Source organism: Macaca thibetana, chromosome 1 (assembly GCF_024542745.1).
Source record: "Macaca thibetana thibetana isolate TM-01 chromosome 1, ASM2454274v1, whole genome shotgun sequence".
NCBI lineage: Eukaryota > Metazoa > Chordata > Mammalia > Primates > Cercopithecidae > Macaca > Macaca thibetana.
In genome coordinates this window covers 19,512,081-19,572,353 of record NC_065578.1, presented here as the reverse complement: position 1 = coordinate 19,572,353, position 60,273 = coordinate 19,512,081, and the positions used below count along the sequence as shown (strand labels likewise).

Below are 60,273 nucleotides of genomic sequence, written 5' to 3'. Positions count from 1 at the left end.
AGTGCTCTCATCTGTGAGAAGGGGGCATCTCCACACCCACTTCACAGAACTGTGGAGCACTTTCAACTTAAAATGATACACAGGAAAGTACCTGACACACAGTAGCTACTGAAAGAAACCTTTGTTACATCGTCTAGACAAACCGTGCCTGACCCTTTATACTCTGGAATCTCCCAGTGCTCAGGTCTATAAGGAGACAAAAACACACTCTAGGATAGTTATTGACAGGTCCAGCCCAGGGGAGCTTCCCATTTAGAGAACACGGGGGCAAGTTGCCAAAAACCTCAGCTCTCCACACCACAAGGTCCACGGTTCCAAGGTACCCATTTCCTTTCCCAGCAGAAAGAGTCCAGGTCTTCCTATAAAGACAAACCATGCCGTCCCTCGTAAGAGCTGCAAGCAAGGATAGAGACAGAGCAAGACACACGCTTTGATTCAGGATGTTCTGTGATGTTTATAATTAGAAAAGTTGCTCGGAATAGGACAGAACCTTGGGGAGGCTGATGGGGAAGCAGTCCAGACTAGGCTGGACTTTGAAAGAGGACCCACAGGAAGGAAAGGAAAGGTGGCTGGGGGTGCGGGGTGGGGTTCTAAGTCCCAAGGTAGGTTGCTAGGAGGGGTGCTGGCCTGGGCTGGAGTGTAATTTGGAAACATCATCTTTGCCAGCCTCTGTAGGGCTGGGGCCCACTGGGCAGGTGTCCCCAGGGCTGTGAGACATCTTTATGAAGTTCTCCAGGTGGCTGTCACAGGCGGTAGGCGTTCTCTGGCTGTCACTGGGTCTTCTGCAGGTCCTCAGGCCCAAAGGAGGAGGGCAGCAGCTCCTGGACCGTCATGACAACATAGGTACCATCCGGCTTGGTCATGTACACGGGCCAGTTGGTGCCAAACTGGAAAAGAGGCAAAGCTGGCGTGAGAGATGCAGCGTGGCTGAGACAGACTGGGTTTGAGTCTGACTCTGCCACTCACTGGCTAATGTTCCTCTCTTTGCCTTGATTTTCTCATCTGTAAAATGGGAATGACCATAATTGTTCCTGGATCATGGCGCTGTAGGGAGGAGAAAATGAAAGAATGCTGTGAAACTGAACAGTGCATGGCACATGGTGAACAGGCACCATTCAGGACTCACCCAGGGCTTCATAAGAGCAACAGCCGGCTGGGCGCAGTGGCTCACGCCTGTAATCCCAGCACTTTGGGAGGCTGAGGCTGGCGGGTCACAAAGTCAGGAGATCGAGACCATCCTGGCTAACACAGTGAAACCCCGTCTCTACTAAAAAACACAAAAAAATTAGCCGGGTGTGGTGGCGGGTGCCTGTAGTCCCAGCTACTTGGGAGGCTAAGGCAGGAGAATGGCATGAACCTGGGAGGCGGAGCTTGCAGTGAACTGAGATCACACCACTGCACTCCAGCCTGGGTGACAGAGCAAGACTCTGTCTGAAAAAAAAAAAAAAAAAAAAAAAAAAGGCGACAGCTAACCCCTGGAACCAGACTTCCTTCTGCTATGACAAATGACAACTAACACCTGCATCCCTTACAGTATCCCCTTTACACCTCACACCGGGAGAAGTCGCCTGCCACATACACTCAGTGTATTAGTTTGTTCTCAAGCTGCTAATAAAGACATACCCGAGACTGGGTAATTTATAAAGAAAAGAGGTTTAGGCCAGGCATGGTGGCTCATGCCTGTACTCCCAGCACTTTGGGAGGCCGAGGCAGGAGGATCTCCTGAGGTCAGGAGTTTGAGACCAGCCTGGCCAACATGGTGAACCCCATCTCTACTAAAAATACAAAAATTAGCCAGGCATGGTGGTGGGCACGTGTAATCCCAGCTACTCAGAAGGCTGAGGCAGGAGAATCTCTGGAACATGTGAGGCAGAGGTTGCAGTGTGCCAAGATCACGCCACTGCACTCCAGCCTGGGCCATAGAGCAAGACTCTGTCTCAAAAAAAAAAAAAAAAAAAAAAGCCTGGGCGCAGTGGCTCACGCCTGTACTCCCAGCACTTTGGGAGGCCGAGGTGGGCGGATCACGAGGATAGGAGATCGAGACCATCCTGGGTGAACATGGTGAAACCCCATCTCTACTAAAAATACAAAAAAATTAGCCACGCGCGGTGGCAGGCGCCTGTAGTCCCAGCTACTCAGGAGGCCGAGGCAGGAGAATCGCTTGAACCCAGGAGGCGGAGCTTATAGTGAGCCGAGATGGCGCCACTGCACTCCAGCCTGGGCGACAGAGCAAGACTTCATCTCAAAAAAAAAAAAAAAAAAGACAAGAAAAGAGGTTTAATGGACTCACAGTTCCACATGGCTGGGGAAGCCTCACAACCATGGCAGAAGACGAAGGAAGAGCAAAGGAATGTCTTACCTGGCAGCAGGCAAGAGAGGACTTGTGTGAGGGAACTCCCGTTCCCTCATGAGACTTATTCACTATCACGAGAACAGCATGGGAAAGACCTGCCCCCACGATTCAATTGCCTCCCACCAGGTCCCTCCCATGACACGTGGGAATTATGGGAGCTACAATTCAAGATGAGATTTGGGTGGGGACACAGCCAACACCATACCACATAGATACTGCACATGCATGGTTTCATTATCTACCCTGTGAGGTAGGTGCTATTATGATGCCCATTTTACTGATGGGGAAACGGAGGCTTAGCAGGGTAAAGTCAGCAAAGAAAAATTTGTCTCTTGAGTTTTCTCCTATGCTATGAGGAGCACTGTTTGTTCGCTGTGTGACCTGGGGAAAATGATAACTTTCTGGGGCTCACTCAGTGTCTTGGTCCATAGAATGGTTTTAGGGATGGGCGAATGCAGGGTAGTAGGCAAGAGGTTAATCAGCAGTGGCATCATGACAAGAGCCCTGGAGGTGGGGTCAACAGACCCAAGCTCTTCCTAGCCAGGTATTGTGAGATGCAGAGATGATTCATGTAAAGCGTCTCTACGCACATGGTAGGTGCTCAATTAATAGATGTCATTCTTATGGATTATGTTGGTAACCAGTGACTACTTAGGTCTGCAGCCTTCTGTTCTTCCACACTTCTTTCTGAATCACCAAGTTATTGCCAGGCACACTCAATCTTCTGGCTTTCTTAGAATTAATGTTTTAAGGAAGGAAATTTTTCTGCTTAACTGGCTCTGCCTGAGGGTAGGTATGGACGAAAGTTGAGCGGAGGGCGAGTTTATGTGCCAGGTCCCCGGCCCCAACGCCTCATCTCTTATTATTTGCATTTTGGTTTCAGTTTCGCCCCTGCCTCCTTCAGCTTTTTCATTTGCCTTCTGTCGTTTGCCAACATCCAATCTGTTTGGAGAAAACAGCACCGAGCAATTGGATCACGTCGGGGCCTTGGGAGCCAGGGACTTGGCGCCCTGTCTGTCGTGGTTTCCTTATATGACCTTCGACATTTTCACTGTGCAGGCCAGCTATTTCTGACCCTCTTAAGTGAGATAAATTCCGCAGTGTAAATTCACTGCTTTCCCGGTGGTATGTTTTTGGATTTGGGAAATGTGTCTGATTTGCACTCCTGGCAGGAAACAGGAGGAAGATGGAAACGTCTGCATCCCCGGATGCTTTGAAACCCCACGGCACAAAAACAAAGCTAAAACAACCCCCTTTCTCCCAAAACACAACTCCAAAAGCAGAAACTCCCACGGTACAAGCAGCATTCACATGCCAAAGTAACATTATGTTTCCTCCATGGCTGAAAATAATTTTGTCCAACTTACAGAATCACAAAGACAGAGAGGCAGCCGTGAGGAGCATGGGCTTCAGAGTCAGCCTGATGGGCCATGGATACCCGTGTGTCACCGCCTGGCGGGGGGCCCTTCAGTAAGTCATTTGACTCCTCTGAGCCTCAGAGTAGTCACTGGGCAATGGGAATAATGACATGCACTTCCCTCAGTCTTGGGGAGGGGATTAAACAAGATGCTGTAGGTATGTATTTATTTTTGAGACAGGATCTCGCTCTGTCGCCCAGGCAGGAGTACAGTGGCTTGATCACGGCTCACTGCAGCCTTGACCTCCCAGGCTCTAGTGATACTCCTACCTCAGCCTCTGGAGCAGCTAGGACCACAGGCATGTACCACCATGCCTTGCTAATTTTTAAATTGTTTGAAGGGACCGGGTTTTACTATGTGGCTCAGGCTGGTTTTGAATTCCTGGGCTAAAGTGATCCTCCTGCCTCGGTCTCCCAAAGTGCAGGGCTTACAGGTGTGAGCCACCATGCCCACAAGATGCTGTGTTTCCAGGGGCTGACGGTACTATGCTGGAGCTCAGGGCCTGTGGGATTCTCTAATCTTTTGGGACTCTAGAGGACACACATCTCTTTCATAATCCACAATAGTTACTAACATTCCCCATTCCCCAAATGTACACATAAACATGAAAACCTCCCCTTGAGCCTGGATTAAGAACCCATGATCTAAACTATCCCTTCATTTTCATTTTTTTGTTTTGTTTTATTTTTTTTTTTTTTTTTTTTTTTTTTTTTTTTGTGGAGAACAAGGTCTTGCTATGTTGCCCAGGCAGGTCTCGAACTCCTGGGCTCAAGCAATCCTCCTGCCTCTGCCTCCCTAACTGCTGGGATTACAGGCTGAGCCACCACACCTGGCCTACCCTTTTGGGTTTGTTTGTTTGTTTGTTTGTTTGTTTTGGAGATGGAGTCTTGCTCTGTCGCCCAGGCTGGAGTGCAGTGGCGCGATCTCGACTCATTGCAAGCTCCACCTCCTGGATTCACACCATTCTCCTGCCTCAGCCTCCCGAGTAGCTGGGACTACAGGCACCCGCCACCACACCCAGCTAATTTTTTTGTATTTTTAGTAGAGACGGGATTTCACTGTGTTTGTCAGGATGGTCTCGATCTCCTGACCTCGTGATCCGCCTGTCTCATCCTCCCAAAGTGCTGGCATTATAGGCTGAGCCACCACACCTGGCCTACCCTTTTGTTTTTAGAGTTGAAGAAATTGCAGCCTTCCATCGAGAGGACTTTTATAAAAACTACTTCAGATCCCTCAAGTCTCTTCTTGAAAATACCCACTGGCTTACCTTTATTCTCTTTTTTCCCAATGTATTTAATGTGATAAAATATATATAACATAAGATTTGCCATTTTAACCATGTTTAAGTGTACACTTCGGGCTGGGCGCGGTGGCTCACGCCTGTAATCCCAGCACTTTGGGAGGCCAAGGTGGGCGGATCATAAGGTCAGGGGTTCGAGACCAGCCTGGCCAACATGGTGAAACCCAGTCTCTACTAAAAATATGAAAATTAGCCGGGCATGGTGGCACGTGCCTGTAGTCCCAGTTACTCGGGAGGCTGAGGCAGGAGAATCGCTTGAACCCAGGAGGCGGAGGTTGCAGTGAGCCGAGACTGTGCCACTGCACTCCAGCCTGGGCGACAGAGTCAGACTCTGTCTCAAAAAAAAAAAAAAAAGGCCGGGCGCAGTGGCTCAGGCCTGTAATCCCAGCACTTTGGGAGGCCGAGACGGGCGGATCACGAGGTCAGGAGATTGAGACCATCCTGACAAACACAGTGAAACCCCGTCTCTAATAAAAAATACAAAAAACTAGCTGGGCGAGGTGGCGGGCGCCTGTAGTCCTGGCTACTCAGGAGGCTGAGGCAGGAGAATGGCATAAACCCGGGAGGCGGAGCTTGCAGTGAGCTGAGATCCGGCCACTGCACTCCAGCCTGGGCGACAGAGCGAGACTCCGTCTCAAAAAAAAAAAAAAAAAAAAAGTGTACACTTCAGTTTCCTTTATTCTTGGAATAAAATGTACCCTTTATCCCATGGCCAGGCCCCATGTGATCTGGCCCCTGCCTACCCTTCTGACTTCAATCCCATTGCTTTCCTTCCACTTACCAGACCCTGGCCCTCTTGGTGCCTTCTTGCCTCTTCTCAAATTCACCAAGAGTCTGAGCACAAAACTTGCTGCTTATGCTGTCTCAGAATCTCCTTTTCTAGACCTTTGTTCCTCTCATTTTTTTCTCATTATTTATATTTCTGCTCAAATATCATGCTCAAAAAGAGGCCCTTCCTGGACATCTAAAGCAGGGGTTGGCAAACCTTTTTCTGTCAAGGACCAGACAGTAAATATCTTAGGTTTAGAGGCCATGTGGCCTTTGTCGTAATGGCTCACTTCTGCTGTTGTCAGGGCAAAGTGGCTATGGACAATAGGTGAATGAATGGCCATGGCTGTGTACCAATAAAACTTTATTTACAAATATAAGCAGCAGGCTGGATTTGGCCCATGGGCTGTTGTTCGCTGACCCCAGTCTGCAGTGTCCCCTGCTTGCCCCTTTGTCATTGGACTCCTTTTTTTTCCTGCATTTTTTTTTTCCTCTATAGCCCTCTGACTCTCAGAAACGCCACTGTTTGTTTATTTATTTTGCTCCTTGTTCATCATCTGTCTTCTGCATTAGCCTATGAGCTCTGTGAGGGCAGGGCCTGGCCCGTCTTTTCCCTGCTGCCTCCCCAGAGCTACCTCAGTGCCTGGCACAGAGCAGACACTCACTCAGTAAGTATTTGTTAAATGAAGGAATAATTTCCAGTGACTCATGCAAGTGTAGGGAGGCCTTAGAAGTCAGCCAACCGAGCAAACGGGCCAATAGATGTGTCTCCACGCCTGCCACGCCTGCAGCTTGGCGTGGCTCCCATAGCCTGCGACAGGGAAGAGATTTGCATTCCAGAAAGCAAGAGAAGCTGCTTACCTCTCTCATGACTTGCCTGCAGGCCCCACATGGAGAGATAAAATCGTCTTGCATGTCACTGGGGAAGCAAAGAACCAAACTCAAATTAGTCTCTCCCAAGGCCTGAGGACAATTGCTAAAATTTAGGCCCTGAGTCTCCGCCTCGTTCCTGATTTGGGTCATACCCCATCAGGCAGCTCCTGATTCACAGATCCGCTGTGTCCTGAAGGCTGAGATGGCCACGTGGTGGCTTTCCACACTGCCACAAGGCAGGGCCACGAGCAGGACTTTCGTTAGTGCCGTCCATAAACGTTTAGTGAGCACTTACCGTCACCCACACCCAGGGGATACAAAGGTCAAAGAGAATCTGTCTCTGGTCTTCGGGAGATTGTTCAGCCCAGTGGGTGATGTAAAAAACCAGCTGAGTTATCATTTTAAACAAAATGCAGCTGGGTGCGGTGGCTCACACCTGTAATCCCAGCACACACCCAGGGAATACAAAGGTCAAAGAGAATCTGTCTCTGGTCTTCGGGAGATTGTTCAGCCCAGTGGGTGATGCGAAAAACCAGCTGAGTTATCATTTTAAACAAAATGCAGCTGGGCGCGGTGGCTCACACCTGTAATCCCAGCACTTTGAGAGGCCGACGTGGGTGGATCACCTGAGGTCAGGAGTTTGAGACCAGCCTGGCCAACATGGTGAAACCACATCTCTCCTAAAAATACAAAAAATTAGCCAGGTGTGGTGGTGCAGGCCTGTAGTCCCAGCTACTCGGGAGGCTGTACCGGGAGGATCACTTGAGCCTGGGAGGCGGAGGCTGCAGTGAACTGCCATCTAGCTGACAGAGACCCTGTCTCAATAAACAACAAACAAACAAACAAACAAAAACACGGTATGTACAAAGGCCTTGAGGCATGAAAGAATAAAGTGCGTGTGACTCAGAGAGAAAAATGGGTTGCTTGCACTGGAGAAAGCCTGGAGAAGAGAAGCTCACCAGCCAGGGATTGCCTGTAAGAGTTTAGGCGCCTACAGGCAGACCTCTAGCTCTGAGCAGGACAAAGATTGGTCCCTAACACAGGTGGCTTTGGCCAGGCGCGGTGGCTCATGCCTATAATCCCAGCACTTTTGGAGGCCGAGACGGGTGGCTCATGAGGTCAAGAGACCGAGACCATCCTGGCCAACATGGTGAGACCCCATTGCTACTAAAAATATAAAAATTAGCTGGGCATGGTGGTGCACGCCTGTAGTCCCAGCTACTCGGGAGGCTGAGGCAGGAGAATCGCTTGAACCCGGGAGGTGGAGGTTGCAGGGAGCCGAGATGGCGCCACTGCACTCCAGCCTGGGCGACAGAGCGAGACTCTGCCTCAAAATAAAACAAAACAAAACAAAACAAAACAAACAAGTGCCTTTGATGGTGGAAAATTCCAAGCCTGCTGGAGCACCACAGGTGAAGTCAGCAGCCACCATCCTCCTTATTCTTCTGGACACACAGCTTTGTGATATCTCTGGAAGAACATAGGATTTTTATTTATTTATTTATTTATTTATTTATTTATTTATTTATTTATTTGAGACAGGGTCTTGTTCTGTTGTCTAGGCTACAGTGCGGTGGCACAATCATGGTTCACTGCAGCCTCTGCCTCCTGGCCTCAAAGGATCCTCTTACCTCAGCCTCCTGAGTAGCTGGGACTGCAGGCACACACCACCACACTCAGATCATTTTTTGATTTGTTGTAGAAATAGGGTCTCACTATATTGCCCAGGCTGGTCTTGAACTCCTGGGCTCAAGAGATCTTGCTACCTTGGCCTCCCAAAGTACTGGGATTACAGACATGAGCCACTGTGCCTGGCAGAACACAGGATTTAAATTTTGGTTCTTAGTTGGCTCTTCCTTTTGCTATGGGTGACTTTGACTAAGTCATTTTAGCTCATCCAAGGCTCATTTATTTGCTGTAAAATGTGGATGCTTTGTAAGAGTCTGCTTTGTAAGAATGCTAGAAGATAAAATGAGATAAGGTATATGGAAGACTTTGTAAACTTTAGAATGTTATATACATATTGTTACTGCCTGTTCTAAGTGCTGGATATTTAATTTCCTTACTATGTAAGCTTTGTCATAATTTTAGTACTTTATCATATACAGTTTTATTATACGCTATGTGTTTTATGTACTATTTAATAATTCATCTTATTATATCTTAACAGCAATTGTTATTAAGATAGTGTGTGCCTATGCCTGTAATCCCAGCATTTTGGGAGGCTGAGGTGGGTGGATCACAAAGTCAGGAGTTCAAGACCAGCCTGGCCAACATGGTGAAATCCCGTCTCCACTAAAAATACAAAAATTAGCCAGGCGTGGTGGCAGATGCCTGTAATCCCAGCTACTCGGGAGGCTGAGGCAGAGAATTGCTTGAACCTGGGAGGCAGAGGTTGCGGTGAGCCGAGATCATGCCACTGCACTCCAGTCTGGGCAACAGAGCAAGACTCCGTCTCAAAAAAAAAAAAGAAAAAAAAAAGATAATGTGTGCCTAGAATGTGCCAGGCATTCTGCAAAGCATTTTATATGCATCGTCTCATTTCAACCAACAAATATTTACTGAGCACCTACTATGTGCTGGGCACTGTCGTTGGTGCTAGGAGTGCAGCAGTGAACAAAACAGACAAAATTCACTATGCTCAGGAGTTTACAGACTAGTGAGGGGAGCTAGGTAACTGATTAACCAACCAACCATGTGGAGACAGGGATAGATACTATGATTAAAATAAAGCAGCTGAGGTGCTATTTTCTTTAATTCTCACCATAACTACCTTTTATATGTGGGGGTCCAGTCAATGAAAGGTTCTGTTCCGTGGGAAGATGGGGTTCTCTCTGAGCACGCTTCCAGCTTCAGAAGAAAAACCCATGGGTACATAAGAGGGTGGCGACTCCTGCCCAGGACGCTGAGTGAACTCTTGCAATTACTGGATAACAGCTGTTGCAGCCAGGGCCCCCCTTAAGCTTTTTGGGGGTTATTTTTCACTTCATTCCACACATGTCGACCAAAACCCTTCTCTATGCCAGGCAGGCATGGGAAAGGAGCGACAAAGACCAATTAGACAATCCCTGGAGCTTACCCTCCGGAGGGGTAGATACAATTTCACAGAAATGCGGTAACAAAGGCATGGTTAGGGCCATGGGTTAGGGCCGTGGGAGAGTTGCTCTGAATGAAATTCAGCCTTCCTTCCATGGCCTATAAGGCCCTATGTAATCTGACCCCTGCTGAGCTCACCGCTTCCTTTCCGAATCTTTTTTTTGAGACGGAGTCTCTCTCTGTCGCCCAGGCTGGAGTGCAGTGGCGTAATCTCGGCTCACTGCAACCCGCCTCCCAGGTTCATGCCATTCTCCTGCCTCAGCCTCCCGAGTAGCTGGGACAACAGGCGCCCGCCACCATGCCTCGCTAATTTTTTTTTTTGTATTTTTAGTAGAGACGAGGTTTCACCGTGTTAGGCAGGATGGTCTCGATCTCCTGACCTCATGATCCACCCACCTCGGCCTTCCAAAGTGCTGGGATTACAGGAGTGAGCCACCGCGTCCGGCCTCCTTTCTGAATCTTGTGGCATCTGTGGCCCACTACCCAATGGCTAGCTCCCTGGACAAGGTGATCTGCATCAGGGATTTCAAGGTAAGCACGCATTCCACTGGGAAGGTAGATTTGGTGTAGGCTTCAACAACCAAGTCACAGGATGGTGTTTCCAGGCAGCCTAGCACTGAGGATGTAGAGACAGCCTGTTAACATTAATGGCTTACCCGTACATGGTGGTTCTGTGTGCCCGCCTCTGTGCTAAGGACCTTAAGTGAATTAGTTCAGTTAATCCCCCAACAACCCTGTAAGGGGCGGGGGTATACAGGCCCTCTTATCACCTGCATGCTGTAGATCACGAAAGACGAAACGGCTTGCCCAAGGACACAAAGTTAGTAAAGTGGCAGAATCAGGATTTGAACCCCAAATCTACACACTCTGCCTTTGGTAGTTTTGCGGCTTGCAGAATAAATAACGATAACTTTAAAACAATGTAATAGTTTGAGGCTGAATGTGGTCACTCACACCTATAATCCCAGCACTTTGGGAGGCCAAGGTGGGCGGATCACTTGAGGCCAGAAGTTCGAGACCAGCTTGGTCAACATGGTAAAACCCCATCTCTACTAAAAACTCAAAAATTAGCCAGGTTGGCCGGGCGCGGTGGCTCAAGCCTGTAATCCCAGCACTTTGGGAGGCTGAGACAGGTGGATCACGAGGTCAGGAGATCGAGACCATCCTGGCTAACATGGTGAAACCCTGTCTCTACTAAAAAATACAAAAAAAAACTAGCCGGACGAGGTGGTGGGCGCCTATAGTCCCAGCTACTCGGGAGGCTGAGGCAGGAGAATGGCGTGAACCCGGGAGGCGGAGCTTGCAGTGAGCTGAGATCCGGCCACTGCACTCCAGCCTGGGCGACAGAGCGAGACTCCGTCTCAAAAAAAAAAAAAAAAAAAAAAAAAAAAAAAATTAGCCAGGCATGGTGGCAGGCACCTGTAGTCTCAGCTACTCAGGAGGCTGAAGCATGAGAATCGCTTGAACCTGGGAGGCGGAGGTTGCAGTGAGCCAAAATCTTGCCACAGCACTCCAGCCTGGGCGGCACAGCAAGACTTGTTCTCAAAGAAAAACAAAACGAAACCAAAAACCAAAACCAAAAAAAAAAAAAAAAAGCAACTATATAAGTGTGAATGTATTACATACCCTGTGTCAGGAACTGTATAGAAATTGTTTCATGAGACCCTGTAACAAACCAGTCTCCTCCATTTCACAGATGAGAAGCCAGGCTCAGGGTCTAAGCAGCATGCCTAAGGTCCATAATACGGCTGGATTTGGAAACAGGTTTCATTGGCGCTGAAGCCTGGCTTCTAACTTACTCAATGTTCCTGCCGAGAGAGACTCAAGACTGAGTGAGCACTTGCTGGCTGCCTCAGGATGTTTCTTTACCGCTTCACCGCTTCCCCCTTTCTCCCTCTCCCCTGCCCTTCACTCTGTCCCGCCTTTTGCTGGCTATTTACAGTTTTCTGTGGTTTGTGCTCACCTTGGTCACACACTGAGGCCATGGTTATCAGACTCGATGGGCTGGAAACCTGCTGACTCTGATCATTACAGCTGGGACCCAGTGGGGCAAGCTCATCTGTCAATGAGCAGTAAGACACACGGACCTTTCCTGAGTGCGGTCTCCATCCTTAGAGACCTCAGAGGCGTTCTCTCTGAGGCTGCTCAGACCCATCTGATGTTAATGAGGGAGTTGGTACTTCTCATTCATCCTCTAAATCCACAAACGCTCTCAATTTAACAAATCATGAGTGTGATAATGAGTGTATTTTGGGCTCAGGGACACTGATGCAGGCTGAATACCCAGAGTACGGCAGTTGGGGGCTGGAAAAATGGCAGGTTTTGTGTAAATAACGACATTTGCTAATCACTGCTAGTGACAGTTCGTTGTGTTTGAAAGTAGATAATGACCAAGAGAAAAAGCCTCTCATTTGGAAAATTCTAAACAGAGCAAGGCATCATTATCCTTTGGTTGACTTTGGCCTCTTTTTCCCTAGAATATCATTATTTTCTTGGATCAGCTTTGAAATTGAGTTATTTCCCTCCTTTTTTTTTTTTTTTTTCCATAAAGTGCAATTCACATCCTGATCTCGGCCTATCTGCACAAAATGTTCTCAGCACGACGTCATTTATTCCTTTGGAAGCCTTAAGGAAGCCAGGACACATCTCGGTCGCAGGGAAGGCTCTCGGATACTGGGGCCCTTACCTTAAGTGCACCTTGGGCTTACTTGAATAAGCCAGGTCACCTCGGGGCCAGACTGAGGCAAAGTTGAGGATCTTACAAAAGGCATGTGGGCTTGCTTCTGTACAGTCCCCACTGACCTTGCACTAAACCCCTGCATTTCTGCATTTTAGCCAGAAAGGTGCTGTAGCTCTGCCACAGGAATTAATTCCACTCTGAGTGAAGAGGTAATTCCCTCATAGAATGTGACCTATGCACCCAGATGTTCCTAAAGACCAACAAGCATGCAGCCTCCTTCTGGGTGGGATAAACATTTCCCATGTCATTTTTCTTGCATCAATAACTTGTTAAGAAAACTGTCATACACAATGCAAAGGTGCACACTGGAGAGATTCACCATTAAGTCATTAAATAATGGAGTCCAGTAAAGGGCTAATTTACACGCTTGAATCCTGACACCACTGAGTCTAGGGCCAGAGCCAACAAGAATTCAATATGCTCCCATGGAGAGGAAGCCATGACAACTAGGATATTTATGTTTGGGACATATAGGAGCATTGATTGGGGCTCTTGTGCAGCCAGAACCTGGGCCGGACTCTGATTAGTTGGAACCATAACTAGTGTTTACCTGGCTGATTTTGTATCCTGGTTCTTGAACCTTGAGGCGAGTGTCGCCAAATGAGTTAGCAGTGCTGAGTGGCTCATTCAGGATCCTAGCATCAGTTTGCAGAGAGCAGGGAAAAGTGTTCATCTCCTAGCACAGCATGACACAGTGGAATGAGCCCTGCAGTGACACTCCGGAACCTGGGTTTTATCCCAGCACTGGCACTAACTCCCAGGAAAGTGGCTCAACTTATCTGGGCCTCAGTTTCATCAGCTATAAAATGGGGGTGGTGGCAAGGGAGTCTGTAGCAGGTGATTTTTGGGTCCTCCCCACTTTGTGTTTCAAGGCTGCCTTTCTGTGGTATCTTGTAGGAAAGGAGTCTGTATCACTTTGTGTTGCTGGAACAGGGGCATACCGGCCCTTGTATGAGAGTTGCCTTGCTTATTTACCTGCCTTGCAGGCTCACTGAGGGCAGACTCCATTTCTTATTTGTCTCCTTATCCTCAGCACTCATCCCAGGGCCCTATACAGCGCCTGGCACATAGGAAGTCCACAACAAACATATGACAGATGAATGAATGAATGAATAATACGTGTAAGGAAGATGTTGGCTAAACAGATGAATGAATATTGTTGCAACCTGGGCTTTCTCACTCACCTGGCGATAGCAATTGCCTTGAAATCCTTGTACCCTTCTGAGACGGCCTTCTGGATAGCGGTCCGTTCAGCACAGATGCCCAGAGGGTAGCAGGCATTTTCTATGTTGCACCCTGAGAAGAGAGCAGAGTCCAGTGGTAAGTCTGTCAGAAACACTTCCTGCTGCGTGTGTTGAGTAAGAGGCTTGCCCCATTCCAAAGCAGGAAGGAACTGGTTACTCCAAACAAGATGGGGAGAAGGAAAGGGCAATTCGACTTGGGGCACCAGTAGACTCTTTGGTCCATGGTAGTGGCCCTTCCCAAGAACCTGGCACTGTCTTAATTTACCCAGTGCCTCCATGATGAAGCACAGCTTGGGAGCAGGGCAGCACAACAGGCAGATTAGGCAGCCGCATCACCCCTGCAGAGGTCAAGGCCAGGGGAGATGCTGAGGCTTACAAAAACAAGCAGAGCCCCCATACCTGCATCTGAGAGCCCCACGGTATGAATGTGTTCCCATCAAATTCATATGTTGAAATCCTAGCCCCCAAGCTGACGGTATTAGGAAGTGGGGCCTTTGGAGGAACGATTAGATAATGAGAACAGAATGAAAGGGACTAAGCCTAGGAATGGGAGTCATGCACTTATAAAACCAGAGAACTGCCTTGCCCCTTCTGCAGCATGAGGACATAGCGAGGAGTCACCGTCTATGAGTAAGCAGGCCCTCGCTGAATCTGCCAGTGCCTTGACCTTGGACTTTCTGGTTTCCAGAACTGTGAGCAATACACTTCTGTTGTTTACAAGCTACCCAGTCTATGGTATTCTGTTATAGCAGCCTGAATGGACTAAGACAGATCCTGATTCCAAGTTTGAGCCTGGACAAAATTTTGGGGGTTAGGTACTGGCTGTCAGAGTTCAGCCAGGGTTCTATTTCAGCTGTGTTGCAAAACAAACTGTCAAAACTAACTAATAAGAAATCAACCAACAAACAAACAAAAAAAACCCCGAGCTTTGTGCAAGTTGCCTATGATTGCACAAGCCTTAAAACAATCTTCAGGCCTCCAATGGGATGTGGGCTTCTAAGATGGCCTAACTCTCAGTAAGGGAGTCCTTCCTATTGGCTCTCTCAGGGTAGTTCCTGGGGTACAATAAGCCAGGGCTGCTCCCAGGAGACAAGATGTTTGCATAACCAGATTGGCTAAGAAAGTCCCCATATTCAGGGAAGTGAGTCTACGAACAAATCACCATGGAACCTGGGTTTTCCCTTGACCAGCAAGATGTGGTATTTGGTCTGTACCACTGTTTGTAAATTGCCTTTTTCCCTGAGGCAGAGATAGGAATTGTTCCCCAGTATTCATTTCCTATTTCTTCCTTTAAGTAATACAAGTGCCTCCCATTCCAGCATGGCCACTCAGCTAGGGACTGTAATTCCCAGACTCCCTTGCAGCACAGTGTGGCCACATGATGCAGTTCTGGCCAATGGGATGTGGCCCAAAGTGATGTGGGAAATTTCTGGATCATACTTTTGGTAAGGAGGTTGCTTGCCTATTACTTCCATCCTTTTCTCCTTCCACAGGCTGGAAGGTGGAGGTGATGGAGTGGGACACTTTTGACCTTGTGGCCATGGGAATGGAGGAGCAGCAAGGAGAGAGAAGGAATTTGGAAACCTGGTCAACTCATGGGGCAGAGTTGCCTGTTTGCCTGGGGCTACTCGGAATTGTTGTGTGAGAGAAAAACAGAATTCTATCATGTTTGCGTCACTGCATCTTGGAATCTGTTTGCTATAGTAGTGTAACCTATAGCTAATGCAGACATTTGTGCTGAAGGTGAGATGCAACTTGAACAAAAAAAATCTAAATATGTGACATTGGCTTAGTGGCTGAGCAACGCAAAGGAGAAAACACAGATGAGGGACGATGGCCAGATGGTGACTCCTCCTAGTCTGTTATTTGGTAAAGCTCCACCTGCAATTACCGGGAAGGCAGGCCGTTGTACCTACCACTGAAATTTCTCTTCCTGGCAATGGGAATCAGCTCTGTGGCAAACATGTGATGTGTCATCTGCCCACCCAGCCTGTTGTTTCAGTCACCACAATAGCCAGCATGAAGATGGGGCAGCAGGGATGGGCCAGGCATGGGAGCTACTTAGGAAAATGTGAGAGTTGGCAGGCTTCAGAACCATGTCCAGAAGGGATCTTTGGGTGTGGCATTTCTGTATGGAAATAATTGGAAGCAAATAGATCAGGATGTTTCTAACTTTTTGATAGAATTGGATCGCCAAAGAAGTCACAAGTCTGGCCTATAAAAACCCATGATGAGGCTGGGCGCGGTGGCTCATGCCTGTAATCCCAGCACTTTGGGAGGCCGAGGCAGACGGATCACAAGGTCAGGAGTTTGAGACTAGCCTGGCCAATATGGTGAAACCCTGTCTACTAAAAATACAAAAATTAGCCTGGCATGGTGGCAGGCGCCTGTAGTCCCAGCTACTCAGGAGCCTGAGGCAGAAGAATCTCTTGAACCTGAGAGGCAGAGGTGGCAGTGAGCCGAGATCATGCCACAGCTGCACTCCAGCCTGGGCAACAGAATGAGACTCCATCTCAAAGCACAACAACAAATAAAACCATGATGTGGGTGTGATGATGTGTGTCAGTTTGAACATGCAGATGAGGACACAACTCTAGGGATGGTGGGACACGTAGTCAGAAGGAATCTGATTTCCAGGACAACTTTGCAGGACAGAGAAAAGCATCTCCTATGCTGTGGACTCCAGCCCACGCCTGGTCTGTTAGATGAGGGAAATAAGCCACCATCTTGTTTGAGTCACTATATTATTATTTATTTCATCAACTTAGCCTCCCCTCCCCTCCCCTTCCCTTCCCTCCCCTTCCCCCCCACCATCCTTTATTTTTGACAGGATCTTACTCTGTTGTCTAGGCTGGTGTGCAGTGGCACGATCATAAGCCACCATCTTGTTTGAGTCACTATATTATTATTTATTTCATCAACTTAGCCTCCCCTCCCCTCCCCTTCCCTTTCCTCCCCTTCCCCCACACCGTCCTTTATTTTTGACAGGATCTTACTCTGTTGTCTAGGCTGGTGTGCAGTGGCACGATCGTAACCTCAAACTCCTGGGCTCCACTGACCCTCTCATCCTAACCTCCCGAGTAGTTGGGACCACAGGTGTACACCACCACACTCGGCTAATTTTTTGTATTTTTTGTAGAGATGGGGTTGCCCAGGCCAGTCTCAAACTCTTGGGCTCAAGTCATCCACCTACCTTGGCCTCTCAAGGTGCTGGGATTATAGGTGTGAGCCACGGTGCCCAGCTTACACCTCCTTTTCTAAGTCCAAGTCTTCATTGTGATTATGCAGTATTTTGTTCTGTGTTGATCACATTTGGGAATTATTTGGTCATTATCTTCTTGTATATTTTTCCTCACATATTTTCTGGTCCCTTCATTATTTACATTGGCATGTTAGGAGTGATTAGTCATTTAGCTCATTGTTCTCAGGATCACAGGCATTCATGTCCAGAGTTGACGGATGTCATTAGACACCACTGGGTGCCACAGCTGCAGGTCCCTTGTCGGGGTGAGGGTGAATGTGGTCACAGTGGTGCATGGGATGGCTATATGGTGTTAGGTGGGGGCTGGTTCGGAGTTCTACTTTGGGGAAGAAAACAGGCGTGTATACTGAGCACCAAAGGGTAGACTACAGTGAGCATCTACTGTTTTGACAGCTTAGCACCTCTTACTTTTTTTCCCCTGAGGAATGACCCTTACTTTATTCCCCCAGCATGTAGTTCAAATGGGAGCTGCCATCTTGTCTCCTATGACCTTGCTATGGGCTTAAAGATGAGCAGCTGACTCAAACTGGCCAATCAGAGTTCATCTCGGCATGGGAACTTCAGTTTCTCTCTGAGACGCTGAGTGTGGGCCGCCATGTTTCCATTCATTATGGAAGAGACCAATGAGGGAGGCTGAAATGGACACTCAGAAGAATGGATGAGAGATGACAGATGGAAAGAAAGGAGTCTGGCCGGTGCCAGTTAGCCCTGAGGTCTGACTACACTCCAGCTCTTCCCATGGTTTAGTTATAGGAACCAATACATCCTCCTTTTGTCTAAAATAGTTCATGTGTATTTTTATCATTTGAAACTGTACAGAGATCAGTTAATACAGTTGGAATATGGGGCAGGGAACAATCAGGAAGTTGCAACCCTGAGAGCTTTTGTTTTTTTAAATGGTAGTTATTATAGCTGAGATAACTGGCCCCTTATTGCTCAGTCTGTCTGCTGAGTCAATGAAAGTTGAATGAATAAATGAATGAGTGTCTCTTGCTCCCCGCCTTGTCTCCCCAGCCAGGTTCCTGATCCTCACCAGAAATGACTTTCTTTTTCTTTTCTTTTTATTTAATTTAATTAATTTATTTATTTATCTGTCGCCCAGGCTGGAGTGTAGTGGCATGATCTCAGCTCACTGCAATCTCTACCTCCTGGGTTCAAGTGATTCTCATCTCAGCCTCCCTAGTAGCTGGGATTAGAGGCGTGTATCACCATGTCTGCCTAATTTTTTAATTTTTAGTGAAGACAGGGTTTCACCATGTTGGCCAGGCTGGTCTTGAACTCCTGGCCTCAAGTGATCTGCCCAGCTCGGCCTCCCAAAATGCTGGGATTACAGGTGTGAACCATGATGCCCAGCCCCTGAAAATGACTTTCTTTAAACACCACTCTCATCTACTGTATCTGCTCACCACTCCCACCTTCACTGACATCCCTGCACTTGGTTTCTGCCTCTCTCTCAGATTATGGTCCCTGCCAGCCTCACTCCAAGTCTAGTGACTCTCCCAGTCCCGCCCTTCCAGCTTCCCTGCCCCATCCCTGACTAAAGCCTAACACTTTTCCCATCAAAAGTGATGTACGCGGATCTTGGGTTTTGCTGATGTGCCATTAAAGCACATTTCCATACTTGTAGGAGACCCAGTCTCTCAGGGCAGTCACATGTGTCTGCATTGGAAGTTCAGAAAGGCCTCAGAGAGATAAATCTTCCTTTACTGTGTGTAAAACATGTCAATAGGCCAGTTAATGACAGAGAAAGATGATCATGGCAGGGGGCACACTCACACGCCCCACTACTCAAACAGCGCCCTGTAGAAAGAGGTTCCATGAGGTTTCATTCTGCCCTGGGACTCTTTGCCCTACTGGCTCTGAGAGCTGGGGAAAGGGACCGAACCTCTTTGGGACTCACTGGCTCATTTGTAAAATGCTAATGATAGAACCTCTCTCATAGTCCTCTTGTGAGAATAAATTGAGATCCCTCATGTAAAGCACTTAACACAAAGCCTGGCACAGAGGAAATGGTCAGCAGCTGTTAGCTGCTGCTGTTATCAATTGCATAAAAATAAAGGCTTTGGTGACGGTAGGGCTATGTGACCCTCTGCGCCTTCTCGACAAGGTATGACAGTGGTCCTGTCCTTGTCTTTCAGGCACTTTGGAATTCTTTATTTTTATTTTATTTTATTTTATATTTTATTTTATTTTATTTTTGAGATAAAGTCTTGCTCTGTCACCCAGGCTGGAGTGCAGTAGCACAATCTCGGCTCACTGCAACCTCCTCCTCCTAGGTTCAAGTGATTCTCCTGCCTCAGCCTCCCGAGTAGCTAGGACTACAGGAGTGTGCTACCACGCCTGGCTAATTTTTGTATTTTTGGTAGAGATGGGGTTTCACCATATTGGTCAGGTTGGTCTCGAACTCCTGACCTTGTGATCCACCCGCCTCAGTCTCCCAAACTGCTGGGATTACAGGCGTGAGCCACCGTGCCTGGCCTGAAATCCTTTCTGTGACTACAAGGTCATACGTGATCTGGTGCCAAGGTCATATGTGATCTGGTACCGAGGTCACAAGTGATCTGGTGCTACCTCTTGGCCCTCATCTCCTTTTGTTCTCTAGACCTGCTGTCCTTCCAGGTGCTCCCCCAGGGTACCAAGTATGCTGCTGCCACAGGGTCTTTGCACTGGTTGTTCCTACTGCCTGGAACTCTCTTTCCCTTTTATGCACTATTCACCCTACTCAGGGCTCTGCTCACATGTCACTTTCTCCGAGACGCTTTCTCCGATCACCTATCTAAAATGGCTTCACCACTGCCTCCAACCCTCTCTATCCATTTCTCCTGCTTTAATTTTCTTCATAGCACTTAAGACTCTCCTGAAATGAATGTCTTCATTATCTAATTCCTCCTATTATATTACAAACTTTCTGAGGGCAGAGATTTTGTCTCTAGCATGCTTTGTGGTATGTCCTGGGCCTGGAACAGTGAAGCCAGGGGGCTCTCAGTTTTCCTTACGGATTAAATGTTTGTGTTTTCCTAAAATTCTTCTGTTGAAGCCCTAACCCTCGATGTGATACTATTAGGAGGTGGGGCATTTGGGAGATAACCGGGTTTAGATGAGGTGGTGAGGGGGCAGCCCCCATGATAGGATTAGTGCTATTATAAGAAGAGGAAGAGACTCTTGAACTCTCTCACTCCATCACGTCAGGGCATAGTGAGAAAATGGCCAAGTCGGAAAGAGGGCCCTCGCATAGAACTGAATCTTGGACTTCCCGGCCTCCAGAACTGTGAGAAATAAATGTCTGCTGTTTAAATCACTACTCTGTGGTATTTTGTTATAGCAGCCTGTTTTAGTCTGTTTTGTGCTGCTGTAATGTAATATCCCAGACTGGGTAATTTATAAAGGACAGAAATGTATTTGTCATGATTCTGAAGGCTTGAGAGTCCAAGGTCAAGCTGCTGGCAGGTTGGTGTCTAGTGAGGAGCTAGTCCGTGCTTCCAAGATGGCGCCTTGAACATTGCATCCTCCGGAGGGGAGGAGCACTATTCCTCATGTGGCAGGAGAGTGAAAGAGAGAGAAGCCACCCTGTAAGCCCTTTTTATAGCGGTATTAATCCATTCATGGGGACAGAGCCTTCATGATCTAAATACCTCTTATTAGGCCCCACCTCCCAACACTGTGGCATTGGCAATTAAACATAGTGAGACCCTGTCTCGAAAAATGTATATAAATAAATAAATTTGAAAAGAGAAGCCCTCCAAAGTATGCTTATGCATTTTGGATAGGCAAACCTTCAAACCACAGCATGGTCTGAGCTGAGATGGCTAACCATTATTGAAAGAGTGGAATTTTCCACTTCAGTGCCAGCTGCTTAAGATGCAGAGGAATAACTGTATTTGGAGCCTCTAACAAATTCACGTAATTTCCTTGAATTTTCTAGCTAAAAAAAAAAAAAAAAAAAAAAAAAAAAAAGGAAGGAAGACTTTGTCCACGTACTGCATCCTGAAATGCTGCGCAATTTTATTTTGCTTCTCTAAGCCCAGAAAGCCGGCGTCATCTGACCAGGCAAACCAATGCTGCTTCTGCTATTGCCTTTGCTTACTTCAAAACACACATGAGAGAGATTGGGATGGTGCTAAGTTAGAAATCCATGATGATAAGATTGGACGAAATAACACTACGATCATAGCGCCAGTATTACTAATTGCTTTCTTTTACTGGGTACTCACCTACCAGGCACTCTGTGGAGCGCTTTACCTGCATAATGTCAGTTAACCCTTTTAACTGTGGGGTGAGGTAAATACTATTAGAACACCATTTTACAGAAGGTAAAAGTAGAGGCTGGTAGCAGGAGGCCAAAACATGTATCCTGGCCTGTGAGATACGATGGACTCTTCTGATTCTCTATGGCCTTGCAGGAAGGAAGGCCATGTTTTGAGGTGGTTTGGTGGTTAAGGCAGGGCTGAGGTCAGATGTTATTAAGGCATCAGCAAGACTGGGTGTGGTGGCTCACGCCTGTAATCCCAGTACTTTTGGAGGCTGAGGTGGGTGGATCGTTTGAGTCCAGGAGTTCGAGACTAGCCTGGGCAACATGTCAAAACCCCGTCTCTACAAAAAATTTTAAAAATTAGCTAGGCATGGTGGTGCACAACTGTGATCCCAGCTACTTGGGAGGATAAGGTGGGAGGATCGCCTGAGCCGGGGAGGTCGAGGCTGCAGTGAGCTGAGATTGTGCCACTGAACTCCAGACTGGGCAACAGAGTGAGATCCTGTCTCAACAAAACAAAACAAAACAAAACAAAACATCAACAAGGAAAGAAGCTCACAATGAGGCAATTTGGGCCCAGCCACCCAGAGAAAACAATAATGCCAGAGAGCACTACACCCGCTCTCTTTTCTGAGGGATCTTGAACAACACTCTCTTTAATTCGAAGGATTAAAGCGGTATTTCTCACACTCAAGCAAGTGGGCATCAGAATGTTTTGGAGGGCTTCTCTTTTTAAATTTTTACATTTATTTATTTACATATTTTTTAGAGACAGGGTCTTGTTATGTTGCCCAGCTGGAATTTGAACCCTAGACTCAAGCAATCCTCCTGCCTTAGCCTCCTGAGTAGAGGGCTTCTTAAAACACACTTCTAAGCCTCTTTCCTGGAGTTTCTGATTCAATAGGTCTGGGCTGGGTTGGAGCTCAAAAATTTGAAATTTTCACAAGTTCCCAGGAGCTGCTGAGGCTGCAGGTCTGGGACCACGTTTGAGAATCACATGAGGGGCTGGGCGTGGTGGCTCACGCCTGTAATCCCAGCACTTTGGGAGGCCGAGGCGGGCGTATCATGAGGTCAGGAGTTTGAGATTGGCCTGACCAACATGATGAAACCCCGTTTCTACTAAAAGTACAAAACTTAGTCGGGCGTGGTGACACGCGCCTGTAATCCCAGCTACTCAGGAGGCTGAGGCAGGAGAATCGCTTGAACCAGGGAGGCAGAAGTTGCAGTGAGCCGAGATCGTGCCACTGCACTCCAGCCTGGGTGACAGAGTGAGACTCCGTCTCAAAAAAAAAAAAAAAAAAAAAAAAAAAGGAGAATCACATGAGGAATGTTCTGTCCATATACTGGAAGAAATACGATACTCTCTCCATGTTCCTAACCTCCTCCCACTGCAAATGCACCATTTCTGGTATTAATTATGTTTGAACTCATCCATAGAGTCGAGGGACTGTAGTGAAGTTCGCCTTTGTAAAGAGCCACTTTTTTTTTTTTTGAGATGGAGTTTCACTCTTGTTACCCAGGCTGGAGTGTAATGGTGTGTGATCTCGGCTCGCTGCAACCTCCGCCTCCCGGGTTCAAGTGATTCTCCTGCCTCAGCCTCCTTAACAGCTGGGATTACAGGCGCCCACCACCACGCCTGGATAATTTTTGTATTTTTAATAGAGATGGGGTTTCATCATATTAGCCAGGCTGGTCTTGAACTCCTGACCTCAGGTGATCCATCCACCTCAGCCTCCCAAAGTGCTGAGTGAGATTACAGGTATGAGCCACCATGCCTGGCCTTTTTTTTTGAGAGAGAGTCTTGCTCTGTTGCCCGGGCTGGGCTGGAGTGCAGTGGCATGATCACGACTCACTGCAACCTCCACCACCAGGGCTCAAGCCATCCTTCTGCCTCAGCCTCCAGAGTAGCTGGGACTCTAGGCATATGCCACCACACCCGGCTAATTTCTGTATTTTTTGTAGAGATGGGGTTTCACCCTGTTGCCCAGGCTGGTCACAAAATGAGCCACTTTTGAGTGATAGTGGAGAGGACTAACTGAAGTTCCTTGGCAGGGGGAAACAGCAGGAAACAGGGCGTGAGTGGAGCTGGGTTGTAAGCTGAAGACCCAGGTTAGGGAAGCTTGCTCTTACCTAGACCGGAGGTGCTGTGGCGTTGGGGGGATGGGGCCTGGGGTCCATCAGCTGCTGAAGAGAGGGGCTGGTGTCAGGCACCAAGAAATGCTTCTAGGAAAATGCATCCAGGCAGAGGAAGGGAGCCCAGGGACAGAATCAGAAGAGCGGGGGCTGGTTTGAGGGAAAATGGAAGACTCAGATTTAAGAGTTAAGCCAAGGTAAGCTGGATTCAGTGGTTAATTAACCAAGACATCCTCAAGTGTCTTCTAAAATGCGGTGTGTTTTTCTCAGAATTCACCCCAGCTGGCCCAGTAAAGTGGCTTTTTCTCTAAATGGCAGACACAGAGGGAAGGAGGAGGAAAGAGGGAGCGAGACCACTGTCCCAAGGTCATGAGCTGAAGAAGATAAACCCTCCCATCCCTTGGGTTGTGCCAGCAGAGTTGGCAGAAACTACAGCCAAGAAGTCTTGTGTCGGCACCATCCTGGGACCCTTTCTGGCCCTCTCGCGGTCTCATCACCAGGTGCCTACTCCCCATGAGCCCAGGGACACCTCGCGCAGTGCCCGTAGGGTTACAGGTGCTCCTTCTCTTCCCTGCTCATCACCTACCACGCGCTGCACGAACACTGGCTGAGCCTCCGCCATGTGCAAGGCCCAGAGTTGACTGTTTCCCTGGCCCATTTTCTTTGCTTTCTTTTCTTTTTTTCTTTTTCTTTTTTTTTTTTTTTTGAGATGGTGTCTCACTCTGTCACCCAGGCTGGAGTGCAGTGGTGTGATCTCGGCTCACGGCAACCTCCACCTCCTAGGTTCAAGCGATTCTCCTGCTTCAGCCTCCTGAGTAGCTGGAATTACAGGTACCCGCCACCATGCCTGGCTAATTTTTTTGTATTTTTAGTAGAGACGGGGTTTCACCATGTTGGCCAGGCTGGTCTCGAACTCCTGACCTCAGGTGATCTGCCCAGCTCGGCCTCCCAAAGCGCTGGGATTACAGACCTGAGCCACCGCGCCTGGCCCATTTTCTTTGCTTTCTCAATCCTCCTTCTGTGCCATCTCCACTCTCCTCTTTGTGTCCTCTTTGTGCAGCTCTTTTCTCACCAGTGAGCTCCTCTTTCTGTACCTCTCCCTCGGCTCTCCCCGCAAGCAGTCACTAATGTCACCAGCCCGAGGTGCATCATGAAAACCTAATCACCATCCCGGGTGGCCCATCTGTGAGGGGCACAAGGTCCTGGCCAGGGTTGGGAGTAACAGAGAGAAAATGATGATTATTATGAAGTCGTGATAGCAAGGCTGTCTTTGCAGCCAGGCCTGCTTTTGAATTGGGTGGGACACCAGCTGCCTTGGAGGGGGAAGCCTTCATCGGTGCTGGTCTTGTGTTCAGCTGGAGGAAGTCACAGACCTGGGCAGACCTGTTCTGCCATAAGCTGTAAACTCACAATGTCTAAACTCAGCTGTGCCGTTTCTGCCTCCTGATCAGCTCTGTTTCACCCCATGATGCCACACCAGGCTTCCTCTGGGTGTCCAGGTGCCCCCTGCTCCAAGCCCCAACTTACAGCATCCACCCCCTATTCTGTACCTGGCCTCACTTCCTACTTCAGTAAGGAGATTCAGGGATTCTGATAAACACCTTCCATTTGTCCCTCTTCCTTTTCAGCACAAATCTCTCTGCTCCCTTCCCTATCCCCACCCTGCAGCGAGGGGTGGCAGAAAGAGCACGAATCAGATAAAACAGCCTCAGGTATCCCCAGGCTTTGATAAAATGTGAGTGCATTGGTTATTGGTTTGGTCTGCTCAGCTCTCCCCACCCCTTCTTGTGGTAACAGACCCACCCATTCCCCACGGAGGGGATATTTTGAGTTAACTGGCCAATCACACTACATGACCACAGTGATTGGCCCAGGGATGTGCCTGCAATTGGAGATGGACCAATTGGACTTCTTTTTTGGAATTTTTCCACGTAGAATTGGTGGGGAAGAGTTCTGTCCTCTCTGGTTTTGAGGCTATATGAATGATAAACAGGCCAGGTGCAGTGGCTCATGCCTGTAATCCCAGTACTTTGGGAGGTCAAGGTGGGAGGATCATTTGAGGCCAGGAGTTCAAGACCAACCTGGGCAATGTAGCAAGATCTCATCTCCATAAAAATTAAAAAATTAGCTGGGCATGATGGTACCTACCTGTAGTCCCAGCTACTTGGGAGGCTAAGACAGAAGGATCGCTTGAACTCAGGGGTTTGAGACTGCAGTGAGCTAGGCTTGTGCCACTGCACTTCCAGTCTGGGCGGCAGAGAGAGACCCTGCCTCTAAAACAAAATCAAAAACAAAAGAATGGAAACCAGAGACTGCTTGCACTCATGTTCCCTGATGCCCAGAAAAAGTTTACCTGCAGGACAAGAGAAAGAGACCAGCCCCCAGAAAGATAAAGAAGGACATGGTGATGTCTGCGTTCCTGGGTCCAGCTGCCCTGAGACAAGCGCTACCCTTGCCCGCTCTGGTTCTGGTTGCTTTCTGACATTGACCATAGGAAGTACTCTGCTTAATGCGTGTGAAACTCATTGTCCCCCATCATGAGTTGACTGTGAGATTACGGAAGGTCATCTAAATGAAGTCCTTAGTGAGCTCACTCCATTGTAGCTTCTAATACTGCTGCTGGTCCCTGCCCAGCACATCCCCAGCACACAGTCCAGCCATGCCTTCAGTGCCTCACCTCAGTCAGTGCTTCATCATTCACCTGGGCCACCTGGCTGGAAATCCTAAAGCTATGTGCCTTTACTTTATTTAGTATTTTATTTTTTATTTTTTGAGACACGGTCTCATTCTGTCACCCAGCTGATATATAGTGGTGTGATTACAGCTCACTGCAGCCTCGAACTCCTAGGGCTCAAGTGATCCCTCCACCTCAGTTTCCCAAAGTATCTGGGACCACAGGTGCATGCCACCACATCCAGCTCATTTTTGTACTTTTTGTAGACATGAAGTCTTACCATGTTGTCTAGGCTGGTCTCGAACTCCTGGACTCAAGGGATCCTTCAGCCTCGTCCTCCCAAAGGATTGGGATTACTGGTGTGAGCCACCGCACCCAGCCTTTATTTGTAACACTGCCCATGCCAGGCCCGGTCCATGTGTCCCACACAACATCTCTCGGATCATTCCTTTCTCTTCATTCTACCTGTCCCACTCCTAGTAAAAGCCTTTCATTCATGTGTTCGACAAACCTTACAGAGTCCCAGTGATAGGCCAGGAAATGTGCTGACACTGTGGACAGGTCAGTGAGCAGAGCAGATACTGTCCCCTGACACTGTTCCTCTGTCCCCGCTCTTGCTGAGCACCTGTCACACTAAATGTCATCACACACCACTTTTATGTTACTCTTCTTCTTAATAACATTCCCTGGCTCCCTACTTCCTACCTCTTCAAATCTTAGTGTCTCTGTTTGGCCTCCAAAAGTCCTCCACAATCTGCCTCCAGATAATAAGAATAATGATAGCATTAATAGTGGTAGCAGAAGCAGCTATCATTTGTGACATTCTTATTATGAGGCAGAAAATGTGCTGAATGCTTTATAGGCATTTACTCATTTAAAGCCTCACAACCAGGGGTGAAATTCAACATATTCAGCACAGGCACCAACCGATCAGAGTGGATGCTGCCTGCCATGCCGTGCCATGCCAGGCATACCAGCTGAATCTGGTTCTGTTCACAGTCATCCTGAAAGGTGGGTTTTATGATCCCTGGCTTAAAATGTGTGAGCTGGCCGGGCGCGGTGGCTCACGCCTGTAATCCCAGCACTTTGGGAGACTGAGGCGGGTGAATCACCTCAGAGTTCAAGATCAGATTAGCCAACATGACAAAACCCCATCTCTGCTAAAAATACAAAAATTAGCCGGTGTGTAGCGGGTGCCTGTAATCCCAGCTACTATGAGACTGAGGCAGGAGAATCGCTTGAACCTGGGTGGCGGAGATTGCAGTGAGCTGAGATTGCGCCACTGCACTCCAGCCTGGGCGACAGAGTAAGACTCCGACTCAAAAAAAAAAAAAAAAAAAAAAAAAAAAGATAAATAAAATGTGTGAGCTGACACTCAGAAGGGTGAAGGGTCTCACCCAGAGTCACACAGTTGATAAACACCAGCCTTCCAACCCAGGACCTTCTGACTCCAAAGCCTCCATTTCACTCTCTAAGTCCCCCTCACACAACCCTTTCTCCGGTGACACCAGGTCTTTCCCTGCAACGCACGTGGGCCACAGTCCTGTTTATCTCCTCCATTCATTCCTTCCACAACCATTGGATGAGGCTTCCACCTTCAGTCATCACCTGTGCAAGATGAGGGGACTGCCATGGGGGCAGGGACTATGTCATCCTGTTCACTGTGATATCCCCAGCACCTGGCACCTTACCTGGCACAGAACTGATCTTCAGCAAATACCTGTTGAATGATCACTATGAGGGGTGACAAAGGCATGGACTTCACTGGAAGTAGCTCCCAGGTGTCACTTACGAGTGAAAGTGTGCCTCCTTTATTGTGGGTTTTAAAACAAGAAAGGACCAGAGCATTCTGGCATGGGGGCCCACTGGCTCTGGAGGCACGATGAGGCTGTCTGACCTCTTGCTGGTCCAAGCAGAACACCAGTCCCAGAGCTGGAAAGCATGGATGGAAGGCAGCCACGCTGGCCCCACAGGCCAGGAAATGCCATGGCCCAACATGCTGAGACCCCATCACCACCACCTGCCCTGCCATCCCTCTTCCTTCTGCTTCTCCAAACGTACTCATCTCATTCATTCATCCAGTCGGTCGCTCAACAGTTATCGAGTGCCTGTTCTGGGCCAGGCAGGTGCTAGGTCACAGCACGAGAAAGTCAATGGTACAAAGATTCAAGACACAGCCCCTGCCCTCTGCAGCACAAAGTCCCAAGAGAGAGGCAGATACGTAAGTGGACAGTGATAAGCATGGCAGGAGGGGTCAGTGCGGGTGCAGGGGGATTGTAGGAGGGCCCTTTCTTTGCCATTTGGAAAGGATATGGAGGTTTTTGTAAGAATCAAGGGCTGATTCCACATTCAAGACTCTAATGTTGCGAGTTGCAATGGTGTTTGCAGTGGTGGTTAATGTTTGTTGTTTGTGGTGGTGGTTAATGTTTAATATTCATCTCAGCCACCAAAACAGGTCTGAATTTCAACACGGTACTCAGAGATCCTTCACTCCCCACAGAGCAACAGCTTTTGGAATCAGGGGAACTCTGGGTTCCAGTCCCAGCTCTGTGATTTTGAGCACTGAAACTTTTCCGAAACTGTTTCCTTCTCTGCCTTTCAGGGTTGCAGGGCTTAAACGGATAGCATTAATCACCTTCCTTTCACAGGCTGTTAGCACTCAATCAAACCTGCTTCTCCCGCTCAAAGATGTTTAAGACCCAGGCAAGTCACAGAACCTCAACAGAAAAGGAATAACATCAAGGGGCACCTCCACATCATGTCCCCCACTGCCCTGAAGGAGAACGCCTCTAAGCTTAGCAAAAACAAGTTTGAATTTTTGTTCACATGAACTTTTCTACAAAAGCAATAAATCAAAGAAAAAAGTTTAGGAACAGATTAGAGCAGACTCAGATGGGCTCAGTTTCCGTTACCCGCCCCCGCCCCACAGGGCGCTGCTCGCTGCTGGACTCAGAAATCCAGCTGGCTTTTCACCTCCAAGATTCTCCAAGGACCACACCCGACAAACACGTCACCACCCTGGCCAGCACAGAGCACAGTGGGTGGAAGGAAGAGAGCAGGGCTTTGGGGAACCTCCCGCCCAGGATTTCGCTACCAGCGCCCCACGTGACCTTGGGCAAGTCATGTCACCTCTCGGGACCTCGGTAGTTTCATCTAAAGACGAGCATTAACACCTAGGTCCAAGGTGCCAGACACGTCTGAGGCTGGGAAAGCACGAACCCTCTCCCCGCCAGCACCCCCGGAATGTTGATATTTTTGATTTATGGCCTCCCCTTCCTGCCTCCTTTCCAACTTCCTTCCTCATCCCAGTCCTCCAAGCACTGACAGCCCATGGATTTAAGCCACATTTGAGCGCGGTCTGGGGCAGTCGGCAGGGTAGGAACATTTCAGCGTAGGCTGGGGGAAAAACGGACAGAGTCGTGCTCTTGCCACTGCCTGTGCCTCTGCGCCTCTTCCTGTACAACCTCCTCTGACCCGCCACCCAGGCTGCTGGGCTGGGGGACCCTGGGGTGCCCGCCTTTACCTTTGAAGATTCTCCCCTCCTGGGTGAGCAGGGCGGCCCCCACGGGAAAGTGACTGTAGGGGCAGTAGGCTGACTTCTTGGCCTCCTGGGAGCAAACCAGCAGCTGCTGGACACACTCGGGCTGCAGGGTGCAGGCGGGAGGCTTCTGGGCCATGTTGGTACCCCAGGCAGGCAGCAGAGCTGTGGAAACAGGAGCTCCAGCCAGCCTGGGCTGGGGCCCCAGACACGATTGCAGCTCCTCCCCCGGGGGTGTGTCCCTGCAACCAGATGGCAGGCTGTTAGGTACGCGGCTTTCAGGATGCAGAGTCTATGAGAGGAGCCTCCCATAGTTTGGACGCAGCAGGTGTGGTGTAAGAAGGTGCCTGCGTGTGCTTCACACTCTCCCTTGGGAACCACTCTCACTATCGGACACACTGAGGGGTGGGTCAGAAGGTGGTGCCACGCTACTAGAAGGGGAAGCTACTGGGTGGGTCAGTGTGGGATCTCAGAGGTCCAAGCTCCAAGGGCTGACAGCCCTGTTTGTTAAATCACTTTTTCTCTCCTCCACTGAGGGAAGGACTGAGGCTGAAAGGGCAGGGCTGGGGCAGCCAGTGTGGCATCCCCGACACGGGAGGCATGAACAAGCTGCAGTACGACTGAGAGCTTCTTTATTTTCACCCATTTTCCTTCTGACTTCTCTTTGCCCCAGCCCAGAATTAAAAAGTATCTCAGCTTCTGGGTGCAGTGGCTCACTTTGGGAGGCTGAGGCAGGAGGATTGCTTGAGCCCAGGAGTTTGAGAACAGTCTTGGCAATATGGCAAAACCCTGTCTCTACAAAAAATACAAAAATTAACTGGGCATGGTGGCATGTGCCTGTAGTCCTAGCTGCTTGGGAAGCTGAGGTGGGAGGATGGCTTGAACCTAGGAGGCAAAGGCTGCAGTTAGCTCAGATTGCACCACTGCATTTCAGCCTGGGTGACAGAGAGCCAGATCCTGTCTCAAAAAAAAAAAAAAAAAAAAAAAAAAAAAAAAAATTGGAGAAGGGAGGGAACCATTGAGATTATTTACTTGGGCCCCCTCATTGTTTTGTTGCAAAAATAGATATTGGTGTTGGTGGTAAACAAATGTGTTTGCATCCTGGTTCTACTCCTTTCCATGTGTACAAGCTTTGGCAGGTCACTTGACCTCCCTGAGCCACAGTTTCATGTCAACAGCAGGGATAGTAATAATCCCTGTTCTAGATCCTGAGACTATAGAAGAGCTCCAGCTTTGGAGTTTAGTAAACCATGATTTGAATTCCATTCCTGCCATTTATTAGCCATATGATGTTGGGAGGGTCACACACAATCTCTCTAAGCCTCGGTGTCCTCATCTGCAAAATGGGCACACTAACATGATTTCACTTCCAGAGTTGTCATGAGGATTGAATGAGATAATGCGTGTACAATGGGTGTGGCTGGAGAGTCTGGTGACATCGTGATGTGAACACCCTTTATGACTCCACACAAACTGAGTTATTGTCATTAAGTGACACAGCCAAGATCACATGGGGCAGAACTCCAGCTTGAGTGGCCAAAGACATCCAACTGTTTCCACACCCCTGCCTAGCAGGAGAGTTTGGATGGGGAATGGGGAAGGGGCAGGGGGAAAGGCAGGGGAAAGGAGGAGAATACAAGGCAGCATCTGTGTCCTGCATGCTGGCATATCTGTGTCCCAGACTTGGAGCTCTCAACTGTATGTGGACACTGCAGACGCCCAGGTGGGCCGCTGAAGAGTTGGGTAAAATTTGCTTCCTTTCCTCCTTGCCTCCCCTCCCTTCAGATCCCCTCCCCTCCCACTGCATCCAGCCCTAAAGAGGCAGCCTATTCCCTCCTGCTGGGGCTGAGGGCCCCTCCACCCATGCACTTTTCTCCTGTCTCTATACCTTTGGCATCTAGAGCAGTTTCCTGGATCTCAGACGGCCACAGATGTCTCAGGACACCGTGTGCCCACTCGACGTGGGAATAATTCTAAGGCTTTTTGGGGTTAAGTATAATTACAACTGGGAAAAGAATTGTAGTGCCCTGCTGGCCTGACAGGCCTGTCAGAGACCTCAATAAGTCGTCCCGTTTCTGTCCCCTGCCCTGTCTCAGTTTACCCCACCCAGCCCTGCCCAGGCCTGGGACTGGACTTCAGGACTTCTTGACTCCACAGTGCTAGGAGAACCTAGATGACCTCCCGAGCTAATTATAGCCCTTGGCACCTTCAAAGCTCTTTACCTGCACGTGGTCGTACGTGAGGACAGCGCTCATTCCAAACCCAGCTGTATGGAGCGTGGGTGCCAGTGGTGGCTCTAGAATTCCTTTTTCTTTTTTGAGACAAAGTCTCACTCTGTTGCCCAGGCTGGAGTGCAGTGGCACGATCTCAGCTCACTTCAACCTCCGCCTCCTGGGTTCAAGCAATTCTTGTGCCTCAGCCTCCCAAGGAGCTGGGATTACAGGTGTGTGCCACCATGCCCAGGTAATTTTTTGTAGTTTTACTAGAGATGGGGTTTTGCTGTGTTGGCCAGGCTGGGCTCAAACTCCTGGCCTCATGTGATCTGCCCGCTTCAGCCTTCCAAAGTCCTGGGATAACAGGCATGAGCCACTGCACCTGGCCTAGAATTCCTAATGGAAGGGGCTTGGGGTGGTCATCTGGTTGGAGGGAGAAAGTGGGCTTGGAAATTTGCTTAGAGCTAAGTCACAGATCAATAATATGAACAGTACTTTCTAACACGCTTTTCTTTTCACTTTATGTAAAATTAAGAAAAGTTGGCTGGTTGCAGTGGCTCACACATGTAATCCCAGTGCTTTGGGATGCCAGGGTGGGAGGATCACTTGAGGTCAGGAGTTTGAGACCAGCCTGGACAACATAGAAAGACCCTATCTTAACAACAAAAGAAATCTGCTGGGCATGCTGGTGTGCACCTGTAATCCTAACTACTCAGGAAACTGAGGCAGGAGGATCACCTGAGCCTAGGTGTTTGAGGCTGCAGCGAGCTATGATTGCATCACTGTACCCCAGCTTGAGTAACATTATGTTATGAGACCCTGTCTCAAAAGAAAAAAAAGAGAGAAAGAAAAATGAAGAAAAGTTAATTGCCCAGCTCAAAGAATAGAAAATCCATGGAGAGTGTTTTGAGTCGTAGTGGAGATTTTCAAGGGTCCAAGGTCCTCCCTAAACCCTGCTCCCAGGCCTTCACACTGTGAGATGAACTACCAGAGTCTTCATGTTAGAGTCTAGGTACCATGCATTCACTTACTCATTCAATGAGCAGTTATTGATAATAGGAGCAAACATTAATTTAGCTCTTTTTATGTGCCAGGCCCTATGCTAAATACATTATTTGAATGATTTCATTTAATCCTCACCACAAGATAAAGATACTATTATTGCCCATCTTCGACTGATGAGGACACTTGAACTCATAGAGATCACAGCCTCAAAAATGGATCTCAGGCTGGGTGCGGTGGCTCACACCTGTAATCCCAGTGCTTTGGGAGGCTGAGGCTGGAGGAGGATCGCTTGAGGCCAGGAGTTTGAGACCACCCTGTGCAACATACTAAGACCCCATCTCTACAAAAAAAAAAAAAAAAAAAAAAAAAAATTAGCCAGGTATGGTGGCACATGCCTTTAGTCTCAGCTACTCATGAGGCTGAGGTGGGAGGGTGGCTTGAACCCAGGAGTTTCAGGCTACAGTGAACTATGATATTGCCATTCATTCCTGGGTGACAGAGCAAGATCCTGTCTAATAATAATAATAGATCTTAAGCCTGAGTTTGTCTGCCTTCAGAATCCTGGGCTCTCATCCATCCCAGAATTCATGGGAGGAGCCAGTATAATGGACCGACAAGGGGTGCAGGACTTGGCATCAGACCCATCCGTTTAAATATCACCAGTGGTATCCCCAGGCAAGTGATCTGTGCCTCTTTCCTCATTTATACAATGGGACAACATAAGGACCCATCTCTGGTGGATCATGGTTTTATCCTGCTCAGGAAGGCTTCCCATCTCTTTTGTTTTATTTTGATTCTTTTAGGTGAGACCTCTTGGTGGGCTGCCAATCATTGTGCTTCCACTCCGTGAGCAGGTACAAGCAGTTGACACAGGATATGCCAATCAGAGACTTCGCTTTTCTGCTGAGTCGGTGGGAATGTTGATTTTTCCCATCGTGGCTGCTAAGCTAGGAAGATGCAAAACGGTTGCTGGCAGCTAGCTTCCCCCTCTTGGTAGAGAGAGCTTCCCTGCAGAATGAAGCCTGATGGAGAGAAACAGAGCTGAGAGATGGAGGAAAAGAACCCCAATTGCTTGCTGATTGTCTGGATCCAGCCATGCCTGAAGGCATGCTTCTAGATTTTCCTTTAATTGAGCCAATGCAATTCACTTCTATCTTAAACTTGTTTGAGTTTTGTTTCTGTCAATCCTGTGACATCTAGTGGAACATATTACTTCCTAGGATGTTTGTAAAAATTAAGTGAGATAATATACATAAAGATTTTAGCATGGCGAATGGCATGTGGTAAGTGCTCAAAAAGTGTTAACACATGGTATAGCAAATACTGTGTGCCAGGCCCTGTGTTCGGTACTAGAGAATCAGAGGTGGATGAGACTTGGTACCTGTCTTGAGGATCTCACACTAGTGAAGGAGACAGATAAGCCAACAGACAGGTATAAAACACTATAAAACAAGATTAGGTACTGGGTCTCATAGCAATACAGAAAAACTATTGTTTGGAAGGAGTGGTGGGGTAGGTAGGTTAGGGAAAGCTTCCCAGGTAACAAGAGGATAAAAGGAGTCTTTTTTATTTTATCTATTGATTTATTGATTTATTTATTTTTTGAGATGGAGTCTTGCTCTGTCACCCAGGCCGGAGTGCAGTGGCACCATCTTGGCTCATTGCAACCACCGCCTCCTGGGTTCAAGCAATTTTCCTGCCTCAGCCTCCCAAACAGTTGGGATTACAGGTGGGTGCCACCACGCCTCACTAATTTTTTGTATTTTTTTTTAGTAGAGACAAGGTTTCACCATGTTACCAGGATGGTCTCAATCTCCTAACCTTGTGATCCGCCCCCCGCCTCAGCCTCCCAAAGTGCTGGGATTACAGTTGTGAGCCATTGCACCCAGCCCAAAAGGAGTGTTAAATGATGGGTGGCTGTTCATATTGGACAATGTGGGTATAGCAAATACTGTCGGAGCCTCACCCACACCTCCTTAGCCATCCCAGATGTCACCTCCAGCTTTAATGGATAGTTCCTAAACATACCCACGGCTTCTTACCTTAAGCATTCCCTGGGCATATGAGTCTGCTCAGCCCATGCATAGGGTAGGCCAGAAATGCCAGGGAGTTAACACTCCCTGGAAGGATTATGATCCATAATATATCAATAAATCTTTTTTTTGTTTTTGAGACAGAGTCTTGCTCTGTCGCCCAGGCTGGAATGCAGTGGCGTGATCTCCGCTTCCTGCAAGCTCCGCCTCCTGGATTCTTGCCAGTCTCCTGCCTCAGCCTCCTGAGTAGCTGGGACTACAGGTGCCTGCCACCATGCCCAGCTAATTTTTTTGTATTTTTAGTAGAGACGGGGTTTCACCATGTTAGCCAGGGTGGTCTTGATCTCCTGACCTCGTGATCCACCCACCTCGGCCTCCCAAAGTGCTGGGATTACAGGCATGAGCCACTGCCCCTGGCAATATATCAAGAATTCTTAAAACCAGTAAGAAAAAGACAAACATCCCAATAGAAAAGTAAGCAAAAGACTTGAACAGATATTTTACAGAAGAGATGGTGATGGAAAAAACTTCTCTACAAACTTTCAAGTCTTCAAACTTGGCTACATAAAAATTAAGGAGTTTTATTCGATGAAGGACTTCATGGACAAAGTCAGTAGAAAGTTGAAAAAAACAGGAAAAAAGATCTTTTCGGCTGGGCTCAGGGGCTTACACCTGTAATCCCAGCACTTTGGGAGTCCGAGGTGGGAGGATCACTAGAGGCCAGGAGTTCCAGACCAGCCTGGGCAACATGCCGAAACCCCATCTCTACTGAGTAGTAGTCCCAGCTACTCAGGAAGCTGAGGTGAGAGGATGGTTTGAGCCCAGGGAGGCTGAGGTTGCAGTGAGCCATGACTGAGCCACCGCACTCTAACCTGGGTGACAGAGTTGAGACTCCGTCAAACAAAACAAAACAAAACAAAAAAACAAAAACTCTTTTCGATGGCTGAAATGATTGCGAATAATTAATATAGTGACTATGTAAGGGATGCATGACAAACCAACAAGAAAAAGACAAGGAACTCTATAGGGAGACGGGCAAAAGATATGGATGGGCAATTTACAGAAAGGGAAGTATTTGTACGACATTTTAAAGTATTCACAGAGATGAAATTAAGACAGTGAGATGTCACTTTACACTCATCAGAATGGCAAAAAAAAAAAAAAAAAAAAAAAAATGGATAATGATAAGGGTTGGCAAAGATGAGGAGAGACTTGAGTCCTCCTGCACTGCTGCTGGGATTTTCAACTGGTGCAACCTTCTGGAGAGTAACTTAGCAGGGCTCAGTAAAATTAGGTATGCGCTTACCTTGAGATTCAATGATTCCAGCCCTAGGTCAACAGAGACACTCTTACCTGTATCCATAAGAAGATTGGAATGAATATATATTTTGAAAAGTTTTATTTATTTATTATTATTATTATTATTTTTGAGACAAAGTCTCACTTACTCTGTTGTCCAGGCTGGAGTGCTGTGGTGCAGTCTCAACTCACTGCAACCTCTGCCTCTCCGGCTCAGGCGATTCTCCTGCCTCAGCCTCCCAAGTAGCTGGGACTACAGGCACGTGCCACCATGCCCGGCTGATTTTTTGCATTTTTGGTAGAGACAGGGTTTTGCCATATTGGCCAAGCTGGTCTCAGGTGATCCACCCACCTTGGCCTCCCAAAGTGCTGGGATTAGAGGCGTGAGCCACCGCTATCAAAAGTTTTAAAGTTTTACTTTTCACTTTTAAGTCTTTCATTCATCTGGAATTAATTTTTATTAATTCCGGTATAAGGCAGGGATCCAATTTAATTTTTTCCATATGGATATCCAATTATCTCAGCACTATTAATTGAATACTCCCTCCTTTCCCCAGAGATCTGCAATGCCAGCTGTGTTAAGTTTCAAATTTCTATTTGAAATTCTATTTGAGTGAGAATGATTTTGGACTCTCCATTCTGTTCCACTGGTGAATTTGTTCATTCCTACACGTATGCCATACCTATCTTTATTATTACAGTTTAACAATAAGTTGGCCGGGCGCGGTGGCTCAAGCCTGTAATCCCAGCACTTTGGGAGGCTGAGACGGGCGGATCACGAGGTCAGGAGATCGAGACCATCCTGGCTAACACCGTGAAACCCCGTCTCTACTAAAAATACAAAAAACTAGCCGGGCGAGGTGGCGGGCGCCTGTAGTCCCAGCTACTCCGGAGGCTGAGGCAGGAGAATGGCCTAAACCCGGGAGGCGGAGCTTGCAGTGAGCTGAGATCCGGCCACTGCACTCCAGCCCGGGCTACAGAGCAAGACTCCGTCTCAAAAAAAAAAAAAAACAAAAAAACCCCCAAAAAAAACAATAAGTCTTGATTTCTGGAGATTTATCTCCCCGTTGGGCTTTTGCTCTTCTATATAAATTTTGGAATCGATTTTTCAATTTCCTTTGAAAACGATCTTATCTTGCCTCTGGAGGAGTTTGCTGGAATAGTTCATTCCTTGACATTTTGGTATGATCTTTCTGTAAAACCATCTGAGTCTGGTGTTTTCGTTTAAGAAAAAAAAGCTAAACTATTGGCTGGGTGCAACGACTCACACCCATAATCTCAGCTTTTTGGGAGGCTGAGGTGGGAGGTGGGAGGATCCCTTGAGGCCTTAGACCTTATTAACCATGCTCTTCAAAAAACGATTATCTCCCTTATTTCCATCTAACTGATTTATCAGTTTCTGGAAGAGGTTTGTTAAAATCTGCAACTACAACTGTTCATTTATATATATTTTCCGCTGCTTTATATCTTTTGAAGCTATATTGTTAGGTACATATATATATATATATATGTATTTGTTAACATTATATCTTCTTGATTGTCTCTTTTATTTGTATATAATGTCCCTCTCTATTTCTCATGCTTTTTACTAAAATCTATATCCTTTTCTTTCTGATGTTAATGTTAATAATTTAGGAATCCCTTTAAGAGTTCTTAACCTATATTTTACTATAGACTGTGTTGGCAACCTGGTGAGGCCTAAGAGTCCCGGTTTTTTTTTCGTTTTGTTTTTGTTTTTTTTTGAGACAGACTTTCGCTCTGTTGCTCAGGCTGGATGGAGTGCAGTGGCATGATCTTGGCTCACTGCAACCTCTGCCTCCCCGGTTCATGTGATTCTCCTGCCTCAGCCTTCTGAATAGCTGGGATTACAGGCGCGTGACACCATGCCTGGCCAATTTTTGTATTTTTAGTAGAGACCGGGATTTCACCACATTGGCCAGGCTGCTCTCGACCTCCTGATCTTGTGATCTGCCCACCTTGGCCTCTCAAAGTGCTGGGATTACAGCACTTTGGGAGGAGTGAGCCACAGCACCTGGCCCTATGAGTCTCTTTTTAAAATAATGGTTTTATTTCATTTTATTTCGCTTTTTTGAGATGGAGTCTCACTCTGTCACCCAGGCTGTAGTGCAGAGGCACGATCTCTGCTCACTGTAACCTCCGCCTCCCGGGTTCAAGCGATTCTCCTGCCTTCAGCCTACTGAGTAGCTGGAATTATAGGCACGCGCCACCACGCCCGGGTAATTTTTGCATTTTTAGTAGAGACAGGGTTTCACTATGTTGGCCAGGCTGGTCTCAAACTCCTGACCTCAGGTGATCCACCCGCCTTGGCCTCCCAAAGTGTTGGAATTACAGGTGTGAGCCATCGCACCTAGCCAAAATAACAGTTTTTTTGTTTGTTTGTTTTTGTCTTTTATTTTATTTTTTTTAACATTCCTATTTATTTTATTTTTACTTCAAAGGCTACATACATGCAAAAGTTGAACATGTCATCACACATGCTTTAAATAAAGTTCAACAAATAAAAATACTTCAAAATCCATTTATTTATGGAAATATATATGACAATTATAGTGAAGTCAATGATATCCTTTTTTCTAATCTATCAGAAAAATATTTATATTATAAAAAAGAGTTTTAATTCGTGTCCAGAATAATTTTTTAAAATTCTTGAGTCATAATTTTAAAACAAGTTGAATGTTAGCACAATGTTTGGAGAAACAAGTCCCAGGCTCTTGCTAATGGGATCTGATATTCTCATACTTCATTTTGAAATCACTAAGGAAACTCAAGTTTAGGGGGAAAAAAAAGCATTTTAAAAAACCTATGACGGCTGGGCGCGGTGGCTCACGCCTGTAATCCCTGCACTTTGGGAGGCTGAGGCGGGCGGATCACGATCAGGAGATCGAGACCATCCTGGCTAACACGGGAAACCCCGTCTCTACTAAAATACAAAAATTAGCCGCGTTTGCTGGCGCCTGTAGTCCCAGCTACTCGGGAGGCTGAGGCAGGAGAATGGCGCGAACCCGGGAGGCGGAGCTTGCAGTGAGCCGAGATGGTGCCACTGCACTCCAACCTGGGCGACAAAGTGAAGACTCCGCCTCAAAAAAAAAAAAAAAAAACCTATGACGATAAGGATTCTGGCTGAGGTGGTTACTAACCAAGTGAAGGGCACGACGTCTATAAACAGATAATGTTCAAAGTCCTTTAAAATGTTTGAATGGAGATTTTTATCTACGAGCACATAGTGAAGGCTTAAAGTAGCCTTGAGTCTCTCTGCTGGTCAACACTGCAAGAGGAATTAAAAATCCCAGGTACAGCGAAGTTCTGAGTGCACCGCCCTTTTGAAAAATGTGTGAGCAGACACTAGCTCCCGTGACTCCAAAAACAAGCCAACTAGGGGAAGTGTCTCTGAATGGCCCTGCCCTTTATCAGGCAAAAGCAGCAAAAGGCTTGGCAAAGTCAGGAGAGGGAAATAGGCATATTCTGAGCAAGTCTCCATGGTCCAGAGGATGACCATTTCCTTCTAATAAAACCAATATTTCTTTGGTAGCATAATACAATATATATCAACAATCCCAATAACTAATATGAGCAGAATGCACTCAAAGTTCAACTTTGTAAATGTTCACATGCATCCTGGAAATGAGATGTAACTTCCTGCACCTACATGAAAAAGGGTGGGGACAGCTGCCCAGGCTGGAGGACTGCTGATGATGAGAGATGACACACAACGTGAGCGGGGAAAGCGATCATTTAACAAAATGTGTTAGCGTTGACTGGGAAAGCCCTGAGTGGATAAACACACCCGAACTTTGCAAGGAGCTTAATCCAAACAGTTAAAATATCACTTTCTCTTTAAATCAGAAACATCAGGTTTCCTATTGGGAGAAATCCCTTGCTACTACTCTAAGCCTTTGGTTGAAAAGGCCAAATTAAAATTCGGATTAGAAATGTTTTTACAAAGGGTCCAAAGACTTACAGCTTGATTTACATCCTGATATTGAATTGTGATTTTAGTTTTCATGTTAGGCAATCCAACTATTATTTTCCTTTTATCCAACTATTATTTTCCTTTTATCGCTAAAAAAAGTTTTAAAAAGGAAAATTAAAGATTTGAGTGCAATCAGTGTAAAATCAGATTAAGTATGGTTTTTCTTTTCCCTGGGACAGAAAAAAACAATGCCCAGCTCACAGTATATAGGAATATGTCACAACAAATAATCAGAAGACAGGTTTCTCCAAGCTAGTATTCCTCCTTGTACAGTGTGGTATTCAAAAGCGGTATTGTCACGATTATGCATATTCTCATTAACTAGGTACAGCAGAACTACTTAAAGGGAAACCGATTTCTCATGCCTCAATGAAAGGGGAGTGTAGAAAACAATAATTAGGCTGAATAAGGAATTTTAAAGGGCACAAAAAAAAATTCAGAGTGAAAAGAACAGAGAATTTAGAAAGCAAAAAAAAAAGGTTTTTATTTTATTTTTTTGTTGTTTTTAAAAAAGCAAGTAATGTGACGGTAGAAACCCACACAATCTCCCTCAATCCCACCTGCCACTTTGAGTCCTAATTGCCCATCTGCAAGGACAGAAACCCACTCTAAATTGACCAGCATCGGCTTCCGCAAGTCCTCTCTTCACTCTCCCTCCTGTTAAGACCGATTCCAAAACCAATCGGCAAAGGACAAAGAATTCTTTACAGAGTGCAATTAGTGTTTTCCACGTCCACCTTCAAAAGCATGATGCTCTTCATGGGGTTTATAAAATACTGCTTTAAAAGTTACGTGGGCCCAGCACTTTCGGAGGCCGAGACGGGCGGATCACGAGGTCAGGAGATCGAGACCATCTTGGCTAACACGGTGAAACCCTGTCTCTACTAAAAAATACAAAAAAAAAAGTCCCAGCTACTCAGGAGGCTAGCAGGAGAATGGCGTAAACCCGGGAGGCGGAGCTTGCAGTGGCTGAGATCCGGGACTGCCTCCAGCCTGGGCAACAGAGCGAGTCCGTCTCAAAAAAAAAAAAAAAAAAAAAAAAAGGGCCGGGCGCGGTGGCTCAACTCAGGAGGCTGAGGCACGGGTGGATCACGAGGTCAGGAGAGAATGGCGTGAAAACTAAAAAGTACCCGGGAGGCGGAGCTTGCAGTGAGCTGAGATCCGGCCACTGCGGAGCTTGCAGTGAGCAGAGATCCGGCCACCGCCTCCAGGGTGACAGAGCGAGACTCCGTCAAAAAAAAAAAAAAAAAAAAAAAAAGAAAAAAAAAAGTTATGTGGGGCAGAAGTTCATAGATCTTTTCTAAAACAGTCGCTTCACCCACTTAAGAGGCATTTACATTCCAGAGTTGGACGACGTCTTCTCGGTCCCGAACACTGACACTAACTCCTATTACTTCGTCATCTGCTGCAGCAGTCACTGTTTCTCGATGGTTGCTAACGGCAACACTTTCCAAACTGTGGACGTGCTGTCCTTGGGGACTTTCATCGTCCATACGCCGCCCTTTGCATTATTCTCCTCTTCCCAAAGTGGTCGCCTCTCTCCTCTCATTAAATGATAACTGCATCTCAAAGGTAGGCTAGTCACAGGAGGGATATTATTGTACACACTCCAGAATATCTGTACTGTCTGGACTGTGTAGATTTTCTTCAGATTTCATGCGCACTCAGCTGCTGTGGCACCAGGGAGGGATCTGTCGAGCCAGAAGGTCCAGGGCGAGTGCAGCGGGACCACGCCCGGTTTGGGGTGCAGCGCTGACAGCTACTGCAGGCCCAGAGGCGGCTCGGGGGCGGCGGCCATCTTTTTTTTTTTTTTTTTTTTTAACACGGAATCTCACTCTGTTGCCCAGGCTGGAGTACAATGGTGTAATCTCGGCTCACTGCAACCTCTGCCTCCTGAGTTCAAGTGATTCTCCTGCCTCAGCCTCCCAAGTAGCTGAGATTATAGGCGCCTGACACCATGCCCGGCTAATTTTTGTATTTTTAGTAGAGACAGTGTTTCACCATATTGGTCAAGCTGTTCTCGAACTCCTGACCTTGTGATCTGCCTGCCTCGCCTCCCAAAGTACTGGGATTACAGGCATGAGCCACCGCACCCAGCCAAAATAACAGTTTTAAATGCACATAATTATAAAGCAAAACAATTGTATTGAAATAGCTATCAGAATAGTTAAAATATTTGTGATATTATATTGCATGTACTTATTTTTTTTAATTTTTTTATTTTTTGAGACAGAGTCTTGCTTTGTTGCCCAGACTGAAGTGCAGTGGTGTGATCTTGGCCCACTGCAACCTCTGCCTCCTGCATTCAAGCGATTCTTGTGCCTCAGCCTCCTGAGTAGCTGGGATTACAGGGATTTGCGACCATGCCCGGGTAATTTTTGCATTTTTAGTAGAGATGAGGTTTTGCCATGTTGGCCAGGCTGGTCTTGAACTCCTGGCCTCAAGTGGTCCACCCACCTTGGCCTCCCAAATTGCTGGGATTATAGGCATGAGTCATCATTGCCTGGCCTGTCATGCATATATTTATTGATGTTTATAATTATTCCCTTTCTTCCTCTACCATTTTGAATAATGTGATTTGTTGGTAGTAAAGTTTACAATTTAATGTACAGATTATAGGATATCAAGATGGGATTGTGACTAAACCAGAGAAGAAGTGAACATCACCCAAGTTCCCGGCAGTGGGAGATGGAAGCAGTAACTGCTGGGGCTTTGGATGTCCCTGTCTGAGCAAAGAATACGAGTGTTTCTTGTTTGATTGAGGTACGTTTGCATTACTGTGGGAGGTAACATGTTGTGGTTGTTTCATGGAAGTTTAAGAAGGGAATGCAGGTTGGAAATGGAAGTTGAGTGACCAAGAGTGAGTGGACTGCGGCAAGGTCCGAAGACCGACCCCACTCAGCCCCTCTCCAAACTTCTTTCTTTCCATCATGACTTCTTGAACTTTAGAGCCGGGACGGTTAGAGAGGACATTTCCAGACTCTCATGCAGCTGGGATTTCCACAGGTCACCTGGCTTCTGCCAGGAAAATGCAAACAAACCAGAAAGGGAAGGCACTGGGAGGAAGTGGCCACACAGCTCTTCTGGCTGCATCGTGGTGGAAGCATTTCGGTTCTTCTGAGGCGGCTGCAGCAGAGGCCCTAGTTCCAGATCAACTCCTGGCTTCAGGGTGCTAAGCAGGTGTCAGCAGCTTTGTGACTTGGAGCCTCCTGTACCGCAACATGGGTAGCGAGGGTCTTGAGTCAGCAGCAGTGGCAGAAGCTCTCCAGCTAGGCTCATTTTACAGTGAGATTCAGGGGATATTCCTGGAAGTTCAGCCTAGAGTTGGCCTCTCAACCCTTCCAGTGTGTCTGAAACCAACCAGATCACCCTCGTCAGCCCATTCTGGTTAGGCCTGCTGGGTGGACACTGCTGTCTGCAATGGAACCCTGACCAATCACTATGTTTTATTTTTGTTTCTCCCTCACTCCCTCTTTTTCTGCCTTTTATTACATTGACACTTTTCCTTCTACTCATTTGAAAATTATTCCTTTCCTTTTTCTTTCTTTAATGGTTAGCCATAATTATTGTTTGTATTTATGTTAATTTCCCCTGTCAATTTCTGAAGTTTATTGACATACATAACTTCCTTTTCAACAAGACAGCACCTTAGCATATTCTCACTTCCTCTGGCCATTGCCACTCTACTACCAAATAGGTTTTCTGTGGTGCTGCCAGGGAAAGGGCTGAGGAGTGGGGGAGGGAGGGAGGCAGCAACCTTGCTGGTTGTGATATTGTCAAGAACTGGAAGTGTATCATTCCTAACTCATACTTTTACCTCTTTAAAAAATTGTGCTGGTCAGGCATGGTGGCTCATGCCTATAATCCTAGCACTCTGGGAGGCCAAGGCAGGAGAATCACTTGAGTGCAAGAGTTCAAGACTGGCCTGGGCAACACAGGGAGATCCTGTCTCTACAAAAAATTTAAAAACTAGCTGGTGTGGTGGTGTGCACCTGAAGTCCCAGCTACTCAGGAGGCTGAGGCAGGAGGATTGCTTGAACCTGAGAGGCTGAGGCTGCAGTGAGCCTTGATTGTGCCACTGCACTCCAGCCTGGGTGACAGAGTGAGACCTTGTCTCAAAAAATAAGTAAATAAATAAATAAAAGTGTGCTAAATAGGTAATAAATATTAGCAAACTGGAAAGTGTGCTGAAGAACAACATATCTCCATAGGTACCATGAAAGAATATTAGCAAACTGGAAAGCCAATGCTTATTTTATGGGGCTTGGTTCAGTTACTTTTCCAAAGACCTTGGAATCAAATTTCTACTGCCTTTTCTGTGTATACATTCAACAATTCAACACATATTTATTGAGTAACTACTCTGTGCCAAACACTGTTGTATGCTTTTAGGATGCATCAGTGATCAAAGCAGGCAAACATTCCTGCCATCAAGCTTACCATCTTTTATTTTTTATTTTTTATTTTTGAGAAGGAGTCTCACTCTGTCACCCAGGCTGGAATGTAGTGACGAGATCTTAGCTCACTGCAGCCTCCACCTCCTGGGTTCAAGCTATTCTCCTGCCTCAGCCTCCCAAGTAACTGGGATTACAGGCACATGCCACTACACCTGGCTAATTTTTGTATTTTTGTAGAGGTGGGGTTTCACCATGTTGGCCAGGCTGGTCTTGAACTCCTGACCTCAAGTGATCCACCTGCCTCGGCCTCCCAAAGTGCTGGGATTACAGGCTTGAGCTACCGCACCCAGCCAAGCTTACAGCTTACTTTCTAACGGGGGAGAAAGGTCATAAAATGAGCATAATAAATACGTACGTTATAGAGTGTGTAAGGAGGTGATAAGTTCCATGGAAAAAAGGGAGAAGTAGGCAGCGTTGGGGGACAGGTAATGCTGGCGGAGAGGAGCAGATCATGGTATTCAGTCAAGTAGTCAGTGTGGGCCTCATTGAGAAGAAAACACTTGAAGCAGGTGAGGGGGTGAGCCGAGCAGATATCTAGGGAAAGGTGTTCCCAGCAGAGGGGACAGCCACAGCAAGGCTCCAAGCCTTACATCCTGGAGCAAGCCTGGTGCATTTTATCTTATTTTAAATATGCTATTGAGAAGCACTCTCTCTTTTCTTGTCTGGAATCCAGGACCTCAAATTTCTGCTTCTGGCCGGGCGCAGTGACTCACGCCTATAATCCCAGCACTTTGGGAGGTCGAGGCAGGTAGATCATTTGAGGTGAGGAGGTCAAGACCAGCCTGGCCAACATGGTGAAACTCCGTCTCTACTAAAAATACAAAAATTAGTTGGGTGTGGTAGTGTGCGCCTGTAATCCCAGCTACTCAGGAGGCTGAGACAGGAGAATTGCTTGAACCTGAGAGGCAGAGGTTGCAGTAAGCCGAAATTGCACCACTGCATTCCAGCCTGGGTGACAGACCAAGCTTCCGTCTCAAAAAAAAAAAAAAAAAAAAAAAAAAATCTGTTTTTCAAAACTATACAAGCAAGTACATATTACATATTATACACTGGTTACTAGGCTTAATTAAACACCAAGCAAGTGTTGGCCATTACATTTTAAAGTATGTTTCTAGCACTAATGGGCTAGATACTATCCGTTGGCACCTGACCTTCATTCTGACCCCTCCTATGGTCTGACCTCTATTGCAGAGGCTAAATGACTAAAAACTGCCTTTTCTGGACTCCCTTGCTGCTAGGGTCTGGAAGAGATGTAGTTCTTGCCAATGAGACTCACTCACATGATATATGGAAGCTTCACATGAGACTGAGGCTATCTCCTTTGATAACGATAGCTGGTAAGCTGCTGCTGCTTCTTTTCTTTTTTTTTTTTTTTTTTTTAAGAGATGGGGTCTTGCTCTGCCATCCAGTCTGGAGTGCAGTGGTGCAATCACGGGGCTCACTGCAGCCTCGAATGCCTGGGCTTGAGTCATCCTTCCACCTCAGCCTCCAGAGTAGCTGGGATTACAGCATGTGCCACTACGCCTGGTTATTTTTCTTTTTCTTTTTTTAATAGGCTGCATCTATGTTACCTAAGCTGGTCTCAAACTCCTGGCTTCAAGACATCCTTTGGCTTCTGCCTCCCGAAGTGCTAGGACTACAGGTGTGAGCCAGCCTCTTTTCTTTATAAATTATCCAGTTTGTGATATTTTGTTACAGCAATACAAAACAGACTTAGACAACTTCTTTTAAATTTCTGAATCAGAAAAAATAGAGAATATCCTCAAAAAGCAAGCAAACTGTTCACAAATAATAACTTTAGTAGATGCTTTTCTATGAGAATGAGGATTTCCTTGATACCAGCCATTTATACAAAACACAGGCATCAAATGGATGCTTGAAGTGGCATAACATTGAAGTAGCCTCTGTGACCTCCAAATAAAAAAAAAAGCACTCAGCCTCATTATTCTCAATGACTGACTTTAGAATAAATACGTTTATAAAATTTAACCAAAAAGACATGTGCATTAATAACATATTGCTCTTTTCTGTTTTATATATTGGGATTACCCATAATTTTAATTTTATTTGAAAAAAGTGTTCTTTTTTTTTTCTTTTTTTTTCCGGGGGGATGGACTTTCAAGCCCAGGCTAGAGTGCAGTGGCATGATCTCAACTCACCGCAACCTCTGCCACCTAGGCTCAAGTGATTCTCCTGCCTCAGCCTCCCGAGTAGCTGGGATTACAGGCATGTGCCACCAGGCCCGAACAATTTTGTATTTTTAGTAGAGACAGAATTTCTCTATGTTGGTCAGGCTGGTCTCAAACTCCTGACCTCAGGTGATCTGCCCGCCTCAGCCTCCCAAAGTGTTGGGATTACAGGTGTGAGCCACCGCGTCCAGCCAAGAGATACTTCTTGAATAGTTTTATTCTATATCTACTTGGAATGTAAGTGAACTTTTTATTTCTTTGGAATGTTTTTCTTGGGAATATTTTTTCACCTTTGGCTTTTAGCTTAGAAGTTATGACTGCACATTACAAAGGAGAGTGTTCAAACCTTTATCAATAAGTCAAACATCTTTTGAGTTATTGTTCCTGTAATGTTTTGCGTTATTTACAAGAGTAAAACTCAATGTAATATCACAAGTTTCTTTTCCCTTGCTATTATTTACATTTCTTTATTATCCCTTTACATTCATCTTTATATGTTCAAGTATTCTAAGTTTTTAAAAAAGGCTGGGAGCCACAGTCCTAATTTTTTTTTTTGTGATGGAGTCTCACTCTGTCACCCAGGCTGGATTGCAGTGTTGCTGTCTCGGCTCATTGCAGCCTCCACCTTCCGGGTTCAAGCAATTCCCTTGCCTCAGCCTCCTGAGTATCTGGGATTATAGGCACCCAGCATCACCGCTGGTTAATTTTTGTATTTTTAGTAGAGGCAGGGTTTCGCCATATTGGCCTGGCTGGTCTTGAACTCCTGACCTTGGCCTTCCAAAGTACTGGGATTACAGGCATGAGCCACCACCCCCGGTCATGAAAAAAGTGTTCATTGTTAAAGCATGTGGGGCCGGGCACAGTGGCTCACACCTATAATCCCAGCATTTTGGGAGGCCAAGGTGGATGGATCACCTGAGGTCAGGAGTTCAAGACCAGCTGGACCAACATGGTGAAAACCCGTCTCTACTAAGTACAAAAAATTAGCTGGGCATGGTGGCGTATGCTTGTAATCCCAGCTACTTGGGAGGCTGAGGCAAGAGAATTGCTTGAAAACAGGAGGCGGAGGTTACAGTGAGCCGAGATTGTTTCATTGCACTCCAGCCTGGGGAACAAAAGTGAAACTCTGTCTCATAAAAAAGCACATGGGGACCAGTGGACTGGCTGCACGACTGCATGGTCTTGGACATTACCTACCTTCCCTCTGAGCCTCATTTTTCTCATCTGCAAAGTGGGGGTGACCTCACAGCACCTCTTTTGCAGGGTTGTTGTGAAGGTTATAGGAGATCAAGCATGTGGGGTGCTTAGCATAAGGGTTAGCTACTATTATTGTTGTTGGTGGTGATGATGATATTATGATAATTATGAACCTTGGGATTTTGGGTACCTGCTTGGCTGGGCCATGTCTTCCTGTCCCATCCACTTCTTCCTAGCCCCAGGCCCCAGCCCCCCTGCTTCAAACATCCCCCAGACTCAAAGCTTCTAAGTTAGTCCCTCTCCTTCTCAGTCACAGAGGAGTAGGGCAGAGCTGGTAATGGAGGGAGAATGGGGGTTGGGGGGGGTCACTGACAATTTCTTCTGGAACTCTCTGCAGTGTGACCTGCCCTGGGCATCATCAAGCACTTGCAGATTTATTGTTAAAATGGCTCATGGAGTCTAAAGGTATGAACTCCAGCCTTGAGAGTCTGGGAATGGGATCCTATTCCCTCCCAGGGGTCCCTGGAGGGAGTAAAGTCCGGCCTCTGGAGGAGGCCACAGGGAAGCAGAAGACAAAGGTGCACCCCCTGTGGTTACCCTCCGTGCACTTCAGACCAACTTGAGCCAGGAGTTGTCTCTTCAGTGCCCCTCCCCTCATAGGCCATGGCTACAAGGAGGAGACAGGAGAGAAGGAGGAGGAGGATTCTGTCTGCCTGGGGAGGGGGCAGCAGGAAAAGCCCCATAGAGGAGGTGCAATTGCAGCTGGATCCTGAAGGATGACTAGTTCCCCAGGAGTTGAGTAGGGAAGGGCATGGTAAGAAGAGGAAACAGCTTGAACAATGGCTCAAGGCACTGCCCACCCTATTTCCCCACAGATATTAATGATGGAATCTTTAAAATGTCAAAAGTATGCCGGGCGCGGTGGCTCACGCCTGTAATCCCAGCACTTTGGGAGGCCGAGGCGGGCGGATCACAAGGTCAGGAGATCGAGACCACGGTGAAACCCCGTCTCTACTAAAAATACAAAAAATTAGCCGGGCGCGGTTGTGGGCGCCTGTAGTCCCAGCTACTCGGGAGGCTGAGGCAGGAGAATGGCGTGAACCCGGGAGGCGGAGCTTGCAGTGAGCTGAGATCGCGCCACTGCACTCCAGCCTGGGCGACAGAGCGAGACTCCGTCTCAAAAAAAAAAAAAAAAAAAAAAAAAAAAAATGTCAAAAGTATGTTGTCTTGTTCTGGAACCTGCAGAGGAGGATGCTGGGGAGAGTCCCAGGCTATGACAAGTCCCAGGGAAAAGCATCCCAAGTGATTGCCTGAATTGGGAAGCTATGAGAGGGGGAACAACAGAGTTTCATACAGGTGCCCACCATGTGCCCATGAGCTGGGCACTGTGACACATCTGCCACCTTGCAGCCACCTTGCAAGGTAGGTGTGCTGCTCATCGCATAGATGAAGAAACCAAGGTTCTGAGAGGTGAAATCTCTTGCACATGTTCCCTCAGAAAGCAAGAGAGTGGCAAGATTTGACTCTAGATTCTGTGACCCTAACCTCCAATAAGGGAGAGCACAGAAGGTTCAACAGTGTATTAGTCCATTTGCACGCTGCTGATAAAGACATACCCAAGACTGGGTAATTTATAAAGAAAAAGAGGTTTAATGAACTCACAGTTCCATGTGGCTGGGGAGACCTCACAATCATGGCAGAAGGTGAAAGGCATGTTTACATGGCAACAGGCAAGAGAGAGAATAAGAACCCAGTGAAAGGGGTTTCCCCTTATAAAACCATCAGCTCTCAGGAGACGTATTCACTACCACGAGAACAGTACGGGGAGAACCACCCCCATGATTCAATAATCTCCAACTGGGTCCCTCCTACAACACGTGGGAATTATGGGAGCTACAATTCAAGATAAGATTTGGGTGGGGACACAGCCAAACCATATCAACCAGAAAATATATCTTCATTTGGGGTCTCCTTTAGGGACCCCAAAACATAAGACAAAAATAGGCAGCTGCACTTTCCTCCTAAGCATGAGCAACTCAGTAGAAACTGGGCCACTCCTGGGTGCCTGTAGTCCCAGCTACTCGGGAGGCTGAGGCAGGAGAATGGCGAACCTGGGAGGCGGAGCTTGCAGTGAGCCGACATGGCGCCACTGCACTCCAGCCTGGGCGACAGAGCGAGACTCCGTCTCAGAAAAAAAAAAAAAAAAAAAGAAAGAAAGAAACTGGGCCACTCCTGTAGCAAACCCTTATCCTTTATTATTATCATTATTATTTTTTGAGACAGAGTCTCACTCTGTCCCCCAACCCGGAGTGCAGTGGCACAATCTTGTCTCACTACCACCTCTGCCTCCTGGGTTCAAGCAGTTCTCCTGCCTCAGCCTCCCAAGTAGCTGGGATTACAGTCGTGCACTACCACACCCGACTAATTTTTGTATTTTTAACAGAGACGGGGTTTCACCGTGTTGGCCAGGCTGGTCTCGAACTCCTGACCTCAGGTGATTCCCCCACCTCGGCCTCCCAAAGTGCTGGGATTACAGGCATGAGCCACCGTGCCAGGCCAAGCCCTTGTCGTTTAAAGACAGGGGCTTCCTACTCCGTGTGGGGTGAGGTTGTGGGGCATGGGTTGGGGATGTGTGCAGAGAGTCCCTTTGCCACACCAGCTGTGGGGACAGGCAGGCAGGCCACGCCCTTGTAGGGCCCAGGACATGACATGCCCTCCTTTCCCAGCCTCCATGCTCAGGGACTTGCCGGGGGGAAAACAGTGAATGGGAGAGACAAACTTTAAGAGGACCCCTGGGTAGGGGCTCATCCCAGGGTGAGGAACAGCGATCTGTTAGGGGCCCCTCCTGCCAGCAAGGATTCAAAAATGAATGCCTACACGGACCAGGTTCTGCCCGCAATGAAGCCCATCCATGGATGAGAATCTCCCCTGGAATGGAGAATGAGGAGATTGAAAAGTGTCCAGAGGGTGCCGATGAATAGGACCAAGACCCGTACACAGCAGGCCTGCTGTGCCCTCGCCTCCCTAAGAGAAAGGCCTGGTCCCTCTTCTCTTCTTCTACCCACTCCCGCCCAGCTGAGCGGTCCCCGGTCACTTCCTCCCCATTGGTCTTTGTAAACCACATTCACCCAGATAGGGTGGGTGCGCCCCCTACTGGACCCCGGGGCTGCTCAGGGATGGAGGGTGTGAGCTGCGGAAAGGAGCTAGGCTTGCTGCAGGGTGTTGGCTTTGAGACCGTGCAGACTGCGGGGACAGGGCTCTCTCATCCGGACCCCTGTTCCCTCCCCCAGTCTTCTTCCCTCGACGTTCCACACCCCATTTCTTTCAAATGTCCCTGCACAAGCTGTGGCTCCCAAACCATCACTATCCAGATCACTTCTCCAGATCCGCTGAAAGCCTTGCTGCCTCAGGCCCTTGTGCTTGCTGTTCCTGGAGCCAGGGAGGCTCTTCCCTGAAACACTTTCCTTCAGGGCTCACGTCAAATGTCAGCTCCTCAGGAGGCCTTCTCTGACCACCCAGGCTGGGTCAGGGCCCCCATAGGTTGTTCTTTGGGCACTCGGGTTTTTTCCTTTAAGGCCAAGTCATGACTTCAATTACAAATGAAGGAGGTAACAAGTAATTCAGAGTCAGTCTCCCCAGAGAGGCCTCTCCAACTTCATAAACGTAAACTGGATCTTGAAGGATGAGTCGTTTGGCAGGAGTTGAGCAGAGAAGAGCATGCCAAGAAGAGGGAGCAGCTTGAACGATGGCTCAGAGGTTCTGTCAACTCTCTTTCCCTATAACTATGAATGAGAAAATACCCTATAGATAAGATGGTCAAAGGTATGTGGTCTTGTTCCAGGACTCGTGAAGGAGGATGCTGGGAAGAGCATCTTAGGGATTACAGGGACTAGCACAGGGGTTCCACTTTAGGTAGGAAGAATGAAGAAGGCCTTTCGGCCTGGGGAGGTGACAGTCACGTGCCCCACTGTGCCTGCAGCTTCTCCCATGGTGCCTGCCTTTTCTAGTGTTTAATAGACCATGTGCTGGAACAGGGACGAGAGACCGACTAAAGATGGTTCCCTTGACCTCAATCTCCCTCCAGCCTCCACCTCTTTTAGCTGCTCACAGTGAAATCCCCTCTCTCTGTCTCTGTTTCCTGTTTCCTTTCCTTTCTTTAATGTGCTCCTGCTAAGGCTTTGATCCCCAGCAAGATGCTGAGATGGCTGTTGCTAAGATCTGACACCATCATTTGCAACTTTGAAGATTATCTGATGTGTTAACTCCTTGTTTCTTGTTGTCTTTTCACTTTCTTTCCTTCCTTTCTTTCTTTCTTCCTTCCTTCCTCCTTCCCCTCTCCTCCCCTCACCCCTCCCCTTCCCTTCACTTTTCTTCCCTTACCTTCTCTTCTCCTCCTCCCCTTCCCTCCCTTCCCCTCCTCTCCTTGCTTTCTTCCTTTCTTTCTTTGATAGGGTCTTGCTCTGTTGCCCAGACTGGAGTGCAGTGGCAAGATCATAGCTCAAAGTTACTTCAAACTCCTGGGCTCAAGTATCTTCCAGCCTCAGCCTCCTGATATTTTCTTTACTGGGCTTCTAGGATGCCATGTTCTCCTGGTTTTCCTCCTACTTCTCTGCCTTCTCCATCCTTGCCTACCTTCTTTTCTGCTCATCTACCAAACAGGGCAGCATCTCATAGCTCAGTCTTAAGGTCTCTTGGCTTCTGTCTACATTTGCTCCTTCTCTCCGAGGTGATCTAATCCACAGTTATAGCTTGAGATGCCATTTTAGAATAATCATTCCCATACCTGTGTGCCTTGCTCTTGGAGGCTCTTGCATGGATCCAACTGTCCACTTGACCTCTGCATTTGGATGTCTAATTAGCCTCTCAATGCAGGAAGGTCTAAAGCAACTTCTGTTTCTCTTCTCACTCAACCCTGAACCTGTTCCCACCCCACCCCAGTCTATGCTTCAGGTTAAAGTCACCCAGTTACTTGGGCTAGAAGTCGAGAAGTGCCCCTGAATGCCTTGTTTCCCTCACCCCCACATTCGATCTATCTCCATGCCCTGGCTCTACCTTCAAAACCTGTTTTGACCCATCAGTCAACGAGTGGATAAAGATAATGGGTTATATATATACATATATATATATATATGAAAATGTGATATATATACATATATATGAAAATGTGATATATATATATCTGATGTGTGATATATATATATCACACACTATGGAATACTACTCAGCCATAAAAAGGAATGAAATAATGGCATTTGCAGCAACCTGGATGAAGTCAGAGACCATTATTCTAAGTGAATAACTAAAGAATGGAAAACCAAACATCTTATGTTCTCACTTCAAAGTGGGAGCTAAGCTATGAGGACACAAAGGCATGATGCAATGGGGACTTGGGGGGAAGGGTGGGAGGGGGTGAGGAATAAAAGACTACACATTGGGTACAGTGTGCACTGCTTGGATGATGGGTGCACCAAAATCTCAGAAATCACCACTAAAGAACTTATTCATGTAACCAAACATCACCTGTTTCCCCAAAACTATTGAAATAAACAACAATAAAAAACAAACCTGTTTTGAGTCCGCCCACTTGTCACCATCTTCAATGTTAGAACCCTGGTCCAAGATGCCATCATTTTTCACCTGGACCCTCCCAGGGGCTTGCTGACTGGTTCTCCTGCTTCCTCTTCTACTGCTTTTTCCACTATGGCATCCTCCTCCCAATCCTATCCTTTAAAGAGTGGCCTGAGTGCACTTTTCAAAACATAAATATCCCAGAGGTATTCTGACACTTAGACTGGAACCCCAAACCTTCATCATAGCCTGGCCCTGCCCGCCTCCATGGTCCCATCCCCTGCCAGTTTCCCACTGTCCACCAACCACATCTAGTCCCAAGGAGGTTTTAGACATATCAAGGTGAGTCTCATTATAGGATCTTTGCACAAGCTGCTCTCACTACCTGGATGTCTCTTCCTTGGGGTCTTCAAATAATACCACCTTCAAGAGGCCCTCCTTGACTGCATACTCCATCATTCATCACTGTTCCATTACCTGGCTCAATTTTCTTCAAGCACTTATTGCTGTCTGGTAACATTAATTATGGGCTTACTGTCTGTTTGTAATGATAGATGAATGTCTATCTTATATCCTGCTTTGTCTGGGCAACTAGATCTGTGTCTGGCACACAATAGAGGTTCAAAAAACATACACAGAAAGAAGGGAGAGAGGAAACCCCCAAAGTGTAGTTTAGGGCAATCTCTGGGGCTCCATAAGAGACCAAAAAGCCCATTCTATAGGTGCCAATCTTGGTTCCTTGATCTTAAATGACTCCTGGTGGGAGTGATGATTCACTATATGAAATTCTTCTCTTCTCCCTACTCTTTTCTTCTTCATACTTAAGAGTAGTCAGAGTAATGTCCATCCAAGGCAACTGTTAACCTCCCAAACTCACAGCCACTATAGACAGATTTAGGGTGACCCCACAGAATTCTCCAGTATCTATCATTTTATACTTGAGTAACTACAGAGGTAAACAGAGTTCTAAAAATGAAGAAACTTGGCTCTAAATGATATAGTGACAATAATAGCTATATTTTGGGGCTATTGTTTTGTGCCAAAAAAGATTTTATATGCTTTCGGTGCATTTCCTCATTCAATCCTCAGAAATGCTCCTTGAAGTTGTCCAATCAATTATCTGTTACTGCATACCAAGGCACCTTAAAACTTAGTGGCTTAAAAGAACAACTATTTTTTTTGGGCCATAATTCTGTAGGCCAGCAATTTGGATTGGGCTCAGCTGGGTGGTTCATTTACTGGTCTCTCTGGGGTTGCTCATGTGCAATCATCCAGCGGCACAACTGGGGCTAAGATGGCCTCACTCATGTGTCTAGTGGCTGCTGCTGACTGTCAGCTGGGACGCATGTCTCCAGCAGGCCAGCCTGGGCTTCTTTCACATGATAGCAGAGCTCCACAATAGCAAGCCTTATGGCATTTTTCAAGCTGTTGCTTGAGTTGTGTTTGTTGATGTCCCATTACCAAATGAAGTCACAGCCAAGCCCAGAGTCAATGTGAAAGGAGACCACACAAGGGAAAACTTGTTTATTGGGGCCATTACCAAGAAATCTACCACAGAGGTTAGAACTTTATTTTATTTATTTATTTATTTATTTATTTATTTATTTATTTATTTTGAGATGGAGTCTCGCTCCGTTGCCCAGGCTGGAGTGCCATGGCAAGATCTTGGCTCACTGCAAGCTCTGCCTCCCAGGTTCACACTATTCTCCTGCCTCAGCCTCCTGAGTAGCTAAGACTACAGGCGCCCGCCACCATGCCTGGCTAATTTTTTGTATTTTTAGTAGAGACCGGCTTTCACTGTGTTAGCCAGGATGGTCTCGATCTCCTGACCTCATGATCTGCCTGCCTCAGCCTCCCAAAGTACTGGGATTACAGGCGTGAACCACTGCGCCTGGCCAGAGGTTAGAACTTTATTATCTATGTTTTACCTGTGAGGAAACTGAGCTTCGGAAAGGGCAAGAAATCTGCTCTATGACCCAGAGCTACTAAAGGCAGAGGGGAACAGAAATCCTTTGCTCGTAGCCTCAGTATCTCCACTGCCTTCCAAAGGCAATTAAGTCCTCACCTGGAAGAACCAAGACACCACCTTGTGAAATGGCAAGATATCAAGTTCATCTTTGAGCTCTCAGCTGCACTTCTTTTATTATAGTTAGCCAAAATTATATTAGCTTAAGTCACCTAACCCATTTGTTCTGCAGATTTCTCATCTATAAAGTGGGTTTGTAACAACAGTCTTATTTTTCCTTCCCTTCTTTTCACAGGTGTTGATCTTGGCCGGGCAAGGTGGCTCATGTCTGTAATCCCAGCACTTTGGGAGGCCAAGGCAGGCAGATCACTTGAGGTCAAGAGTTCGAGACCAGCCCTGCCAACATGTCAAAACCCCATCTCTACTAAAAATACAAAAATTAGCCGGGCATGGTGGCATGTGCCTGTAATCCCAGCTACTCGAGAGGCTGAGGCAGAAGAATCACTTGAACTTGGGAGGTGGAGGTTGCAGTGAGCTGAGATTGCACCACTCACTCCATCCTGGGTGACTGAGTGAGACTGTGTCTCAAAACAACAAACAAACAAAAAACCCACGGGTGTTGATCTTTTCTTATCATTTTGTTTATTGTCTGTTCTTGCTTACTAGCTTCTTAAGGGCTGGGGTTGTTGCCTAGCAGTTCTAGGCACTGCTGTATCCCCATTACCTAGAACAGTGCCTGGGATATACTAGGTGCTCAGTAAATATTTACTGAATGAACAAATAAATAGGTTAATGAGGGATTTGGAGTAGCAGGTGGGAGAAAATCGGGGGAAAAAAATAGACCTGTGGCATGGAGAAATCTTTAAAGAAATCCCTAAGAGCCCCTGGCTTCTCTTTGCTCCCTAAAATGGATTGCAACCCCCCCCACCCCGGTCTTCAGGTCCAGTGATGAGCCATGCCCCCACATAAAGTCTAACGGGTGGGGGCCAGGGGGTCACCTCTCTATGTGATCTTCAGGGACCCAGTCCCCTTCTACCTGTGGCTCTGCCCTTCTCTAGGTCCTCAGTGTCCCCTCTATTCAGCTAGAAGATGGGGAAAGACGGAACAAGTCTTGCTCAGGGGGTGGGGAAACTGAGGGAGTGGGAAGTATTTATGGGCCAGGTTTGAAAGAGTCTCACATCCCATTGGCTAGAACTTAGTCACACAGCTGCAGCTAGCTGCAAAGGAACCTGGGAAATGTGTTGCTTTGGCTCTGGAAGAAGAGGTGATGGGTTTGGTGAACATCTAGTCAGTCTCTGCCATGACTGCTGTTCCTAGCCCAGAGATTTGATAATCTTGGAATTTTCCATTTCATGGGACCAGGGGAGAGGAGAGGCACTCACTTTCCTTACACCTCTCTACTTTTCCTCACCCCCCTCACCATAATATCACATGTCATTTCTAGTGTGATTTATGCATTTATTAAACCTCTTGTTTATTGTTGGTCTCTCCTCACCAGGATGTGTCTCCCCAAGGGCAAAGAGTTTTCTGCGGTTTATTCACCACTCTCTCCTCCACACTGGGACGGTGCCTGGCATGTAGTAGGCACTCAATAGGATATTTATCAAAAAAAAGTTAATTCCATATCTTGGTTATTGTGAATAGTGCTACAATAAACATGGGAGTGCAGATATATGTTTGATATACTGATTTCCTGTTCTTTTGGATATATACCCAATAGTGGAATTACTGGATCATATGGTAGTTCTATTTCTAGTTTTTGAGAAATCTCTATTCTCTTTTCCATCGTGGCTATACTAATTTACGTTACCTCCAACAGTGTGCAAGCAAGCCTTCTCCTTTCTCCATCTTTGCCAGCATCCATTATTCTCAGCCTTTTTGATGAAAGCCATTTTAACTAGGGTGAGATGATATCTCATTGCAGTTTTGATTTGCATTTCTTATGATCAGTGATGTTAAGCATCTTTTCATGTATCTGTTGGCCATTTGTAGGTCTTCTTTTGAGAAATGTCTATTCAGATCTTTTGCCCATTTTTAAATAGAATTATTATTATTATTATTTTTGGTACCGAATTGTTTGAGCTTTTGATATATTCTTGAGCTCAGGAGTTCGAGACCAGCCTGGCCAACATGGTGAAACCCCATCTCTACTAAAAATACAAAAATTAGTCACGTATGGTGGCAGGCGCCTGTAATCCTAGATACCTGGGAGGCTGAAAAAGGAGACTCACTTGAACCTGGGAGGCAGAGGTTGCAGTGAGCTGAGATCACACCACTATATACCAGCCTGGGTGCCAGAGCAAGACTCCATCTCAAAAAAAAAAAAAAAAAAGAAAAAAGAAAAGAAGAAGAAGAAAAAAGAAAGTGTGGTTTATATACACAGTGGAATATTATTTAGCCATAAAAAGAATGAAATCCTATCATTTGCAGCAACGTGGATGGAACTGGAGGCCATTATGTTAAGTGAAATAAGCCAAGCACTGAAAGACAAATATTGCATATTCTCACTCATATGTGGGAGTTAAAAGAAGTAGATCTGGGCTGGGCGCGGTGGCTCATGCCTGTAATCCCAGCACTTTGGGAGGCCGAGACAGGCAGATCACCTCAGGTCAGGAGTTTGAGACCAGCCTGACCAACATGGTGAAACCCCATCTCTACTAAAAATACAAAAATAACCAGGTGTGATGGCATGTACCTGTAGTCCCAGCTACTTGGGAGGCTGAGATAGGAGAATCACTTGAGCCCGGAAGGTGGAGGTTGCAGTGAGCTGAGATGGCGCCATTGCACTCCAGCCTGGGTGACAGAGCAGACTCTGTCTCAAAAAAAAAAAAAAAAAAAAAAAAAGTAAATAAATAAATAAAAGAAAAAAGAAAAAAAAAGTAGAGCTCATGGAGACGGAGAGTAGATTGGTGGTTACCAGAGGCCAAGAAGGACACGGGGGTAGGAGGAATGAAGAGAGCTTGATTGGTAGGTACAAATACACAGTTAGATAGAAAAAATAAGACCTAGTGTTTGATAGATTAGTAGGGTGACTATAGTTAACATTAATCTATTGTACATTTCAAAATACCGGAAGAGAATAATTACAGCATTCCTATCATGAGGAATATGTGAATATTTAAGGCAATGGACATCCCAATTACCCTAATTTGATCTTTACTATATGTATCAAATGATCACATGTACCCACTCAAATATGTATATCTATTACATATATGTAAAAACAATTTCAATAATGAAAAAAAGTTGAATGAATGAGGGATGTGGAAGCCTGGCCTGCAGTCCAATTTCCAGAGCACATTAGGTCCTAGATAGATGTCTCTCCTCTGCCTGCTGGGAAAGCTGTGGAGGGTGGAACTCCCCACCCCAGGATGCCGGATCTTTCTGGACGAGGCCCCAGACTCCATTAGTGCCGAGAAGCTTCCTCTGGACAAGAGGTCATGGTGCCGTGTCACTTACATGCTATCCTCTTCCACAGGGCAGCCTATTCTTCCAGTCTCTTTTCCACCCAGGACCTGATTGCTTTTCATGTAAGACACGGAAAGGAGGCTGGGCACGGTGGCTCACGCCTGTAATCCCAACACTTTGGGAGGCCGAGGTGGGTGGATCATCTGAGGTCAAGAGTTCGAGACCAGCCTGGCCAACATGGTGAAACCCTGTCTCTACTAAAAATACAAAAAATTAGCCAGGTGTTGTGATGTGGACCTGTAATCCCAACTACCCGGGAGACTGAGGCATGAGAATCGCTTGAACCCGGGAGGCAGAGGTTGCAGTGAGCCGAGATCGTGCCACTGCACTTCAGCCTGGGAGACAGAGTAAGACTCTGTCTCAAAACAAAACAAAAAAAAAGAAACAAAAAGAAAAAGAAAGAAAGAAAAAAAAGACACAGAAAGGAGCCTCGTTCCTCTTTTCCAGTTTTGAAGGATAAATGCAATTATCAGGTAGCAACTTTTGAGTGTCCAAGCTTTAGAGTCATCCAACGGACATTTCCTTTTTCTTTTTTCTTTTTTTTTTTTTTTGAGACAGGGTGTTGTTCTGCCACTCAGGCTGGAATGCAGTGGTGAAATCATACCACACTATAGCCTTGACCTCCCACTTCAGCCTCCTGAGTAGCTGGGACACAGGCATGCACCACCACATCTGGCTAATTTTTTAAAATTTTTGGTAGAGATGAGGTCTCACTATGTTGCCCAGGTTGGTCGTGAACTCCTGGGGCCAAGTGATTCTCCTACCTCAGCCTCCCAAAGTTCTGGGATTACAGGCGTGAGCTATTGCACCCAGCCCTGTCCCTCATTTTCAAGAGGAGACAAAGTTCTGAGAGGTGAAGGGGCTCGGCTAAGACTGCCCTGTGCACTGGTAACGGAGAACGCCAAGCCAGCGGTGCACATCACATTCCCAGAGGAGAAGGCCTCTAGGTCCCCATCCCCACTTGCTCCCCTCCTTGGATCAAGCACCAGGGATGCCTGTGGGCAGAAGAAGGGGCAGCTGGGGGACAAGGAAAGAAGAAGCGGCTTGAGGCAGGGAGAGGAGATGCCATGAGACCACTGTCAACTCCGGCTTGAAGCATACCTATGGGGTTTGGGGACCAAGGTGGAGGCAGCAGACAGAGGTGGTGGCCCCAGAGTGTCTAGGAGAGGATTCAGAGACACCCTAGGGCCATGACTCTAGACTCTGGCCTCGGCTTGGCAGGTGGAGAAAGAATATCGT

At 47.1% G+C, this 60,273-nt stretch overlaps 1 protein-coding gene and 1 pseudogene across 1 annotated transcript; both read right to left on the bottom strand.

The window, feature by feature from the left end:
- Positions 1-436: 436 nt before the first annotated feature.
- On the bottom strand, positions 437-29,958 carry CDA (cytidine deaminase). Its single transcript, XM_050793405.1, has 4 exons — positions 29,634-29,958; positions 13,733-13,844; positions 6,701-6,758; positions 437-887 (listed from the first exon to the last, which is right to left on the bottom strand). The coding sequence occupies exons 1-4, from the start codon at positions 29,785-29,787 to the stop codon at positions 771-773; spliced, it is 441 nt and encodes a 146-aa protein (XP_050649362.1). The 5' UTR covers positions 29,788-29,958; the 3' UTR covers positions 437-770.
- Positions 29,959-39,800: 9,842 nt separating this feature from the next.
- On the bottom strand, positions 39,801-41,987 carry LOC126933334 (eukaryotic translation initiation factor 4E type 3-like; annotated as a pseudogene).
- Between the last annotated feature and the right edge of the window lie 18,286 nt (positions 41,988-60,273).

Coding starts and splice junctions, on each gene's coding strand:
- CDA (XM_050793405.1), bottom strand. CDS start 29,787: ATGGCCCAGAAGCCTCCCGCCTGCACCCTGCAGCCCGAGTGTGTCCAG. Junction 6,759..13,732: donor AAGGCAATTGCTATCGCCAG/GTGAGTGAGAAA, acceptor TTGCTTCCCCAG/TGACATGCAAGACGATTTTA. Junction 888..6,700: donor GCAGGCAAGTCATGAGAGAG/GTAAGCAGCTTC, acceptor CCTCTTTTCCAG/TTTGGCACCAACTGGCCCGT.